This window comes from Tasmannia lanceolata, unplaced genomic scaffold (assembly GCF_043159265.1).
Source record: "Tasmannia lanceolata isolate RefF3 unplaced genomic scaffold, GAP_Taslan_0.1 ptg000015l, whole genome shotgun sequence".
In the NCBI taxonomy this organism is placed as follows: domain Eukaryota; kingdom Viridiplantae; phylum Streptophyta; class Magnoliopsida; order Canellales; family Winteraceae; genus Tasmannia; species Tasmannia lanceolata.
The window spans coordinates 13,532,099-13,593,046 of record NW_027518692.1 but is presented as its reverse complement, the minus strand read 5'-3'; the positions used below and the strand labels follow the sequence as shown (position 1 = coordinate 13,593,046).

General features: G+C 39.0%; 2 protein-coding genes and 1 pseudogene across 4 annotated transcripts in view; 2 read left to right on the top strand and 1 right to left on the bottom strand.

Moving 5' to 3' along the window:
* Positions 1 to 2,496: 2,496 nt before the first annotated feature.
* Positions 2,497 to 26,324, bottom strand: LOC143891740 (sugar transport protein MST4-like; annotated as a pseudogene).
* A 1,695-nt stretch (positions 26,325 to 28,019) lies between these two features.
* Positions 28,020 to 39,932, top strand: RRF (ribosome recycling factor, chloroplast precursor). The gene is made up of 11 exons (XM_077353840.1): positions 28,020 to 28,177; positions 30,024 to 30,171; positions 30,369 to 30,438; positions 30,630 to 30,725; positions 33,222 to 33,319; positions 33,388 to 33,499; positions 37,970 to 38,011; positions 38,325 to 38,381; positions 38,503 to 38,553; positions 38,761 to 38,817; positions 39,588 to 39,932. Exons 1-11 carry the CDS (start codon positions 28,093 to 28,095, stop codon positions 39,603 to 39,605), a joined length of 834 nt encoding a protein of 277 aa, XP_077209955.1. The 5' UTR covers positions 28,020 to 28,092; the 3' UTR covers positions 39,606 to 39,932.
* Positions 39,933 to 56,195: 16,263 nt separating this feature from the next.
* The window catches only part of LOC143847446 (protein TIME FOR COFFEE-like), a 6,832-nt gene continuing 2,079 nt past the window's right edge, over positions 56,196 to 60,948 (top strand). Inside the window, exons 1-13 of one of the 3 annotated variants that reach the window (XM_077356263.1) lie at positions 56,196 to 56,288; positions 56,429 to 56,634; positions 56,733 to 57,065; positions 57,191 to 57,354; positions 57,438 to 57,732; positions 57,820 to 58,186; positions 58,299 to 58,359; positions 58,453 to 58,533; positions 58,613 to 58,892; positions 58,994 to 59,060; positions 59,165 to 59,240; positions 59,343 to 59,723; positions 59,852 to 60,948. The exon at positions 59,852 to 60,948 is cut by the window's right edge and continues 1,184 nt beyond it. In XM_077356263.1, coding sequence (XP_077212378.1) covers positions 56,535 to 56,634; positions 56,733 to 57,065; positions 57,191 to 57,354; positions 57,438 to 57,732; positions 57,820 to 58,186; positions 58,299 to 58,359; positions 58,453 to 58,533; positions 58,613 to 58,892; positions 58,994 to 59,060; positions 59,165 to 59,240; positions 59,343 to 59,723; positions 59,852 to 60,948 — 3,302 coding nt within the window. In that variant the 5' untranslated portion in view covers positions 56,196 to 56,288; positions 56,429 to 56,534. Of the gene's footprint in view, positions 56,635 to 56,732; positions 57,066 to 57,190; positions 57,355 to 57,437; positions 57,733 to 57,819; positions 58,187 to 58,298; positions 58,360 to 58,452; positions 58,534 to 58,612; positions 58,893 to 58,993; positions 59,061 to 59,164; positions 59,241 to 59,342; positions 59,724 to 59,851 lie in introns of all 3 variants that reach the window. The other 2 variants (XM_077356264.1, XM_077356262.1) reach the window with 2 other exon arrangements.

Genomic DNA, 60,948 nt, shown 5'->3' with positions numbered 1-60,948 from the left:
TAATCATGATTAGATCTCGGTAAATACATCTCATTTTATTGAAAAATTTAACGGTGGAAAAGGTTACCACGTCAAAGTTTTACGGGAGAAATTGTCAAAGGACTGAAAGAACCTCTTTTCGATGCCGCTAAAATGGGTCCTTATTTTCATATATGATTATTGTAAATTGATTTTATTTGCGATGGGGGCATTAAGTCCTGTTTCGAAGCTACTAGGTATATCATTTCTACTGCAATTATAATCATAGATTTCAAATAATCGTATCTAACTTTTAAACCTTCTACACATAAAATAGGGGAGGCTAGGGACTTTCACAGAAAAGCATTTCACGGCTGGCTGTGGCGTGAGAGAACAGCTACACAGGCTCACTTTTTAGCAGATTTTGTCTTATTCATTTAATTCATTTGGGTGGCTGCTGTCTCATGCGACAGTCATATGCGAAATGCCTTTCTGCGAAAGTCCCTAGCAAAACCCATAAAAATATTTGTTAATAATTTTTAGAGGTGGCACCCAAAGAGGTCCTGAACCATAATAAGTGAGCTTAATTAGCACATGGAACTCCTCTGACTTTTTGCAGGTCATGCAATGTGATTCCACATCCACATCTCATCACTCTCCCGTAGTGAATGGACGGTGATGGAGCCCTGAGTTCTAGTGGGGTTGAAATTTTCCAAGAAAACAGGACATTAATTTTCAGGGAAATTTTTTCTTGGCGTCGAGAGAGCCCCTAAGTAATGTTTGGCAGCCATGAAAGTATTTTCCATGGAATATTAGTTTATCAATCGGTGGGAGAAGGGCAAACAGTGTGGGAGGGAGAGAATTGAAAGGCCACGAGTGAAGAGAGAGTGAGAAGTGGGTGAAAAACAGGGGAAAGTAAAGTTCTTTTTTTCCTTATTTTTCACTCACTTGGCACCATCTCCTTACTCATGCCCTCTCCATTCTCTTTCCCTCAGTCTCCCTACCACTCTTTTAACAATTGGTAGGGTAACATTCCATGCGAAAAATTCTTAGTTGCAAAACATGGCTTAATTGTTTCTAAACAGATCAAAAATAACTTAAATTGTTTTAAAACATCTTAATAAAGTTCTTAGATTGTATGTGTTAAATGTACAATATAAACGGTGGGCTAAAAAAATGGTTAGATTTTCTAAACTAAGAGAAGAACATCTAGACTCCTGATTCCAGCAAGAGCATTCGTTGGCCCACCTTGTCGACTGAATAGATAGAGACAGCGGTGGAGAGGACATTGACAGCGCCAGTGATAACAGCAGAATACAGAGAAGCTTCATTCTTGAATCCCAATGTATTGAACAAGACTGGAGCGTAGAACATTATGGCATTAATGCCGGTGAATTGCAGGAAGATCTATACAAGTCGAAGAATAGAATCCTCAGATAATTCATTAACAGATAAAATCTCTGGTTAAAGAGCACTTTTCTAGTTAGGAACATTCACGCCAAGTTACAATGCTAGACATGTTTACTACCATCTTCTGATAAGTCTTGTACAAGTACGCCACTAGATGGGATTATGATGTGGGACGGTTACTTGGGATTTTTTGTTAGTTAGGATCGCTTGTTAATTTATAAGTTAGAATCCTAATCCTAGCAAGAGTTTGAATGAAATTGGAAAATGAGTTTTAGTAGAAGAGGGAGAAGAATCTATATATGAGACGTTCATGTATGTAAGATCCTATTTTCATTGAATAACAAAGTTATTTTGAGTTTTCCTTCTTATTTCTTCTGGGATTCGAACGTTTTCATGAAAGAAGACTGTAACATCAGAGCAACTATAACACTTCCAAAGCCAAGAAACAAAATCCAACCAAAACATAATTTTCTTTTGTAATCAACAACAATAACAATAGCAGCATACAACAAAGTTCAATGGGTTACTTGCATATAGACTAAATTCAAATTTAGTCGCAACCTTCCATAATGAGCTTTTCCTTTGAAGAAACATTGGATAGGTTAGAACCTAGAAACTATGTTGCATTAGTACAGGTAGAGTCAAACACAAATATTAATGGGAGGAAAAATAATTCAAAAAATAATTTTTCGTCGCCCCGTGCATCACACAGGTCTGCAACTAGTTTATTTAATGGGAGGAGAAATTAGAGTAGGCTCAGTTTATTTACAAGATGAGACTTAAAATCATGCTAACACGAGCTCATCTATCGATTTTCTTAAAATTGATGAAATATTTTACACTTTCAATAAATTTAAAATTTTTGAAACTAATCACGCACATCATAATATTCTCTTATGTTCCCATATATTCAATAGTGAAGAATTTTACAATGGATATATATAGACTATTAGATCGCTGGTTTTATGCTTTTACTTAGAGTTCAAACAAAAGCATTTAAAAGCCTCCCATGCAAATAAATCCATGAAAACTATGTTTTTGTGACTAACACTCTTAGTTATACCACCATGGTTACTATCCTACAACTGAGAATTATCATAACCACTGATCTCACCTACTTTCTTGGGGTTAATGATCTTCTTCATCTTCATACACGAACCTCTTCCAGTACCAGTGTTGCTTCCACACCCGCTCAGTCATCTCTTCAATGGGGATGTTTTTAGTCTCAGGGAGAAGGAAGAGTGCAAAGAGGGACATTACCAAGACCCATGCGGAGAAAAAGAAGAAGATGCCAAACTTGAAGTGGCATAGCATGGATTGGAAGGCTTGGGCAATTACAAAGGTGAAGAGAAGGTTGACACACACTGTTAGGCCCAATATTGGTAACAGATGAGGCAGTGATGAAGGAGCTGATCTGTTGGGTCCAAACTGCTGAACTGATTGAGAATTATGGCCTGCACAGAAGTACACAAGGTCAGAAGTCCTACCCGGAGTCGTAGCTCCGGATGGGCCCTTCGACACTGAAGTCAGTAATGGGCACAAAATTGGGAAAACTAAAGCTAGAGATGATGGCTTTTTTAGGGATTCGGTCCCCTACCTTTGAGCCTTATGAGGCCTTTTATAGTGGAGTTTTGGGTATTGGATTACCCTTTTGCCTTTGGGGACAGGTGTCAGCCTATTGGTGGATCAAACTTTACCCTTTCCTTCATGCCCCTGGACAGGTGCAAGATTGTGGTTGGGCAAGGTTTACACTCTTTCTTTTTTTATGTTGTAATGACCCTATTAACCCTTGGTGGGTGATGAGCATGTGGGCTTGCCTTGGTGCCACATGTTGATCCGTGAGTGGGGGATCTTTTTACTCCCCATCAGATGCCCCCCACTTCCTTAGACCGGTGAGGGGTGAGGAAGTAGTTGTGCACCATAGCTTCTGCAGTTTGTCTTAATATGCTTATCTTCTAGGTCGGCCATGGTAGGTCGGTTGGCTCAGGTCGGCTGGCTAAGGTTGTCTGGATCAGGTCGATGGATTCAGGTCAGTTGGCTAAGGTCGGTCGGCTGGTTCACGGATTAACTGAAAAATATTTCAGGTCGGTCGATTCAGGTCCGCTAGCTCAGGTCGTCTGCCTCAGGTTGGCCAAAAAATCATTGAGCTACAACTTAGCCTCCTGCGGGTTAAGTTTTACCCACACGTTATATCCAGTTCGGCTGGAGATGTTCTGAAAGGCTTGAAGAACTGGATTTTGAGGCCAAATATCATGGTAGGCCGGAGATGTTCTGAACGGGTTGAAGAACTAGATTTTGAGGCCAAATATCTTGGTCGGCCGGAGATGTTCTGAACGGCTTGAAGAACTGGGTTTTGAGGCCAAATATCCTGGTCGGCCTTACTTGTTTTGCACGGCCGTATGAACTGGATTTGCAAGCCAAATATTCAGTTCGGCCTAAGACGTTCTAGTCGTCTTGATGAACTGGATTTGAAAGCCAAATATCCTGTTCGGCCATGTTCTTCACGGCCGGATGAACTGGATTTGCAAGACAAATATTCTGTTTGGCCTAAGACGTTATGGTCATCTTGATGGCCCGGATTTGGAGGTTATATATCTTGTTCTGCCTAAGACATTCGGGTTGTCCTGATAAACTGGATTTGGAGGCCAAATATGTTGTTCGGCCATACTTGTTCTGCACGGCCGGATGCACTGGATTTGCATGCGAAATATTCTGTTCAGCCTAAGACGTTCTGGTCGTCTTGATGAACTCGATTTGGAAGCCAAATATCCTATTCGGTCATAGTTGTTCTGCACGGCCGGATGAATTGGATTTGCAAGCCAAATATTATGTTCAGCCTAAGATGTTCTGGTCGTCTTGATAAACTGGATTTGGAGGCCAAATATCATGTTCGGCCTAAGACGTTCTAGTCGTCTTGATGAACTGGATTTGGAGGCCAAATATCCTGTTCGGCCTAAGATGTTCTGAACGGCCGGATGAACTAGATTTGCAAGCCAAATATTCTGGTCGGCCTGAGATGACCAGAAATTTGCCGCACTATATCCTGATCGGCTTGAGATGACCAGAATTTTATCTTGTACAGGATGACACTATATCCTGGTCGGCTCGAGATGACCAGAATTTTATCTTGTAGCGAATCATGCTATATCCTGGTCGGCTTGAGATGACCAGGATATAGCGTAATCTGCTAAAAGACAAAATTGAATTTTGTCTTGAAGCCAATCACGCCATGTCCTGGTCGGCTTCAGATGACCAAAATTTTGTCCTGTAGCGCATCGCGCTATTTCCTGGTCGGCTTCAAATGACTAGATTTTTGTCCCGTAGCGAATCGCGCTATATCCTGGTCGGCTTCAGATGACCAGAATTTTGTCTTGTAGCGAATCGCGCTATATCCTGGTCAGCTTCAGAAAACCCAAATTTTGTGTTGCAGCGGATGGCTCTATATCCTGGTTAGCTTGAGATGACCAGAATTTTGTCTTGCAGCGAATCATGCTATATCCTGGTCGCCGTGTGATGACCACAATTTTATCTTGTAGCGGATGACGCTATATCCTGGTCGGCTTGAAATGACCAGAATTTTATCTTTTAGCAAATCATGCTATATCCTGGTCGGCTTGAGATGACCTAGATATAGCGCAATCTACTAAAAGACAAAATTGAATCTTGTCTTGAAGCGAATCACGCCATATCCTGGTCGGCTTCAAATGACCTGAATTTTGTCTCGTAGCGAATCGTGCTATATCCTGGTCGGCTTCAGATGACCAAAATTTTATCTTGTAGCGAATCGCGCTATATCCTGGTCTACTTCAGATGACCATAATCTTGTTTTCTAGCTCATCACGCTATATCCTGGTCGGCCTGATATGACTAGAAATTTGTTGCGCAATATCCAGGTCGGCTTGAGAGAACCAGATTTTTGTCACGTGATATCCTGATTGGCTTGAGATGATCAGAAATTTGAAGTGAAATATCTAGCCCGGCCATGTGTGATCTGAAAAGCTGGACGAACTGGATTCTGGATGGGCTGCCACTTGCTTACTGTAGGGAAGTCTGAAAGGCCGCGTTGTATCCAGGTCGGCCAAATTATGGTTGAACTGGTCATCACGACGAGCTTCAGCTAATCCTTTTTGGATAGGTTTACTCGTTGCATTAGTAACGACTCGATCTTCGACCTAGCTCGAGGCAAGCTTATGGTCCGAAGCGAGCACCTTCAAATCGAGTTAGAAATTAGCATTTTACAGTTTCAACCGAACGGATCAGTTTCAGGCCCAACCCGAGGTGGACCTCAGGCTTTAGGCATGTCCAACCGGAGCTGGGACTCAGGTTTTTGGACTTATGTTTATTCTAACCGAGCAGGTCGGTCTTAGGCCCAACCCGAGGTGGACCTCAGGCTTTAGGCATGTCCAACCCGAGCTGTGACTCAGGTTTTTGGACTTATGTTTATTTTAACCGAGCAGGTCGGTCTTAGGCCCAACCCGAGGTGGACCTCAGGCTTTAGGCATGTCCAATCTGAGCTGGGACTCAGGTATTTGGACGTATCCCTCTTGTTTCCTTCGGAAAGCATTTTCGCCGACCACCTAACGAAATCTTCTTCTCTGATCACAGCCAAGATGCGGGTTTTAGACGTGTTGAGGGGCGTATAGCTCTATTCCCTTCTCTGATGGCTCCTTTCTCTTCTTGGAGGCGTATCCTCCCTACGTTGCTTCGTAGGGTTTCTCTTTCAAAGTTCTCCTCCGGTTCGAATCCAGTGCAGCTAGCGTCTCTTCTACGGATATATACTCTTCGGCTCCAGTCATGAGATCCGCCAAGGAGTGTGGGTTTTGACGGGCTACTGTTCCTCCGAATTCATTGGATTTGGCTCCCGCGAGGAGCGCATTTCTGGCGGGCGAGGGATCTAGGTTCGGGACTTGGAGGGCCTCCCTGTTGAATCGGTTCATGAACGCTTTCAGAGACTCGCCATCATCTTATCTTAACGCCATTAAGGATGCCGCTGTCTTTCGTGGCCTTCGACTACTCATGAAGTGTCGGACCAGATCATCTCCAAACTCCTCAAAATTGTCGATGGAGTTTGGTTTAAGGCGTGAGTACCAATCTCTTGCAGCTCCCGTTAGTGTGGTTGGGAAGGCCCTGTAAAGGAATCTATCGGAGGCACCATGCATGAGCATCATGGTTCAGAACATCTCCAAATGATCCACGGGATCAATTGTTTCATCATATTGCGGGACTGACAGCATCTTGAACCCTTTGGGTACTGGCGCACGTAATACTTTCTGTAAAGGGATGTCTGCTTAAGAATGGTCTTGAAATGGGCCGATTATGATCATTTGTCAGCTCCTCGATTCGATTATCCATTTCTTCAATTCTTCGTAGCATTGGGTCGGCTCTCCTCTCTACTCGGCTAGCTGGTCTGTTCCTTCTCTCCATAGTGGGACTTGCCGTTGAGTCCGAATGACTTTCTGAGCTCTTTCGACGGTGTCGAGATCTCGCCTGTTCTGCACCATCCTCTCTGGCTCGTTGTCTATGCACTGAGCGAGATCGGGATCGGTGACGGGGATGAGGTTCTGTTTGTGCATGTCTTGTTCTTGAGTGATGGGTCCGCCTCATAAAGGAGTGGTGGGTCTGATCACGGCAGAGAGGTACAGGCTCTTCTCTAGGGGGCTCAACCTTCCTTGTACAGGTCGGGAAACTTCTGGGAGATGTTGCTGAGGCGCTTGTTGGATCAGGTGCGTGTACTGATCAATAAGGGTTGTCATTTGTTGAAAAAGGGTTTGGATTTGCTTGAGCGTAGGACTTGAGATGGGGATCAGATGTTTGGAGCGAGTTGGGCTGTGCTCAGCTGTAATTGGGGGAACAACCACCTCCGAAGTCATCCGCCCATACTGCGCCGTGCGATGTGAGATAGGTCGGGTCGCCTGCGCAGCAGGGACTCGCGCACTCCTCCGTCCTGCCATTTATAATGGGATTTTACAATGGCTTTTAGTTCGTGGTCCCACGGATGGCGCCAATCTGTTAGGCCCAAAATTTGTAACAGATGACGAGTCCAAACTGCTGAACTGATTGAGAATTATGTCCTGCACAGAAGTACACGAGGTCAGAAGACCAACCTGGGGTCGTAGCTCCGGACGGGCCCTTCGACACTCAAGTCAGTAATGGGAACAAAATTGGGAAAACCAAAGCTAGAGACGATGGCTTTTTTAGGGATCTGGTCCCCTACCTTTGAGCCTTAGGAGGCCTTTTATAGTGGAGTTTTGGGTATTAGATTACCCTTTTGCCCTTGGGGACAGGTGTCAGCCTATTAGTGGATCAAACTTTACCCTTTTCTTCATGCCCTTGGACAGGTGCAAGATTGTGGTTGGGCAAGGTTTACACTTGATCTTTCCTTTTTTAGGCTGTAATGACCCTCTTACCCCTTGTTGGGTGATGAGCATGTGGGCTTGCTTTGGTGCCACGCGTTGATCCGTGAGTGAGGGATCTTTTTACTCCCCATCATACACTTTCACGCTTTGGCCAGCAGATCGTGTTTCGGGGGGGGAACGTCTCGCTTGGTATGATCCCCCTCCCCCAATGGACCCCAAGACCATGCAAATGAACACACCATGATCACCACTAGGATCGCGAGCCTGTGGCTTAGGCCATAGCTATGGTCTTTCAACTTGATACCTAAGATTATCGCGATCACCAGTTGCACCATCAATAACAGGAAGCCACTTGATATAATCAGTTAAATAAGTAATCATGATTAGATCTCGGTAAATACATCTCATTTTATTTAAAAACTTAACGGTGGAAAAGGTTACCACGTAAAATTTTTACGGGAGAAATTGTCAAAGGACCTAAAGGACGTCTTTTGGATGCCGCTAAAATGGGTCCTTATTTTCGTATATGATTATTGTAAATTGATTTTATTTGCGATGGGGGCATTAAGTCCTGTTTGGAAGCTACTAGGTATATCATTTCTATGCAATTATAATCATAGATTTCAAATAATCGTATCTAACTTTTAAACCTTCTACACATAAAATAGGGGTGGCTAGGGATTTTCACAGAAAAGCATTTCACGGCTGGCTGTGGCGTGAGAGAACAGCTACACAGGCTCACTTTTTGGCAGATTTTGTCTTATTCATTTAATTCATTTGGGTGGCTGCTGTCTCATGCGACAGTCATATGCGAAATGCCTTTCTGCGAAAGTCCTTAGCAAAACCCATAAAAATATTTGTTAATAATTTTTAGCGGTGGCACCCAAAGAGGTCCTGAACCATAATAAGTGAGCTTAATTAGCACATGGAACTCCTCTGACTTTTTGCAGGTCATGCAATGTGATTCCACATCCACATCTCATCACTCTCCCGTAGTGAATGGACGGTGATGGAGCCCTGAGTTCTAGTGGGGTTGAAATTTTCCAAGAAAACAGGACATTAATTTTCAGGGAAATTTTTTCTTGGCGTCGAGAGAGCCCCTAAGTAATGTTTGGCAGCCATGAAAGTATTTTTCATGGAATATTAGTTTATCAAGTGGTGGGAGAAGGGCAAACAGTAAAGAGAGAGTGAGAAGTGGGTGAAAAACAGGGGAAAGTAAAGTTCTTTTTTTTCCTTATTTTTCACTCACTTGGCACCATCTCCTTACTCATGCCCTCTCAATTCTCTTCCCGTCAGTCTCCCTACCACTCTTTCAACAATTGGTAGGGTAACATTCCATGCGAAAAATTCTTAGTTGCAAAACATGGGTTAATTGTTTCTAAACAGATCAAAAATAACTTAAATTGTTTTAAAACATCTTAATAAAGTTCTTAGATTGTATGTGTTAAATGTACAATATAAACGGTGGGCTAAAAAAATGGTTAGATTTTCTAAACTAAGAGAAGAACATCTGGACTCCTGATTCCAGCAAGAGCATTCGTTGGCCCACCTTGTCGACTGAATAGATAGAGACAACGGTGGAGAGGACATTGACAGCGCCAGTGATAACAACAGAATACAGAGAAGCTTCATTCTTGAATCCCAATGTATTGAACAAGACTGGAGCGTAGAACATTATGGCATTAATGCCGGTGAATTGCTGGAAGATCTGTACAAGTCGAAGAAAAGAATCTTCAGATAATTCATTAACAGATAAAATCTCTGGTTAAAAAGCACTTTTCTAGTTAGGAACATTCACGCCAAATTACAATGCTAGACATGTTTACTACCATTTTCTGATAAGTCTTGTACAAGTACGCCACTAGATGGGATTATGATGTGGGACGGTTACTTGGGATTTTTTGTTAGTTAGGATCGCTTGTTAATTTATAAGTTAGAATCCTAATCCTAGCAAGAGTTTGAATGAAATTAGAAGATGAGTTTTAGTAGAAAAGGGAGAAGAATCTATATATTAGACGTTCTTGTATGTAAGATCATATTTTCATTTAATAACAAAGTTATTTTGAGTTTTCCTTCTTATTTCTTCGGGGATTCGGGCGTTTTCCTGAAAGAAGACTGTTTTTCTTCCCCTTAATAATAAGGCACTGGCCAGGGAAGGCGAAGAGGGGTAGGAAATGTTTCAATGAATTATCGTCAATAAAATGGAATCGAGTAGGAGGAGAACTGGGCTCCGCAAGGTGTGGTGATGTTGAGGACAGTGATATTCACCTTCTTCCCACTCGTTTCTACCGCGTCAGATTAGTAGAATTGGATTACAATATTAGACTTTGTAAACTAATAGAGAATGACCAGGCAGAAAGCCGATGTTGGGATCAATGAGATTGTGAAATTGTTGGGTCCCATAAGGGGAGATGTAATGGAATGAAGATCGCTGATCTTGAAAACATCCTCAGAGAGACAAGTTACATGGTCTCGGTCCCAAGCACATTCCGTGCGATAACAAAGTAGTACAAAAATGAACAATTCATCTATTCTTGGCAGTTGAGTCCAAAACTGATTATTGGATTCAAAATTGCATTAAGCGCTGTTCATTTTGGATTTTGAGTCCGAAACTGATTATTTAATTTAAATTTTCAGTTCAATTATTAGTTTTGGACTCAAAAACTCAAAACAAATAGGGCCTTAATTTTGAGTCCAATAAACAGTTTCAAAATCAAAATCAATCCTCAAAATTCAAAATGACCGGAGCCAAAATGAATTATGATGGATCTAGACATGCGATCATCTGATCAAAACGTTCTCAATGACATTAGGCTGGACTTATTGTTGCCATTCAGACCAGTAAGTCCCTGGGTGTCTTCTAGGAAGGAGGTTAACAGCCTAGCATTCCTCAATATTGTAATACAATTATGATACTCTTACGTAACTAACTACAACCTATACAATTGTAAAATTGCCACATAACAAAATTTGATATGGGTGTTTCACAAAGAATCATTAGGGTTTAGGGTTGGGGTCTACCTGAAGGCACACGGCGATAACCAGTTGGGGTCGGTTGCGTCGCTTTAGCAGGTTTCTGAATGGATGTTTCACTTCCTGGGCTATGCGACTTGCCTCCACTAGCTCATTGAATTCAGGATCGACATTTTTAGTGCCACGTATCTTCATCAGCACTGCCTTTCCTTCTTCAAAGCGGCCACGCTCTATGAGACTATTGGGTGTGTCCACAACTAGGATTGACCCTAGTGTTAAGAGAAGCGCGGGGATCCCAGCAAGGCCTAGTGAGAGCCGCCAGCCCCAAGGGGGTGGATGCTGCAAGTAAAAGGGTACAGTAATGAAGGTCATTATCAAGGCCAAGAACAGAAGCCAACCAACCAAAAATACATCATAATCAGCAACAACAGAACTGGCACTATAGCATCAGAGCAACTATAACACTTCCAAAGCCAAGAAACAGAATCCAACCAAAACATAATTTTCTTTTGTAATCAACAACAATAACAATAGCAGCATACAACAAAGTTCAATGGGTTACTTGCATATAGACTAAATTCAAATTTAGTCACAACCTTCCATAATGAGCTTTTCCTTTGAAGAAACATTGGATAGGTTAGAACCTAGAAACTATGTTAGATTAGTACAGGTAGAGTCAAACACAGATATCAAATGTTGGATTCGACAAACCTCAAAAAGAAGGATTTAAGGATTTGTGGTAGAGTCAAACACAGATATCGCTACTGAGTGTGTCGCTAGAAATCAGCACATTCACTTTTTTATGGATGGATGGTTGAGATTTCTCAATCCCAACACTTCACAAAGAAGTGAAGGGGCTGATTTCTGGCGAGGCCCTTAAGTCGCGACAGATGTGAAACTATATCTAATTTTTTATTTTCTTTTAAGAAACTTACTATTAAGATGGGTAAAACTAAAAACATGTAGTAATAGGAAAGTTATAGACTTATAGTAGTAGTCATCAGAAAAAAAAACCGATAAAAGATATCTGGGAATGTTGCGAGTCATGCTGTTAATCTTTTTTAGGAAAAGACAAACAAAAATGTTGGAAAGGGGTGGATATATCATTTCCCTTCTCTACTTCGTAAAGAACAAAAATATCATTTCCCTGGCATTTTTACTAAAGGGGCAACGAAAAAAGCAAGAAACAACTTACTTTGCAGTTCCATAGTTCACCAGGTTAGCGAAGAGAATTCCAATAGTGACATTGAGCTGGAACAATATGTTTATTACTTTGCAGTTCCATAGTTCACCAGGTTAGCGAAGTGAATTCCAATAGTGACATTGAGCTGGAACAATATGTTTAGGCCTCCTCGGATTCACGAGAGAGCAATGACTATACATATGGATAAAGATAGACATCTTTTCTTGAAATTTTCGGAAGTTTATGAAAATTATGAGAAGACTGTGAAGCATGAGCAAGTCTAGCTAGTCGAACCATTATGCATGTGCCAAGTGAGGTTGGGCTACTATGGCTCACTATAGGCTTGCGTGATAACTAGCATGCATTATATTTGACTGATTCATGAAAAAACATGTGTACTATGCTAATGATCAACCTTGAGTCACGTGGAACATTGGTGTGTGACCAAGACCATTAATCTGATGGGTCCCATGAGATGACCCACAGGGTCCCAGTATATTACATGCTACATGGACACCTCATTAGTAAGATTTATGTCTGCAAAGATCAACATTTAGCGTCTCATGGCAAGTCCTTAATGTTGTCTTGTGGCTGAAGCTTATATCATCCAGGTTGAAAAGGTTTAACTCGCTTAACCTTAATTGAGTGACATAAAAGGGCAAAAGCCCTATTGCTGACTCGAAGATAATTTGGTTTTGTTTTTTTCCTTTATATTTTCTTAGAAATACTTTCTACATAAGCCAGTTAATATTTGTAAAGAAATTTACACATATAAGGTATTTAATTAAACATTTATGGGGTAACTTACATACTTATAGGGATGTTTACATTTATATGGTTTTAAACAACCAACGAGTGAGGGCATCCCGACACAAGTTTTCCCATTGTATTAGTATATGGTATAGAGAATGAACTTATATTAATAGTACTGTATAATGTGTTAGTGATTTTGGATTTTCAAAATCATGTATTTTGCATGTTTTAGTGTTTTGGAAAATGTTTTATCAGAAGCGTTTGGGAAAAAGAAAATGTTTTCTTGGAAATATTTGCTTTTACAAAAGGATGTAGAAGTGTAGTTGAAAAGATAGTCCCGTACCGGATGAGAGAAAGGAAAGATAAGGGCTTATAAAGCACTACACTTTTCTAATACTTGTTTGATTGCACATTGGGTTGAACCCATGGTTGGACCCGCGGGACGGTGCAACGCACCGTTCGCACACGCACACGCGCGGCGTGAGCAATGGGCTATAGGGCGCATAGTGGCACTTTTTTAGGCGCACTTTGCACGTACGCAATGTCGCAAGGAGCGATTGGAGCCTTTAATTTTTTCAGATTTGATCTGCACCGCTGGATCAAGATGAAGGTGGACCGGTCAGATGGGTGGGTCAAATGGTTCGTAGGCCCATCAAGCCGAATGGTTCGGTTGAGTTGGGCTTCGATTCGGGCCTAATGGTCGGCCCAACGGGCCCATAACTCCAACGGTCAAAGAGTGTGATCAAATGGGTTATGTCCCTTCCTCCAACGGTCAAGTGGCAAGGGGGTGCGATCCACACCATAGATGATTGATCTAACGATGACTGAGTTGGAGAGAGGTTTTACTCAAACCAACAATCACCTCTAGGATCGATCAAGACCGTTCAATATCAATGGATGTGATCTAACGGTCAGATTTCAAACATTCTGGAAAGATGCCCTGTAGAGGTGTTTTTCACACTGAAAAGACACCAGGTGGTCTACAAAATGTGCAGAATTCGGTCATTTCATATAGAAAAATGAATTGGCAATTCTGACAGACTTTACACTCTCTTCTACACTCCTACAAAATCCCCAAATATTTCTACATACTTTTTTCTTTTGTTTACTGTTCTAAATACTGTTTTTCTGCAAAAACAGTATCTAGAAATTTCTTTAAGGCTTGAAATTTCAGAAGGGCATTTCGGGTTTGATTCCGCTAGTGCTACGCGTCATCAAACATTAGTAGGGCTTCCCTACTAGGCTTCATTGCATCTTTGAGGCAATTCGCGGATCCCCTTTGCACACTACTAGTGGGGGCGAATCTTGTCTTAAGGAAAGTGATATCACGCCTTGAAACAACAAGTTTCTGTTTTCTATCAACAACAGTATCCTCAATTTATTTTCCAACATAATGTACGTTAACAATGTGTTTAATTACATATCTAAAGGACAATTACATGTATGAGGCATTAAAAATTGAAGAGATATATAAGTTTATAAGTTCTTCCATAACTTCATGGTGAGGGTCTACCAACCCTAGAGCACATTTATAACAGCACCGAAAAGTTAAAAAGTAAAGATATAGTAAATGCACTTTGGTGATGTGGATCCAGTGGGGGAGCCCTTCGGCTGATTTTTTTACAAAGGCACCCTTCAGTTTAAAATTCCTCTTATACATAGTATAACAAATATAGATAGCTAATTATATGTATATAATAAGAGGAAGTCTAAAATGAAGGGAGCCCTTGCAAAACAAAGGTGAAAGGGCTCTCCTGTTGGCTACACATCACCATCATGTTTGACTTTTCAATGGTGATGTGTAGCCAATAGGAGATCCCTTTCACCTCTTTTTTGCAAGGGCTCCCTTCAGTCTAGAATTTCTCATATAAATAATTTTTGGTGATGATTTAAATGACAATGGAGTGCACATGACAGATCAAGTTTTCCCATTATGTATAATATTGTTAAATACTTTATACATCTAAATTAAATTATTTTCATAGCTATTAACTATCTTACACGTTTTTTTTGGAATGAAACTATCTTACATTTTTAAAGCTTTCTATTTTTCACCGGAGAAAAATTTTAGGGCGCTGATATCCCCCCCCCCTCGGACGGCTGGCTAACGTTTTCCCACCATTTGACCGGTCTCTCTCTCTCTCTCTCTCTCTCTCTCTCTCTCTCTCTCTCTCTCTCTCTCTCTCTCTCTCTCTCTCTCTCTCTCCACACACACACACAAAAGGAACAGTTGGTGGGCCCAACAGAAACCGTTGGTGGAATGGTGGGCCCATCTTTGAACAATGTAGGCCCCGCCCATACCACACCATAGGATAATCCAAACCGTCCATTTGATGGGCCACAAACGTAAATAGGTTGCGTCCCAAAATATTATTTTCATAGGCTGATCCTAGCCCTCCGATCTAAATAGAAACTACATCTTATGCAACCTCTATAGATTGTATGGTTGTGATCATCCTACAGAAATGATTTTTGGGGCACAACCTATTTACATTGTGGCCCATCAAATAGACGGCTCGGATCATCTTATGGTCTGTACAGTACACTTCATTTTCAAAAATATGGGTGGGGCCTAAATTCATACGAACCACACCATAGGATGATCCAAACCATGGACGGCTTGGATCATCCTATGTTGTGGACGGTATGCTTCAATTTGAAAAATATCGGTGGGGCCTACGATTGGGCCTTAATGTTAGTGTACGACCAACTCCATAGGATTATCCAAACCATGGATTGCTTAGATCATCCTATGTTGTGGTCGGGCCTTAATGTTACTGTACGACCACAGGATGATCCAAACCATTGATTTCATGGGCCAACCCTTTTGGGGGCACAACCCATTTACGCTATGGCCCATCAAATGGACAGCTTGGATCATCCTATGGTCTGGACGGTACACTTCATTTTCGAAATTATGGGTGGGGCCTAAATTGGGCCTTAATGTTACTGTACGAACCACACCATAGGATGATCCAAACCATGGACGGCTTGGATCATCTTATGTTGTGGACGGTACGCTTCAATTTGAAAAAATATCGGTGGGGCCTACGATTGGGCCTTAATGTTACTGTACGACCAACTCCATAGGATTATCCAAACCATGGACGGCTTGGATCGTCCTATGTTGTGGACGGGCCTTAATGTTACTTTACAACCAACTCCATAGAATGATCCAAACCATTCATTTGATGGGCCACAATGTAAATAGGTTGTGCCTCAAAAATTATTTCCATAGGATGATCACAACCCTACAATCTATAGAGTTTGCATAAGATGTAGTTTCTATTTAGATCGGAGGGCTAGGATCAGCCTATGGAAATGATATTTTGGGATGCAACCTATTTACGTTTATGGCCCATCAAATGGACGGTTTGGATTATCCTATAGTGTGGTATGGGCGGGGCCTACATTGTTCAAAGATGGGCCCACCATTCCACCAACGGTTTTCTGTTGGGCCCACTAATTGTTCCTGTTGTGTGTGTGTGGAGAGAGAGAGAGAGAGAGAGAGAGAGAGAGAGAGAGAGAGAGAGAGAGAGAGAGAGAGAGACCTGTCAAATGGTGGGAAAGTGACATATACGTTAAATCCTGACGTTTAACGTTAGCGCCGTCAGAGGAGAGGGGGGGGGGGGGGGGTGGTTGGAATCCTTATACTATATATAAAGCGGGAATCATGGGTTAATTTCTTCCTCACTTTTGCATTAATCCCTTTTGTGTCCTGTATATCTTTTGTTCAAACTTCCAACTGCTACAAACTTTCATTGTCAACCTCGTCATTTCACTCCTACCAAGCTTCCAGCATCTCAAAAAGCGGACATCTTTACCTTTTTGTTCCCCTCTTTTGCTAAAATTAATCGTATGTCCACTTTTTAAATTCCATCGAGCTTCCCTCAATATCCCCTTTCTTTGTTGTTTTTCGTCATTTCAGCTTCTCCCAGGCCCTTCTAAATACTTCCAAAAAAAGGCCAGCTGTGAGCTTCAATGTTTTTTCGTCCGCATCCGCCCAACAGTTTGACTTTCTTTTTTCACCTCTCATCTCAATATTTGGTTGATCTTCAGCGTTCATTTGTTTGTCATGGCATACAACAATGCACCTTTACTAAAAGATAAATAAATTCGGGCCCACTATTTCGATTATCTTAATCGTTCATTTCTTTAACCCTTCAATTTGTGGATGTTTATTCACAATCAATTTTTTTAACCTTATCTGACAAAACTAATTGGAAAATTATAAAAAAGAATAATTTTTTAACTTTATTTTTCACCTATGATCTTAATCGTTCATTTGTTGCTCACAGCTTACAAACAGGGCACCTATAATAATTTTTTAAAAAAAGAAGATAATGGCCATTTTTAACTTACTCAAGCCTCTTTCATGTCAAGACTCAAGAGAAATATCAAATAAAGATGTGGGCCCACAATACCTAGATGTTTTTACGCCCACTCACATGTACTTTACGGCTTACCCCATAGGATGATCCAAACTGTCCATTTGATAGGCCACAATGTAAATAGGTTGTGTGCAAAACATCATTTCCACAGGATGATCCCAACCCTTCGATCTATAGAGGTTCCAAAATATTCCCTTCATCTATAGATTGTAGGGCTAGGATCATTATATGGAAATGATTTTTTGGGAACAATTAATTTATATTGTGTCACATTAGGGCGTACTATACTTTTAAAAAATAATTCACTATACGGACTTACACCATAGGTTGTGTGCCAAAAGCCATTTCTCTCTCCCCTTATGCTCTCTTTTCTCGTTTCTTCTCATCTCCTCTCTCTTTCGATCCATTTCTCTTGGATCTCTCTTGACCCCATCTCTGTCGACCGCAAATCTACTGTCTCTACTACTCATCTCTTTTTTGCTTCCATTCCTTATCATTCATAACAACTCTGCCCCCATAAAGAGACAAGATTAGACCCGGCCTTACTTTTCAACTATTGCTACTTGCAGAATATCAAGGCATTTCTCGGAAAAAAAATCCGTCTTCTTTCCATAAAACTCAACTTATAATTGTTTAATTCATCTTTTGTTTCAATTGCTTTTCCCTTTATTAATATAAAAAATGCTGAAAATCATGTTTCTGATCTAATTTTTTTCTTTATGTAGAGATTGCAAATCATGTTTATGATTTGAGTTTTTCTTTGTGCTGAGAAAATATCTTCAAAAGAGGGGAGAGTCCCTAATTTTCAAGAGATGAAAGATCCACAAATTGACTCTTTAATTGTATCAAAGTTATAACAGTATTGATTTAATGGAGGAGAAATAATCTAAATTATAGAGTGATCTGGTGCGTAGCCATTGATTTTAGTGATTGATGTATTAACTGCCCATCAATTTTACTGCTGGAGCTATAATTAAGTTCCAAGCTGATAATGAACAACAAAATATGACAAAGAAAACGACTCTTTAATGTGACAAACATTGAGAAAAGTATAATTGTATGCATGAAATTGTTAAAATATTTCACAACTCCAAATTGTTGAAAGACAAATATGAAAGATGGTAATTTGTTTCAATATGATTACAGACACCCAATGCGACCAATGAAATTTGTAGTTTTCAGCTGCTAATAATGGGGAATATTTAAAAATTAGTGGTTTCTTTCAAAATCTCCCTTGTATTAGATGGTAATTCCACCATCAGTCGTTGCCATAAGCAAACTTAGCAGTCTTTGACCATATTCATTTAGAAAGTGTTTTGTCCTAGCATCCTGCATCTAGGACTACATTCGCTTCGTGGACTTTTAGAACTGTGTGAAAGTAAAATAGATAATGGAGTGCAAAGAAACATTTTTTGCAATGCCAAAGTTGTTTCGGTCGAGAAACATATCTATCCAATTAGAGAACACATCTAACGGTTCGCTTGACTCAATCACAAAAGATATAATTTGAGATAAAGGTAATAGAGATAATTAGAGTAGGTTTACTCATTTTACTGATGCAAGCCATAATGTACTCCTAATCTGAATATCAGTTGAAGCTATTGCAAATCGGCTAATATTTTCGATTATGCAAAAAATCCTACAATTAGCTAAGAAATCTCCATCCAACTCAAAAATTTCCTTTTTGTTCAGGATTCAACCTCCATATCAGATGAGATGCAAAGTTATTAAGAGCTATCAAATCTTGATAGACGGGTGATTTAATTTGCTTCCTATTTCTGTCATTTTAAGCAATGAATACCCCTCTACAATCGTCCAAAAAAAAAAAAAAACGCCAGCTGTTTCTTTTCCTACGAACATTTCTTCCACCCTACCCTTCATAATACAGCCAAAATTGCATTATGACAATGCTTTTTTTAGTTTTTATATGATGAATACTTCAACTTTAATTCCACCCATGTCCCATTTGCATTATGACTATGCTTTTAATAAAACTTTATGAAATTATCTATTTTCATTAGGCTATTTCTGTCATTTTAAGCAATGAATCCCCCTCTACAATAGTTCAAAAAAGAAAAAACCAGTTGTTGCTTTTCCTACATACATTTCTTCCACTCTACCCCTCATGATACAGCCCCAAAAATCATTTCCATAGGTTGATCCTAACCATCCGATCTATGATCAACCCTCTAATGTGCGGTCCTCCTATAGATCGGATGGTTAGGATCAACCCACAGAAATGAATTTTGGGGCACAACCTATTTAGGTTGTGTCCTATCTTATAGATGGTTTGGATCATCCTATTGTGTGGGCCGTACAGTACTTTTTGAAAAATAAAGGACTCTTAAGGCCTTTCATCATATAAAAACTCTTTTTGACCGTTATCTATTTTCTTTAGGCTATTTCTCTCATTTTAAGCAGTAAATACACCATTAAAATCGTCAAAAAAAAATCACCATCTGTTGCTTTTTCCTACGAACATTTCCTTCAATATGCATCCAAAAGTGGCAACCTTTACCACCATTCTTGTAACGCCAATAAAACTTCTTTAGACCACCAAACCTGTCAACTAACCTAGAGATTGCCTCTTTAAAAGCCAATAGAACTTCCCTCTTTTCTTTCACTTCCAGTAAAACTTGCATGATCATATCATTTCCCTCGTAATTGTAGAAAGGAAATTTTTCCCTAAAAAAAATTTCATCAAAAATGTGATTTGTGTTAATTTTTTGGGACTCAAACATTAGTTCATATAGTGTAAAATTGAGTGAAAAACAAATTTTCTTGCAATCCAAACATATTCAACAGAAATTAAGTATGATTTCAAATTATTAAAGGAAATATTGGAAACAGAAAGAAAAAAATATGAATTGTTTGCAATTTTTTCAACTTTTGACTGAATATTTATAACGAATAATTAGAGGAATATCTAAAGACGAATTCAAATTAATGAGTTTCCCTCAAATATGACTTTGGGCAAATCAAATTGATAAAAGAAATACATACAAGACAAAATTGAGTTTTTATTCATATCATGTTGTCGTTAGCTTGAGAATGAATGAATTAATGTTAAAAGTAATGTTTTTGCTTGTGCAGATTAATGATACTATCATTACAGGCGATACACTTGTGTTATGTTATTCAAACACCTCTCAAGGTTCTTTGACATCGGACATGCTTTTTTTTTTGTGTTTTTATTTTCCATCTTATTCTACTAACTGATTTAATATATTGAGTCAAAACATGGGAAAAAAGGTCTACTTATTTCTGGCGAAATTGGAAAGGTATATTTTATAGTTTACATTTACTTTCTTCTTAATTTGTTAGCTTCATATTAGTACTATTTTTCATAGATGTAGATGTATTTAAGTTTAATGGCTCATTCTTTCTTTACAGTTTCTGACCTCTTCTATTTGATGTCACCTTTAGAATCAAGAGCAACCATTCATCAACAAAAGTAACACAAGGACAAGTTTGAATTTACAAGGGGAGGTTCATTCCACTCTGACTTGATTATCAAATGATATGGAAGCTAATATTGGAAGAAGTTTTGATCTTACAAAGATGAGGGGGACCTTCAAGTAAGGAGATGGGTAGCTTTGTATGTACACATCTGAATGTTATGCAGTGATGTTCCATAGTTTAGTTTTAGCATTAGAGCCATGTGGGAAGCAATGCCTATCCAACATGTGTGTAAGTACATAAATGTGTTTAATATTTGCAAGCTCAGAGAGCACTCTTTACATTGTAGAAGAGTCATATGCAAATATAGATAGGTTACAAATCCAAGATTCTAACCGGTGCTTCTGTATACGAAATGGATCGCAATGCATTGCACATGCATTTAAATATTCATGAACTGACTTAGTTCACACTCCGAATAACAGAACTATAGAAAAAATATATTCAATAAGAATATGAATATAAAGACATGGCTAATATGCCTCATTTCTTTGCTGTTCATTATAGTTTCTATAGTGGTTATGTGTATTATGGTTTTTTTTGTTCTCATCTTGATTTGCTTAGGATACAAATGGTTTTCAAGCTGAATATGATTAGTTCAAATATGATCTTAATGTTGTAGCTGAATATGATTGGTTCAAATAGTTCAAATTTCAGCTTTCATCATAACTTCAATATCACGTGCGAAGCACATGCATTTTTACTAGTAGCCTACAAGGGGAGAATATCAGCGCCCAAATTTTAACCATAAAAGCAGGTAATTTTAGCATGAATAATGTTTGTGCCCTTTTCTTCTTACATGTAAAGGAGACATCACAGTGACAGATTTCTGTCCCCACCTCATAAAGTTTGACGATGATGAGATGGACTGGCCCACCATATCCCATCACCATGATGGAATGCATGTGGTTTTTATTTATTTTTCTCCAAGTTTTTTATTGACCCATAGGCTTGACTTGTCTTTGTCTCATCACAAAGAATAAAGTGGAGGATTATTTGGTGACCTCCCACAGAGACTGAAGTGGGCGCGAGAATGTTAGTTGGAGTCGGACCCATTAATTATATCTCGGTTGAAAAAAAACAGCAGGAAAGAGAGAAGATGGGGCGCGGGTGGGGATTTGATTGTGATTGTAGTATAAAAAATTAAAAAACACTTAGACTAAAATGCCAAGAAAAGACATAAATGTATTTTTCAAAAGTAGACAATGCATACATGCTCTCGGGGGATGGATTTTTCCTTGCAAGTTGCAACCAAAAGGGTGAAGGATCTCTTGAAAAGCAGGTTGGGAAAAGAAATCAAAGATAGAAAGTCCTAATCATTCTAAAATGTGAAAGACATGAACCTAAAGAAAAAAGGGTTGGAATGGAGCTTGGATTTGGATTTCTAATAGTTAAGTTTAAAGGTCGAATAAGAATGCCGAATTTAGGGGTGTAAATAAATCATCCTTTACCAACTTATGATGTGATCTCACAACAAAAATTTGGCCCAACCATGATTGCCCATGGACCAAAAATAATTCAACAGAAGAACCCAACTGATAACTGTGGGCCATCCTACCAGAGAGCAAGCCCGAATTAATAAAAAATGGAGCCCATCTATGCAATATTTGGTATGGGATTTGCTAGGGTCCATTGCAGAATGGATTTCGCGGCTGGTCTGTTGCATGTCAGACCAGCCACCTCATAAATGAACACAATAGCTTTTGTCTCCATGCACGAGGTGGCTGGTCTGAGAAATGCCTAGCAATTATCTAGATTGGATTATTCTGCTATTTTTCAATAGAATTAACCTGATTGGCAAAGCCCACTCCACAACCAAGCATGATCCTTCCAACTATTAGCATCGTGAGATCTTGAGCTGCTGCATTTAGAATCACTCCGAAGATGAAGAAAATCCCTGCGATGAGCATTGTCAACCTCCGGCCAAGCTTTCTATGTATGAAGCAAAAAAGGTCGCCGTTAAACCGGCGAGGTACAAAGATGAAGTGAACAACTGAAGCCCTTGATTATCATATTTGCAGTAATTGCTGTCATGAGCATTCTTGTCCTCGACTCGATTATAAACGGCGGGAAAGAACTTTGACAAGAAATCACCCCCTGCAACAAATTAACATACACCAAAAGTTTTATGCACGTACGTAAGTTTTATGTATGTACCAAAAGTAAAGATGGATTACACACCAAAAGTTAAGATGTATCTATATAAGTGTTTGATCAGAACCGTTGGTGGTGCTGAGTAGGGCCCATCTCCTTCCACCTCCTTCTAGGGAGTTGTGGGCCAACCAAAGAAGTTTGTACCTTATATCAAACCGTCCATTTGTTGGGCCACAACGTAATTAAATAGCTTGTGCCACCAAAATCATTTCCTGAATGATCCTAACCCTCCATAGGTTTTGCCCCACTCCATAGGATGATTCAAACCGTCCATTTGTTGGGCCACAACGTAAAGAATTTTAGGGCATACGAGGCATTTCTCTCTTTTAGCTGAGGTATAAATTCCACAGATTTTTCAGAAAAGCAAGCTTATTATTATTATTATTATTATTATTATTATTATTATTATATATGAGGAATAAGATTGTGAGCTTGAAGCTCATATAGCTTATATGAGCTTGAGGGCCCAAACACATGTGGGCCACATTGTTAGGATGATCTAAAGCATTCATTTGAAAGGCCCTTACATAGATAAGGTGTGTACAAAAAATCAGCTTCATAGGATCATCCTAACCCATCCAAAAGTGGAGGGCAAAATGGACAAACACCGTTTGCCACAAATCTGCCCATTTTTGCCCTCCGCTTTTGGAGGGGTTAGGATAATCCAATGGAGCTGATTTTTGGTACACACCCTATCTATGATGGGGCCTTGCAAATGAATGGTTTGGATCATCACATAAAATGTGGGACCCATGTGTTTGGCCCTCAAGCTCATATAAGCTATATGAGCTTCAAGCTCACAATCATTCTCCTCTCTCTCTCTCTCTCTCTCTCTATATATATATATATATATATATATATATATATATATATATATATATATATATATATATAAGGTTATATAATAAAGGATTCCTTTAATAGGAACAAGTGTATAACTTGGAAACTAAGAAGCAAAGCATGGCTCACAGTCCGATGTTGAGATTGTGCACTGGCCCATGGCCTTGACTACGGCATCTCACATTGTGATAACATCAATGCCCTCAATATGAACATCAATCCGGGCGAACAATCATATTGAAAGGGAGGTGATGTATCTACCCCCAGTCCTTCCCCGGTCCACCCTCTCTAATGTATTTAGGACTACTCTTTTTACACTCAAGGAGGTGGCCTTGAGAAGAAAAGGAAGCAAATATATCATTTTCCTTTTGAAATTAACTATCATGGCATCAAGGAGAAAGTTGCTCAAGGTGCCCTTCTCACACTTTTTGTAAAGTCTGGTCACCAACTTGAAATTAACTATCCATCACTGTCCAAATTAACACAAATCTTCTCTAAATGTCCTCTTAAATATAGAAACAACAAATCTTCTGCGATGACCCCTAGCAAATCCCACTTTTTTTATATTTGGGAAACTACTAGAAACCCCCCTACATCAAAACAATCTACTACTAGAATCCCATCAAAATTTTCTTAATTACAAACGTAATGTGCCTCAAATAACTTTAAGTTTGTTCTTTACTGATTTTACTCTTAATTATAGATAATGTTTTCTTTTGATTAGAGGATACATTAAGGGGGGAAAACACTTCCAAAATATTTCGTTTCAAAAATAAAGAAATTGACCGACAATCTCGTCATTTCCACCATGTTTTTTTTCGACCTTTCGACTTATCAACCTCAGTTCATTTTCTTCTTGCACATGTTTTGATAATAGATCTCTGTCAAGGGATAGTAAAAGACAAATCCCTGAAATCACTCCGTCCATTAATAACGGTAACACAAATCGTTCTCCCCTCTTCTTTATTTCAATCGAATCATCTCCCTTCACCATTGGGAATCTCTTTTTTTTGTGGTATATTCAATGACATAGGTATCTCTCTCTCTCTCTCTCTCTCTCTCTCTCTCTCTCTCTCTCTCTCAATGGTCTTCTCTATCTCACTCACACATAAACATGTACTTCAACACAAATGAATGGTTGAGCCACTATTTGAATGAGATGAGCCACAAGTTGCATGGTTGAGCCACTTTCTCTCTTCCTCAATGTTTTTGCCTACCCGAACGCCATTTTCGCTCTTCCTCGGCCGACGAAAACACCGTTTTACAACCAAGACGATTAACATGCATTTTGAACGGGTAAATTGATTTTCTTTCAATAATAGTTTCATGGTGCCTCCATTTCAATCTTCATTTTCGGTAAATGATCTACGAATCTCCATTTAAAATGACTTGTAATGGGAAAAATCAGATAAAAAAGGTGAGAGTTGGGGTCTTCTCAAGTTTTGTTGGGGTCAGTTCGGTAAAGTAGGGGCTCAACTAACTAGAATGGGGCTCAGCTTGGTGACATAGTGACTCAACCTGTTGAGTCACTATTAGACCGGTAGAGCCACTATTTGTGAAGGTTGTAGAGTCAATACTAGACTGGTTGAGCCGCTATTAGACCATGTTGTGCCACTATTAGACTAAGTTAAGCCACTAATTGACCCGGGTGAGCCATTATTAGACCAAGTTGAGCCACTAATTGACCGGTTGAGCCATTATTAGACCAAGTTGAACCACTATTAGGCGAAGTTGAGCCACTATTTGACTAAGTTGAGCCACTATTAGACCAAGTTGAGCCACTACTAGACTAAGTTGAGTGCTATTTGACTGTTTGAGCCACTGTTAGACTAAGTTGAGCCACTATTTGAATGGATGAGCCACTATCGAACCGAGATGAGCCACTATTTGATCGGGTAGGAGTGGGGTCGTGTGTTTACCTTCATGTGTTTACATGACTATAGTTCTTCAACCAGTTTTTGATTCCTCTCAGTTCACCAATGAAGATAAAAGTTTAGAAACTTCCCTCTAGAGTGACAACGAACAATAGACTCCCGACGCAAGAAACACAGAGGAGGAGAAAACCCTCGTTAGTTCGGAGAAGAAGAAAAATAGGTTAGTTAGCATACATATACACATGATGATAAAAGGGTCTTTTGCTCTGTACAGTTCGAGCATGGCGCCTTCCAAATGTCATATTTGTAAAACGTACTGTTCAGATGTTTTAGCATATCCAGATCATGGTTTTAAATATCGGTTTTGGTCCCAATTTCAGCCTTGGCCGAAACTGAAATTCGTCAAAAATCCTGAAATTTTGGCACCTTATGTAGGATGATTTGCAACCCTTGTAACGTGATTTGGGGCAGACTTTGACGCTTCTTTATGTGTACAAAGTGGTGTGAATCATCCTACATGGGTGCAAAAGTCATTTCGCGGCTGGTCTGTGGCATGTCAAACCAGCCACCTCGTGAATGGAGACAAAAGCTAGCATTTCCCTTTATTATATCCGAAATTTCGGAATAATACTATATTTTTTAAAAGAAAAATCCAATTTCCTGAAATTTAGATAGAAATTTCTGTTTCAGCCGAAATTTAAAGCCATTCTCCAGATCTACTATCTGAGCTGTGCATCGATTCCATGATTCTCAAGCGTCTAACAAATATTGCCTTTTACCCTTGATGGTAAAAGTGGCTTTCATAATTCGTTCTCTAATCTTTGTACTTTCCATTCTAAGTAATCAAAAGTCCCTTAATAGATCGATGTTAGGATCATTAATTTTTTGGGCTATGACCCTCCAAAATTGAACCCACTCAACGAACGGTCCAGATTGAGTACATACCTGCTCCACTCCAACAAGTTAGTGGCATATATACCGGGTTTGGCTTGCTCACATCAGCCAATTTTCTGCTCTGTTTTTTGGTGTGTTATTAATCCCAGCCATTCACATTACATGAAGGCCTAATGAAACTTAGATCACCCTAAAAAAAAAAAAAAAAAAAAAGTGTTGATGTTGGCACTACCATGTTTTGATAATTGCACGAACTCAGGTTTTCTTTTATTTTTCAAGCAGCTGTCAAAGGTTATTACAATTCTGAAAAAATCTCAGAAAGCCAATTCAAAAGGATAAGACGAGCTGGGTTTGTGCAAATATTAAAACAGGGCAGTGTGAATATCAGTAGTCAAAAAGGTGTTCTAATGGGTAAGGGATTTGCTTAAGGTGTAATTCCATATTTCTAAAATTCTCAAAACAGGTGTAGAATTTACCTTTTGTAGCCCCTTTTGCTTAAGGAAAAGAGGAAGCACCCTGTTTGGTTCGCTGGAAGAGTAGTGGAAGTAGCATTCAAGAGGGAAGTGACAAAGATGGGAGATGTATTGAGTTGTCTAGAGAAGAATAGGGGAAGAGTGAATAGTGTGTTTGGTTGAGTGTCAAACCATGTGGAAAATGTACGTGTGTCATTACCAAAATAGATAGCAGGAGAGAGAGAAAAATGTAATGATTACACAACACAAGACATATTCTACTCTTCTCCTTTCTAAAATCCACCAAAATGGAGGTTTTCCATTGGAAGATTAGTAGGGGGGACAATTCTGCCACACAGGCGCCACCTAGGAAAAAAGCTAATAATGATGTGTCCCTTCCATGTATTCAAATGGAATTTGAGCTCAAATTTAGCAACCAAACAACATGTAGCGTTCCATATTCCTGGAAATGCCCAGCCGTTTTCCACATTTTTTACAACCAAACAGTGCCAAAGTCCCTAATGGGTAAAAGAGTAAATCCAATTAACCTATTATTTAGGGTTGCAACAGGGTCGGGTTGGGTTAGGTTTTTCAAAACCCTAGCCCAACCCTGAATCCCATTATCTCGGCCCTGACCCTGACCCTGAGTCAGGGCCGGAAAATCTCAACCCATTACCCACCCTACAGGGTATTGTGCTGCCCCTGGCCCACCCTGATTGGCCCTATTAGGCCGGGCCGGGCGGGGCCGAGCCTAATTGACCCTGGTGCAAATACCTGTTAAGAGTGCCAAAAATAAAGCAACCACTTATCATATGAAACAAAATGATCAATAAACAGAGAAAGGGAACAAAATAAGACAATATGAATTCAACAACATGCGGGCAACAGAGACAATTAATAATAATAATCTAAAGAAACATCAATCCAAGATAATAGAAAACATTAGCAAAAGAAACATACACATATGGTTCAATTCTATAATAGAAAACTCAGGGTCGGGCCGGGTCAGGGTACCCGAGGCATTAACCCAAAACACACCTGACCTGAGTCAGGGTAAAAAAAATGATCCCTGACTCGCCCTCGGGGTTAGAAAATCCAGCTTTGACCCTGTTCGGGCTCAGGGCTGACAGGGCCAAACTTGCACCCTAGTATTATTGATATGACTTGATTTGCAACGTAAAAAAAAATTGGGAGGTGATAAATTCGCACCCCTTGTAAATTGAATTGCGGCATGTTACAAGAGGTGCGAATCATCCTACATGGGTGCGAATTTATCGTTTCCCTAAAAATTTGGGTCCTATTAACCTAGCATTAGAGGAAAGAACTGAACTCGTTTCTTCTTCTTGCTTATCCACACATCTCTTTCTGAACTGAGACTCGAGAACTAACCCTAAAATGGCGATACCATATTTATCTGCCGCCCCTCCACGTTCTATCCCTCTCAGGTTAAACCCTCCCAAAGCCCTCCTTTCAATACCAGGTCAGTTCCCAGATTTATATCTTTTTACATAGTAATATTAGCCTTTTGCTTTTAATCCCCCATTGTTTTTTTATGTATTGTTTGGATTATTGCCTCTATTTTCTAATTCTATATATCTGATTACATCTGTATCAAGCTTGAGTTTATTTACAGTTTTTTTGTTTCTTCTTTTAGTCGTTTGTTTTAGTAAGCTTTCTGATTATTATTGTAAACTGGTTGATTCTCAAGATTGAAGTGATCGTCAATCTACATATGTAATTCACGTTCCCGAGCACAAGATTCAAAGAAAAATCAATGTTAGTATCGCTATGATTATGACATTGGAGAGTTCTGATGAATACCCAGATGCATAAGAAGAGATAGAAACCATAGTATCACATTACTTCGCCTGGGTGTTGATCTTAGCTAGCTAACGTATCATAGTTTCATCTTGGAAATAAGGAGCGGTTCGAAGCAGAGACAAGAATCAAGTGTAGAACAAGTGCCATCAATGGGAATTTGTTCAATTGTATTCTGGATCGATGATAAGCCCAAGCTAACGTATTAATGAGTATAATAAGGCATACTCAATAGCGGTCTTCATCTACTATATGACCCAATGAACCATCTCAAATAAAGTTGTTGAGGCCATAGTTTCAACTTTCAAAACTCCCCTTCGTCATTGTGAACTCCCCTCAGTTGAATCCCTTTTACCTTGGCCGAGGTTTGCCCTACAAAGTCAATCAAAACTTCTTTGACTCTCCCGAGTTATGACCGCATCAACCAAGTACTTGACCACGTCGTTCCGAGTCGACTAGGATTTGTTTTGGCTGCGTTTTGACCCACATCCACATTTTGAAACACTACTTGAGGGTCTACGATGAACTACTACAACACATGAATGGTTTTTAGGTAAAGAGAGAGATAAAGCCCACTTTTATCCCACGACTTATATTTTTAACATTGAGCTTGAATATAATATTAATTAGCTCAACTTTGTGAGATGAGCATGAGAATGATGTTTGCAGCATATTTATGCTACAAAAGCGCATGACTTAAAGGAGAATAGCCTACCCAAAACCCAAAATGATAGGAGACATCCAACACTATCATAAATTTCGTAGATTGGATGGCAATGCTAGAGGAGAACTTTGCTACTAGTCTCAAATAACTTCATTGGATGCCTCATAGGAGCAATAAGCAATAGAAGAAACTGATGGGACCTAATACCTGGCTGCTGGACTAATGTATATCTCTTCTATAGATCACAGGAAAGAAAATCATTCTTCACATGACGTGGTTGGAATGCTTACTTGGAAACTATAATACTGCAAAAACAATGATGATTCAAGAAACTACAGTGAACCTGTACCTCTCTTGTTTTTCACCTAGATCTGAGCTTGACTTTATATACTCACTTGGAGCCAATCTGATAGTGTCCTTGTCATCAAGGGGAAGAATTTCCACATTCCAATTTCAGCTCGGTGAATGCTTCTGTCATCCTCCATGTGATGCCTAAAACATGGCCTGGCCTTATCTTTCGTGTAGGAGCAAGGGATTGGAAAAATGATGACATTATTTTTTTTCCTTCATACTAGCTTTTGCTTGGTTCTGCCGATGCTTTGTCTATCCCACTCCATACACACATACACACACCAAAAAAAGTAAAATGGATAGTGTATTTTTATCTTAAAACTACTTGGACAAGAGTTGCAAGAGAAACTTCTCCTGTTACTCTTGTTGTATGTTTCTCCTCACACAGAAGTCGTATGGTTGTTACTACAAAATAGCCCAATTTCTCTACTATTTTGAATGGCACACTTTTTACTGAATATGAGCCATTATATAATAAATGGAACATTTTCAGATCAATGCTACGGAGGAAGTCATTATGCGAAGTCTCTCTCCAAAAACGTGCTCTCATGGTGCTCTGCTGCAAATTACGTACGACTGCAGGATGGCTCCAGTAAATTTTTCAGCAAGTCCCTTGGAACAAAACACTTGGTAAAAAGGAGGCAAGTGCAGTGGACGCCTTGATTTTTTTTTTCTCTGAAAATTTCACACTTTTACCCTATTTAACTCAATTTCTAAATTCAGAATAGTTATATCCATGCAATTTTAGTTGTAAATATGAGTTAATTGATACTAGATACACCTTATCAGTTTCTAAGTTACTGTCATATGCTTATCCATTTCATTGCTTCTTCTTCAGAACAGGGGTCTGGAGGTGTGCAACCATTGAAGAAATAGAAGCTGAAAAGTCTTTGATTGAAAAAGATGCTGTGAGTGTATTTCTGATGATTATGATAATAGTCCGACCAGGATGTTGGCGAGAACAGTTTTCTATACTTTTGATGTGAATTTTTCTTTTGAAATACTGGTTATAAACTTATCATAGATTGAAACTATTTCTTTCCAGTTTCAAAGCTTAACTAAAATCGTCTTCTTGTTTTTAAATCCTGTTATATTCAAGAGGGAAAGAATGGAAAAGACTGTTGAAACAATTCGCGCAAATTTCAATGCCGTAAGGACAGGAAGAGCAAATCCAGCTATGCTTGATCGAGTTGAGGTATGAAACTATATACCACCAATGAAACTTTATATATATATATATATATATATATATATATATAGAGAGAGAGAGAGAGAGAGAGAGAGAGAGAAGGGTTCCTACGCTCGAGTGCTGGAACAGGGGTGGGCCACATTTTTTTTTTTGGGGGGGCGGGGGGGAGATCCAAAGCATTCATTTGATGGGCCTTTTCATGGATAGGGTGCCCACCAAAAATCAGCTCATTTGGATCACCATAGGGTGTCCATTTATGGGGTGAAAAATGGCCAGATTTGTGGACAAACAGTATCTGTCTATTTTCTCCCCCACAAATGGACACCCTAAGATGGACCAATGGAGCTGATTTTTGGTAGACCCCTCATCCATGATGGGGCCTGCCAAATGAATGCTTAGGATCACAACCCACCCCCCCCCACCCCCCCCACCCCCCCCCCCCCCCCCCCCCCCCCCCCCCCCCGCCCCCCCACGCCCCCCGCCCTCACCACACACACACACACACACACACCCCACCCACACCACCACCACCCCAATGTGGCCCCACCCCTGTTTCCAGCACTTGAGCGCAGGAACCCTTTTCTCCATATATATAGGGATCTGATATTCACACCTCTCTCTTTATTTTGAACCTCTCCAAGTAACCAGTGACATCTTGTTGAGATTTGCAAATGTCAAGGTTGTGAATCTTCAATCATGGAAGTAGGGGGCAAGAAGAAGAACAAGAAAAAAAAGGAATGAGAAGAGAAGAAACGAGGAGAAAGGGGAAGGGGAGAACGAGAATTCGTGGTGTTGACTCCCACCCCATGAATAGGGCCACACTTATAATAATTGCATGTATGCCATTAGGGCCATCCTAGGATGGGCCCTATCAAATGAAAAAAAGAAACGAAGAATAAACATAAGAACGGCTAGAAAAATTAACATAAGAATGCCTACCTACTAATGGGTCCTATCTAAAGTTGCTACCCATTGTTGAAAGAGGTTCAATGGTCATCTTAAAACAGGATTGCCAAATTTGTCCTAACGTTTATCAAAAGAGTGATTCGTCATTCCATACTGAGTACACTTTCTATCACCCCATCTACATCCCGCTAGTACATCATCCCCCTGAGTCATGACCTCGACTGTGTCCATAGCCACTACGACCACGACAACTAGCCCCTACACAGCCACCTAAGGATTTTAGGGCAGACTACTCACTACTAGATGATTTGAAGGTTTTTGTGGGTTTGGGTGGATATTCAAAGGAAATGGGTGTTCGAAGGGAATGTGTTTTAGGGTATATGGGTGTGAGAATGAGTTTTGATGTTGGACAAATGTGCGAAAGGAGGGGATTGTATATTTGGGAATGGATTTGGGGATATAATGAGTGTTTTAAAGGGTGGTATGGTTTTGGATTCTCGAATGGATGGTTTGTGTGAATTTCAAATGGTTGAGGATAGGTTTTGGCTTCGAATAGGTGGATGTGTTGTAACAATTCAAATGGATGGAGATGGGTTGTAATGGGGATTAGATTTTAGAAAAGATTTGGTTTAGGGTATTCGAGTAGGAGAAGAAAAAGAAAAAAGAAGAAAGAAGATGGTGAGATCAGTTCTAGGACTATCTTGGTTACGTGATGTTAGAATGAAAGATCAGATCTGAGATGAATCTTGGTAGATCTGGAGTCAACATTGCTCTGATATTATGTGAAGAACTTGAGAAGAAGGATGAAGAGGAGAAGAAGAGAGATTGAAGAGGCCACATAATTTGTGTGTTTTTTCTGTATTCTAATTGTGAACTTAATCGCATTACTATACGCATATCAGTGATATGCATAATAACAAAAATACCCGAAAGGCTAATAATATTCTCTAATAAAACTGACATAATTTTAGATTACCTTTTGAAACTTGGAAATGTGAACATAATTTTGGGTCTTTATGTGAGCCACAACGTTGTCGTTTGAGTCGTTAGGTCAGCAACAGTGTAGGACTTAATTTATAAAATATAATACTTCCAAGCTAGGGAAACGATTTCCCAGTTCTTAGATAGAAACCGGTCAGGAATTTCTGCCGCTCTGAACACTTTGGAGGTTAGTGCTAAATTATCTCATATTTGAGTTCAGTTTTCTCATTGTCATTCCTATCCTTTAATAAGGTACTGATTTTGTTCCAGGGTGAGTGCTTGCTTCATGTTTTTAAGTGGGTGAAATGAGACCAGGATATGGGACTCGGTTTGGCTTAATTTACTCTCTATTTGGTTGCTTTGGAATCGAGATATGTTTTAAAAATCCATCAATTTTTTTCTTAATTTGGTTTTATTTTATATATTCAAAGATGTCATATTAACCATTCTTTTTAACAAGGTGCAACTTGTGAGTATTAACTATGCCCACAAAAAAAGTAAATCTTGGTGATAAATTTTATAGGGTGTATTTTTGTTTTATATTTTCATCATGTACAGGTAATTTCCATTCATAGACATCTTCTTTAGTTAGCTAATAACACATCAATGTTCCAGGTTGAGTACTACGGAACCCCAGTCAAATTGAAGAGCATTGCACAGATAAGTGCTCCTGATGGAAGCTCTCTCCTTGTCCAGCCATACGACAAGTCTAGGTATGCCATTTTCATGTTTAGGTTTTGCAAGGCCTCCTATGACTTTTGACACTTTCAAATGTTTTCAGCTTAAAAACAATTGAGAAGGCTATAGTCAACTCCGATCTTGATTTAACTCCAAACAATGATGGGGAAGTGATCCGGTTGAGCATCCCGCAATTGACATCTGAAAGGAGGAAGGTTTGTTTCCACACATCTTATATCTTGTGGAAACATTACCATTTAATACAATGTAGCAGGATCTGAAATTTCTTTAGTTACTTTCTCTGCATATTGGTAGTGATTAATAACCTCGTGTTATTATATACATTATATGAATATATACATGATTGTGCTTTAGTTAGTCACTAGTGTATTTTGTGTTTACAATTGTTAAGAGTTGACAATTGTTGAACAATATTGTTTTTCTCCTGTTATTGGAACTCAATATTGAATTGAGCAGTTGAGAGATGAGGGAAGTAGAAACCTCAAAGTGACTAGATGAATCACTTGATCTATTCAACCAGTATATATTTTAGTGTTGTAGGCACAAAAGATCAGAGACCCCTCATAAATAAAAGAAAATTAGCTACATTGTATAGAATAAAATACATGCAACTATTCCCTTTGAAACTTCACTTCAAGCCAAGTGTCACTTTCAGTGCACAACTTGTTCAAACCACCTTTCACTAAAAAAACAAAATAATGATAATAAATAAAAAATAAACTTGTTGAAACCATGACAGAATGTTTTGCAGTTACATTCCATTTTTTCTATATACTCAACTCAACTAAACTCAACTAAGCCTTTGTCCCAAACTAGTTGGGGTCAGCTAATGAATACTCAACTTAACAACTCAACAAAGCCTCTGTCCCAAACTAGTTGGGGTCGGCTAAATGAGTCCTTAAGAAAAATCTCATGAAGAAGGTGAAAGGATCTACCCAACTCAAATTGACCAAGTCTAATCCTGACATTAGTTGGGTTCGTTTACATGGATCATTTTCTTCCATTCTCTCCTATCCAAGGTCATGTTCTCTGTTATGTTCGTAGCTCTCGAGTCTTTCCTCACTAATTCTACCCAAGTTGTTTCTGGTCTGCCCCTACCTCATTTTACTCTATCAACTTGGCACGAGTCACTTCCTCTCACTGGGGCATCTAAAGGCCTATGTTGGATATGCCCAAACCATCTTAAGCGGTGCTCTCTCATCTTCTCCTCAATTGGTGCCACCTCTACCTTTTTACGAATGTCTTCATTTTTAATTCGATCTAACCTTGTGTGGCCGTACATCCATCTAACCATTCGCATCTCCGCTACACTCATCTTATGCACATGCTACTTCTTGGTGGCCCAACATTTTGAGCCATACAGCATGGCTGGCCTCTCAACTGTCTTATAAAACTTTCCCTTCAACTTTGTAGGTATTTTACGGTCGCACAGAACTTCCGAAGCATGCTTCCACTTCAACCAACCTGTTCTTATTATGTGGTTAACATCCTCTTCAATCTCTCCTTATGTAGGATTGAACAAAGATAGCGAAATAATTACATCCTTGCCCCACCTCCTTACATTACTAAAGTTGCACTCCATATACTTTGTCTTAGTCCTGCTCAGTCTCAAACCTTTGGATTCCAAAGTAGTTCTCCATAACTCTAACTTAGCACTGACTCCTGTTTTGGTTTCGTCAATTAATATTGTCATCTGCAAATAACATACACCACGGCACCTCGTCTTGGATACCCTCTGTAAGTTCATCCATAACTAGAGTAAAATGATAAGGGCTTAGAGCTGATCCTTGGTGCAGTCCTATTGTAATTGGAAACTCACTAGACGTGCCATCCATAGTTCTGACACTAGTTATTGCTCCATCGTACATATCCTTGATCATATCAACATATTTAGTAGGCACTTTTTCCCTTTCAAAGACCCACAACCTAACACTCCTGGGAACCCTATCATACGCTTTCTCCAAATCAGTGAAAACCATATGAAGGTCCTTTTTATTTTTCCTAAATCTTTCCAATCGTCCGGGCATGAAGCCAAACTAATTCTTTGTCACCTTAGTCTCTTTTCTTAGTCTATGCTCAATTACCCTCTCCCAAAGCTTCATGGTGTGAATTCCCCGGTAATTGGTGCAACTTTGGATATCCCCTTTATTCTTATAAATAGGTACTAATGTACTCTTCCTCCACTCATAGGCATCTTCTTAGTCTTCAAAATATTGTTAAATAATCTAGTTAACCAAACCAGACCCACATCACCCGAGCATCTCCAAGTCTCAATAGGAATACTGTCAGGCCCTATTGCCTTATCTAATTTCATCTTTTTCATAGCTACTTTTACCTCTGATGTTCGGATTCTACGAACAAACCTTCGGTTTGTTTCATCAAAAGCGGTATCAATTTCTCTCAAATTCGCTACGGGTTCTCCATTAAAAAAATATCTAAGTAACTTCTCCACCGCTCTTTAACCTCGTTTTCTTTTACTAACAATCTTTGATTCTCGTCTTTGATGAATTTATATGATTCAAGTCCCTGCTCTTTCTTTCTCTCATCTTAGCAAGCTTGTAAACATCTTTTTCACCCTCTTTCATTCCTAACCTGTGGTACAAATCCTCATAGACCTTGCCTCTAGCTTCCCTTACTGCCTTCTTAGCTTCTTTTATAGGCAATTTATACTTCTCAATGTTCTCCTCATTTCTACACTTATGCAAACATATATAACACTCACTTTTAGACCTAATTGCCTTTTTGACCTCCTCATTCACCACCACGTATCTTTCGACGGCAGCCCATTTCCGCTAGATTCTCCAAGCACCTCTCTAGCCACTTTCCTGATATAACTAGACTTCTCATTCCATTTTTTCTATATAAAAGATGCAATTCCTTGATATGTTCTTCTAATACCTTAAGGGTGATCTCTCTCCAGGCATGGGCAGTTAAAGTTCATTTTTTTTTTTCTATTGGACCCAATGATTGCTCCTTCTCTTTCATTTGTTCCACACTAGAAAAATCACAAATTTCACTTTTTATTAGGATTACACCGAAGTCCATTTTTAAGGGTCATTAGGCGCCTCCCAACCTGCTTAAGGATTTGCAATTTTAATCCCTCACTGGGCTCTTGGTTACCATAAAATATTGGGAAACTTGTTTGGCTGCATGGCTAACATCAGTCTGCTAAGCCCTCGTTATCACTATGGCAGTTTACAGATGAGAGCGAAATGTCTTGAGGGGTGTTTCTATTGCTTTGCAAAAGTAGGTTTTGGGTGGAGGATTGGCAAATTTAGTACCTCTGCTTCACCCATTCCACCTTGAATTAGCTGGAGCTCCATCCATCTTAATAAAATGTTTTATTTTAATGGTAATCTTTATACAATGTTATCTAGCATTCCTACCCATATGGCCAAATACATGGGTTGGCAATAAACCTTAGATTGAATTGCCCGGATCTCAAGGATGACGAGTTCATTAGTCTTCTTGGTCTGTTACGTCTTTTTGAGGAGTTTTATTTTCTTTCTTGTGGATGATCGAAACTCCCAAGGTGACTTATGCATGCTTCCTTTCTTCAAGATTAAGACCCTTGATATCTTGAAAGTGCCAATTGGAAAATCAATGCAGTTTATGCGGAAAAATGAGGAATCTGGTACCATCTCTTTGTTCATTTCTTGGTGGTAAAAAAATATTTGAAATCGCGGTCCTTGGATGGTTTTAGAGTGTGTTGGGTGTTCCCCAATTATTATAGTCTTCTCTTGTAGGAGTGGGAATGTTTTCATCCTGGAAGAGAGGTTTGGTTCTTTGGATAATGACTTCCTTTTTAGTGGCTTGGATCCTTTTGAAGAGAGAAATCAAAGAAAGTTTGAGGATATGGTATCGTACGTGGGGAAAATCATCTCCGACGTAAGAAAATCTTTCCATGGGCGCTTCTGAGGGATCAATTTCAGGAAGTGACTGCTCAAGAGCTATGTATAAACTGGGGGAGGAATCGCAAGGAAAAGAAAATTCCTAAGTGTACTCCACCACGGCCTGTTTTGATGGTTGCTCTTTGGTTAACCCAGACCGATCTGTATAAGATGAGGGAGGAAGCGTAAGGAAAATAAAACTCCTTGACTCGATAAGGAACTCGCTTGAGCCGACTCCTTTTTACCTTAGCTGCGTTCCGCGTTGCACCACATCCGCATTCCGCATTTTTGCCCTACAGCGTCAATGAACTTCTTTGACTCTCCTGAGTTATGACCGCGTCAACCGCGTTCTTGGCCGAATCCTCGCCGAGTTGAAAAGAATTTTTCTTGGCCGCGTTCCGAGTCACATACGTTTTTTTAAACACTGGTTGTGGGTGGAGGGTGGCTCAGCTATTGGGTGCTTTTCATGGCAGCATGGGTTCTCGGAGGCCAGTGCATCTTGTGGGCATGTTTTTTATTTGTGTAGGGATCTGGATACTAGATTTTTTTTCATATCTTGTGAAAGGCCAGCAATTCCATGGGTTCTCTGGCAAAAAAGGGCTGTTGGGCAATCTCTGTTCCTTTTTTTAATTTGGTATTTCATTGTACCAAATTTTGTTTTGAATGGTTTTGTACCAATATATTTATATGTTTTCTTTCCAGAAAAAAGGAAAAAAAGCGAAGTTGATCAATTTTCTGATATTTCGTGTTATTTCCTGTTCTTCTGAGTTGTAGGAGTTGTCAAAAGTTGTGGCCAAGCAAACCGAGGAAGGGAAGGTATGCTCAATGCTTTGTAGGCTTTTCGGAACTTTTCCTACTATCATATAGATTATCGTTTTTATTTCATTTGATTGACTTAAGACTTTGGAGTTTTCTTTATCCAATATGTTTAATTTTTTTTCGCTGCTTCTCTTCTTTCCCATTGAAAATAGTCTAACCCACCTTAAAAACCATAATTGGTTTTGACAAAACTTTTGCTAGTATTTGTGAAGAAAAAGCAAAGCATGCGATATTGTAAGATGATATTAGATTTTGTATGTGAGGCTAGAATTATAACTTTCTTCATATATTGCTGATCTACTATTTGCAGGTCGCTATACGAAACATAAGGAGAGATGCAATAAAAGCTTATGAGAAACTTGAGAAGGTTTGCATCTTGAATTTGCCTTTCAAAGCTTTGAATATACAATTTCTTTTTATTCACTTGTTCTCATTTATTTGCTTAACAACCATACCTCCTTTCTTGTTATCTTTCTTATATTGTGCAGGAAAAAAAGCTCTCCGAAGACAATGCGAAGGATTTGTCGAGTGATTTGCAGGTACCAAATTGTCTTGTGCTTCATGGATCGATAATGTCTTAGTTGCTGCAGATTTTCTGTTTTTTTTAAACTTCTACTCTTAGGCTTATCCTTTTCTTTCATTGATTAAAGCCCTATGTGCCAAAGTATTTTGTATCCTCAGCCTTATGCACAGGAGAGTACTTCCAACACTCAAACTTTAACAATTTGGTTGTCATCTTTTTGCAGAAAGTGACAGATGAGTTTATGAAGAAGATCGATTCCATGTACAAACAGAAAGAGAAGGTATAAAAAGCTTGATACATTACACAGATACTTTCCATGGAACTACATGTAGGGTCACATAAGGTGGCACATGTAATGTACACTTGCATAGCTTTCTCATTGAAGATCTTTTCTTACAGCATGTTTGGCCACAGTTAGAAAAAGAATTTCCAAAACATCCAACTTTCCGAGGTTTAGTAACCCATTCTTCTAGTTAAAAGTTATTTCATAGAAAAATGTGAGGAAAACAACCAGCTCTAAAGCTGGGTTTATTTTTTCTTTGGAAAATATTTCCATAAAAGTTTTCCAGTGTAGCCAAACATGCCTATCAGCATGCCCATATTAGTCACCGACTTGCAGGTGAAAACCATACGGGGAATGATATTTCCACCCCCTTCTCTAGCATTTCTGCCTCCTTTTGATTGTCTTTTCTTAAAAAACGACTTTTTAGGAAAAATCGAACACAAGGGGTGGAAAGTCAGTTATTTTCAAGAACATACAAACAAAAAAGGGGTGGGAATGCTGGAAAAACGGGTTGGAAATTTCATTTCCCAAAACATGTACACAAATCCATAGCACCTGTTAAGTGTTGTATCCTTGTAAACTGAATATGCGTTTCAACAAACCATATTGGCCTTACCCATCCGAATCATGTCATATATTATCTGTACACACTTCACATACATTAAGCCACATAGTTATAGAGCTCCATAGAATTGATAGTTTTCAGTTAATTTTTCTCTAATTGCTCTCTTTTCATAACATATTCCAATCCTGTGTTTGATTTTCAGGAATTGTTGAAAGTCTAACTCTAGAAACAGATTCAGACAGGTCAGTCTCCTGAGACTGTTTTTGAAGCTGTACAGTTTATTGTCATTGTCATCATCATCATCATCTCCTTACATCATTGATGATCATGACCATGTTCATATTGTGGTGGACCCTAAGCATGTTTTTTTGTGTCTTTACACTGCCTTTTTTGGTTGCTTCAAACTATGCAATATTGCAAATGCAACTCCGAATGGTTCCTTTTTTTTTTTTTTTAGTCTTTTCTGTTGCTGCAATGGGGTTGAGACTTGGGCTACATTGTCCTCAGGTTGGTATCAACATAGGACGCACAACAAGGTTCTGATGTCTTTTCTGTTTTTGTTTTTTGTTTTTTGTTTTTTTTTTACTGGTTCTTTTTTGTTTTGTATTGCAAAGTTTTTCTGTTCTTTAATAAGAGTTGAACTCAAGCCTTCACAAAGAAGTTTTTTTTTTAACCCGGAATTTTGCACCAAGGCCTTGGGTGCACCAGTAAATTTTATTGAAGAAAAGCAAAGAACAAGGGCCCAAGCAATCACATCTCATGGCAAGCATTGTGTGATCCATGGAGTCCAAGCTTTGTTTAGGACCATGTCTACTAGAACTTTGCTGCTTGATTCTACATCCAGGGGTTTTATATTCAGACTTGCGAAGTCTTAACCCATCTAGGAGGGCCCCATGTGTTAAATCCTTTGCCATATAAGAGAATGCCACATGGCACTGATGTGGCATTAGGAAAAGAAATCCAGGGAAACTATGTAGGAAAAGGTTTCCCGCGCCTGTTCACGTGCGCAGGAACTGTGCAGGAAAAGGTTTCCCGAGAAACTGCTTGCCCACCTTTTTTCACTAGTTTTCCCGGGAAAGCAAATTCGACCAAAATAGTGGGATTTGAATTACCACACTTGTGAGAAAAGAGACATTTCCATATCATTTTTGGCAATTTCCATGTCATTATTTGACATTTTCCACCTAGGTTTGTTACTTTCTCAGGAAAGCAAGTGAACACCAAAATTCTGTCTTGTCAAGGAAAAAAGAGGTTGTTTCCCAGGGATTTGCTTTCCCTCTACGCAAGTGAACAGAGCCTGAGTGAGCATGATATAATTCCTTGGTGGTATTAGGGAGGGATATGAAACCATCTTAAGATTTTCGCAACCAACTATTGTTACAATGAGAGGTATTTTCCTTACATAGGCATGTGATCTATTCTTTGACTTTCCATATGAAGTGGCTGGCATTATGGGGTTTTTCTTCTAAATCTCTTTGCATACCTTTCTTTCCATAGCTCCCACATGATGAAAATGAGGATGCTTTAGATGATATTTGTGCCATTCTCAAAACTAAACTCTCAGAAGCTGTTGACCGCTAGTTGGGAAATTCTAACAGCCAAAGGGAAGGTTTTTTTTTTTTTTTTCAAAAGAAGGGTGTGAATTTCAAAATGAGGAGGGTGCAAATATCGGTCGTGGTAATAAAATTTTGATTACACAAAAGATGAACTATACAATGCTGTGATCTCGACTGCATACTTGAAAAGAAAGTTTAGATTCTGAAACAAATCTGTGAGGCAAATATTTGGAAAATTCGTGAAGTGCTTAGAAAGAACTGGGGAAAAAACCCATTAGAGGTGGGGAAAATTTGGAAAAATGCATTTGTTTATCTATTTACATACTAACAGTATGTGCTTATTTTTTGTACAAGCCCCAACATAAAGCATAGAACAATGCTTGATTTTTACGGTACATGCCAATAATATATGGATTGGTGAATTACTCGTCAATTTGCATTTAAGGATACATGCAAATAATATATGAGAAATTGATGAATTACTCGTCAATTTACATTTAAAGCTCCGTTTCTTTCGATGTGAAAATGGACGTAAAATTTGTTTTACGTAGTAAAAATGAACATAAAACAAATTTTAGGTATATTTTACGTCGAAAGAAACGGAGCCGAAATAAATAAAAAATATCAGATTTTTTTTTTATCATTTGATATATTTTAAAGTTCAAGATGGGGCATAAAAAAATGGGAGATATTTCTACAAATTCGTAAGTATGCTGCAATCTCGATCCATTCGCAAGACGATCTCTTGTTCTTTTGTCACTAATTCTTCATCCGACGGACCATGGAAATAATTGAAATCAAATATTTTTGTTGGAACTGTGATGGAAAAACCTCACATTGGCATCATCTTCCTATTCATTAGTTAGTTTCGGCTCGGGATTTAAAATAAAAAATAAAAAATAAAATAAAAAGGCGAGAAAAGAGAACAGATTCAATGAGATTTGGAAATGTCAGAAAAGAAAAGATCAATGTAGAAAAATCAAAAAATTAGAATGCCTTTAGAATGATGGATTTAAAGTCGTTCAATTCTCCCTTTGTTTGGGGCCTCTTTGATTGCCTCAAAAATTGGTTTTTATTTGGTAATAAAAACTATTTTAATTTAATCTTATTTACAAATGCGACATTAAGACATATTTGGAAGCCATTAAGTATATAATTTTTAAAACCATTTTTACTAATATTTTGCAGCTAATCATATTTGACTTACAAAACCATTTGCATATATAGGATTATATGCAAATAAATTTTAGAGGTATTTCAATGAGCCACTTGGATTCTGATTTCTGCTAAAAAATGGAAGTTGGTAGTGTTATCATTTTGAGTGGAGGGGCATCTTGGGCAGTACCATTGGTGCTCTCCAGGGGTAATTTTGGACATATATTTGAATCATTTCCTAAAGCTCATGGTCATGACCCATGAAAATAACCATGGCTATGATAGATCTAATATTCTACAGCTAAGCATGTGAGTTCTGCCAGAGTTCAAGAATGTGAATATTTTAGGGAAAATTCTCAAAAAAAATTTATATGAAATTCTCAAAAAAGGGTTGAGTAGGCTAATTTCTCAAAAAAGGTTGAAACGCATCCCAAGGAGTTTTTTGGGACAAATATGCCCTTGTGTTGGTTTTCCCTCCAAGAAAGTAAGCAACGATCCCAATGCATTTCACCAACAATTTGACTTTTTTACCTTCTTCTTCCCCACTCCAAAATCAAACTCCATTGTCTCTTGTGAAAATCCCCTACGAAATTCCATTGAAGAGAGGTGAAAGTCCCCTCTTAAAATCTAGATTTTATTGGATTTCTTTATTTTTCTTTGGCTATGAAGACTAAGCTTCTTAGTTAGGTCCATTGTGATACATTTGCATAGGTTTAACATGTTCTTTACAATGCTATGGTGTATTGTCATCATCTTGTTTATTTGTTAGAGATTTATTATGGTTTTGTTAGGCATTTGTTACTGTCATCATCCTCTTTATGATGCTATGGTGTATTGTCATCATCTCTCTATCTCTCTATTACCCTCTATGTTTCTATTTAGAGTAAACCTGGATAAAACTCATGTCTAAACAATTACAACCACTATTTAAATGTGTAGAAGCAATATGTTGTTCTCGGAACCACTGTTGATATCTGGGAACCAGTATTTAAACACTCAGAAGCACCAATTATACCTAGGAACTACTATTTACTAGTATGTAGTGTTTCCGAGGTATAAATAGTGGTTCCATAGTAGAAATATTGCTGCACACAATCTAATAGTATTTCATTGGGTGTCAAAGTTGCAATGAATTTATGAGCAATAGTTTAAATAGTTCATAGTTTAGATGGCCTAATACTTGTTCCAAGAGTTTAAATTGTGAGACTGAAAAAGTTATGCAGTCAAAACCACTATAAAAGTGAGAATCACTGTATTTATAGGGTTTTAAACAATTAGAACCACTAATTATTCCTAAGAAGTTACTAATTATACCTAGGAACCACTATTTAGCAGTATGTAGTGGTTCCAAGGTATAGTGGTTCCAATGTATAAAAAGTGAGAATCACTGTATTTATTGGGTTACAAACTGCAAGAACCACTAATTATACCTAGGAACCACTATTTACCACCATGTAGTGGTTCCGAGGTATAAATAGTGGTTCCAAGGTATAATTAGTGGTTCCAGAGTAAAAATATTGTTTCACACAATCTAATAGTACTTCATTGGTTGTAAAAGTTGAAATGAATTTATGAACAATGGGTTAAATAGTTGTCTAAACACTCAGATCTTATGGTGGTTCATAGTTTAGATGGCCTAATACTTATGATGAGAGTTTAAATTATGATTACAAGAAGTTATGCAGTCAAAACCACTATAAAAAAGTGAGAACGGTTATATTTATAGGGTTTTAAACACTTTGAAGCACTCATTAAACGTAGGAACCACTATTTCCCACTATGTAGTGGTTCCGAGGTATAAATAGTGGTTCCAAGGTATAAATAATGGTTCAAGAGTAGAAATATTGTGTCACACAATCTAATAGTATTTCATTGGGTATCAAAGTTGCAATGAATTTATGAACAATGGGTTAAATATTTGTCTAAACACTCAGATCTTATGGTGGTTCATAGTTTAGATGGCCTAATACTTATTTCGAGAGTTTAAATTGTTATTACAAAAAAGTTATGCACTCAAAAACACTATAAAAAGTGGGAATGAGTTTATTTATAAGGTTTTAAACACTCAAAACCACTAATTATACCTAGGAACCACTAATTATACATAGGAACCACTATTTACCGGTATGTAGTGGTTCCAAGGTATAAATAGTGGTTCCAAGGTGGGTTTTATGGAGTGTGGGAAGTGTGGAGGGATTTAGGAGGGTTTTAGGGTTTTAAATGTAATTGATCTTAGGGTTATGGGGAGTTGTTTCCGCAAACGACGTTTGGTTTTTTTTTTTAAATTGCAAAAAACCAGTCGACCTGTAGGTGGACCTTTTCACATGGTTTTAACCTGGCTGATAGGATGGTGGATAGGTTGACCTACAGGTCGACTCATAAATGCTTTTCCTACCTGTTTGGTCATATGTTGAAAAGGTCGACCTAACCTGCAGGTCGACTCATAAATGCTTTTCCTACCTGTTTGGTCATCTGTTGAAAAGGTCAACCCATTAAGGCAAATTCGCACCTGTTTGTGAATAAGGTAAAAAGGTCGACCCATCAAGGCAAATTCGCACATGTTTGTGAGGAAGGTAAAAATATCGAATTAAGCCTTTGGTCAAACTCCATTGTACAGCCCCTTTCTAGGATGAATTCAACCCATTTTTTTCAAAATGGACTATACAGCCCATACCATAGGATGATCCAATTGATTGGCCATAGCGTAAATAGGTTGTGCCCCAAAAATCACTTTCATAGGATGATTCTAACCGGCCAATCTAAAGAGGGACTTAGATTATGGAAACTTCTATAGATTGGACGGTTGGGATCATCTATGGAAATAATTTTTGGGGCAGAACCTATTTAAGGTGTGGCCCATCAATTGGGCGGTTTGGATCATCCTATGGTGTGGGCTGTATAGTCCATTTTGAAAAATCATATTTTCAATGGAATAGAATTTTACCTCTGCAATGGAAATTTAAAACAGACAATGGAGTTTTGTTTGGGCGTGGGGAAGAAGAAGGTAAGAAGAAGATAAAATGTTAAAAATGTTAGGTGAAATGCATTGGGAATTGTTGCTTACTTTCTTGGAGGAAAACCAACACAAGGGCATTTTCGTCGAAAAACACTCCTAGGGATGCGTTTTCCCCTTTTTTGAGAAATTAGTCAACTTCACCTTTTTTTAGATTTTCAGATAAAAATCATATTTTTTTGAGAATTTTCCCAATATTTTATGGATGTCAATTTTATAATATTCTGATTTATTAAACTTATTATAAATAAATATATATTATTTTAATGCCAGTAATTCCATAAACTAGAAGAAAATCATGATGAGCGTATTACACCCACATTAAATATTTTAAAATCTCTAAATTTAATGTAACTATGATGCATATAATGCAAAATTAATTGGTATCACGACACCACAACTGCCCATACACTTTGGAAAATGTTTATAAAGAGAAGATAGTGTAGTACAATAATGTGGTGCACTTATTTAATAAGAAAATTAAGATGAAGAGGGTGCCAATCGCTTGAAACTTAAAAAAGAATTTTTTTTTTTTAATCCTATCTATACATATTTTTTTTTTGAAATGGTGTGGATTCATTGATAAGAACAATGACCAAGACAGTGATGGAACCAGATACAACAAAGCAAGAACGAGGGATAATATGAGAACAAAACCTTCAACGGGGGAATAAAAAATCTATAATGCCACTCTAGACACTCCTTCGCGAGCTAGACGATCCACTTCTCCTACTTTTGCATACAAAATTTTTATCTAGTGTCCGACATTATACTGTTAGCAAAACCATTCATTCGCTGGGCACTGACTTAAACAGGTTGTAGCCCAAAAATCATCTCCATACGATGATACTAACCCTCCGATCTACAGATGAACGGGCAGGGGCGGAGGCGCATATAGCTTGAGGGGGGCCATGGCCCCCCATGACTTGCAAAACTCCTTTATATGGTGCATGGCTACACATGCATGCCAAGCTAGTTTAGTGGCCATGCCCCCCCCCCCCCCCCCCAACTGTAAATTCCTGGCTCCGCCCCTGTGAACGGGGAAGTATAGATACTATAGAAACCTCTGCAGATCGGAGGATCGTCTTATGGATATTATTTTTGGGCACCATTTATTTAATTCGGAGCCTTAGAAATGATGATTTGGATTATCAAATTATATATATATATATATATATATATATATATATATATATATATATATATATATATATATATATAGTTAAGTGAAGCTACACATACGTGTAGCTAACTTAGCTACACCGATGGCTTAAAATACAGTGGGCTCCACATTATATGAGTGATCCAAACCATTCATTTGATAGGCCCTCACATTGATAGAGTACCCAAAAAACCAGCTCCATAAGATCATCACATTGTCATATATATATATATGAGGAAAAGGATTGTACGCTCGACCGTACCTAAAGTTAGGTACGGTAGAGTGCCAAATCACATGGGTCCCCCATTTTTGGTGGGCATCTAAACCATTCATTTGCAAGGCCCCATCATAGATAGGGTGCATACAAAAAATCAGCACCATTGAATCATCCTAACCCCTCCAAAACTGGAGGCCAAAATGGGCAGATTTGTGGACAAACACTGTCTGTCCATTTTGGCCTCCACAAATGGATGGGTTAGGATGATCCTATGGAGCTGATTTTTGGTATGCATCCTATCTATGATGGGGCCTTGCAAATGAATGGTTTAGATGCTCACCAAAAATGTGGGACCCATGTGATTTGGCACTCTACCGTACCTAACTTTAGGTACGGTCGAGCGTACAATCTTATTCCTATATATATATATATATATATATATATATATATATATATATATATATATATATATATAGTATGTTGGACCCATGCTATGCATGGGTGTAAAATAGGAGACCCCACCCTATCAAACAGAGGTGTAAAATGGTGGGTTCCACCCTAGTGTATAGGTTCAGGTACAGATGTTTGGCTCACCTATTCATAACATTAGAGGTAAAATTGTGGGTCCCTCCCGTGCTAGGAATGGTTATAAAATTAAAGTGATGAGACCCAAACTATAAAAAATGATGTGCAAAAGGTGGGCCCTATCCAATAAAGAAGCCCATGTAAAGTGGCCCACTCGTTTTTTTCTAATCATGGTGGCTAGCAATAATAATCATGCCGTAAGGGAAAAGGTCTACAAATAGAAAAAGTACCGAAAATGGTACATTTATATGACAACTACGGAAAAAACTACAAAGGAAATGCATCAAAATATGACAATTACGTGAACTCTGCATTGCTTTTCGCCCAATAAGCGGCGTGAATTATGGCAGAGTTCACGTCACTTCAAAAGGGGCACCAAAATTGGGGTGGAAAAACTTATATATATATATATATATAGAGGAAAAGGATTGTACGCTCGACCGTACCTAAAGTTAGGTACGGTAGAGTGCCAAATCACATGGGTCCCCCATTTTTGGTGGGCATCTAAACCATTCATTTGCAAGGTCCCATCATAGATAGGGTGCATACCAAAAATCAGCACCATTGAATCATCCTAACCCCTCCAAAACTGGAGGCCAAAATGGGCAGATTTGTGGACAAACACTGTCTGTCCATTTTGGCCTCCACAAATGGATGGGTTAGGATGATCCTATGGAGCTGATTTTTGGTATGCATCCTATCTATGATGGGGCCTTGCAAATGAATGGTTTAGATGCTCACCAAAAATGTGGGACCCATATGATTTGGCACTCTACCGTACCTAACTTTAGGTACGGTCGAGCGTACAATCTTATTCCTCTATATATATATATATATATATATATATATATATATATAGTATGTTGGACCCATGCTATGCATGGGTGTAAAATAGGAGACCCCACCCTATCAAACAGAGGTGTAAAATGGTGGGTTCCACCATAGTGTATAGGTTCGGGTACAGATGTTTGGCTCACCTATTCATAACATTAGAGGTAAAATTGTGGGTCCCTCCCGTGCTAGGAATGGTTATAAAATTAAAGTGATGAGACCCAAACTATAAAAAATGATATGCAAAAGGTGGGCCATATCCAATAAAGAAGCCCATGTAAAGTGGCCCACTCGTTTTTTTCTAATCATGGTGGCTAGCAATAATAATCATGCCGTAAGGGAAAAGGTCTACAAATAGAAAAAGTACCGAAAATGGTACATTTATATGACAACTACGGAAAAAACTACAAAGAAAATGCATCAAAATATGACAATTACGTGAACTCTGCATTGCTTTTCGCCCAATAAGCGCGTGAATTATGGCAGAGTTCACGTCACTTCAAAAGGGGCGCCAAAATTGGGGTGGAAAAACTTATATATATATATATATATATATATATATATATATATATATATATATATATATATATATATATATATATATATATATATATATATATATATATATAGAGGAAAAGGATTGTACGCTCGACCGTACCTAAAGTTAGGTACGGTAGAGTGCCAAATCACATGGGTCCCCCATTTTTGGTGGGCATCTAAACCATTCATTTGCAAGGCCTCATCATAGATAGGGTGCATACCAAAAATCAGCACCATTGAATCATCCTAACCCCTCCAAAACTGGAGGCCAAAATGGGCAGATTTGTGGACAAACACTGTCTGTCCATTTTGGCCTCCACAAATGGATGGGTTAGGATGATCCTATGGAGCTGATTTTTGGTATGCACCCTATCTATGATGGGGCCTTGCAAATGAATGGTTTAGATGCTCACCAAAAATGTGGGACCCATGTGATTTGGCACTCTACCGTACCTAACTTTAGGTACGGTCGAGCGTACAATCTTATTCCTCATATATATATATATATATATATATATATATATATATATAGTTTGACCAGCCGGACACTCCCATGTGTATATATATGCGTTACTTGGTTTTACATAATCTCTTAAATTATTTATTCTTAATATTATAAGATTAAGATTATTGCATATAAAATAATACTAAGTAATACTTAGTATTTTAGTAATCTAAGTTATCAGATAGTATAATACTAAGCATAATGATATTAAGTGTATTTTATAGTTGTTTAAAGTAATAAGCATAACACCAAGCATAATGATATTAAGAGTATAATAGTAAGCATAATGATAATACAGAAGAACGCACAGGACCAAGAGAGTTGAGGCAACAAAGAGTACAAGGAGAAGATAGAAACAGATAAAGAAAACACCAACACTAAGAACCTCTCGATTTCTATTGCTATTGTAGATTTTTCTCTCTTCTTGGTACTCTTTGATCCCATGACCGCCTTGGTTAAGGGGGAGAAAATCAAATATCTCTAAAGCCACAAGGGACACTCCCTCCCTAGCTAACCGAGATCTCATCAATGAACTCTAAAAATTCCTCGTGTGTCAATTGTAATCGGATAAACCAGTTATTTCAATAAACGAAAATAAAATTATATTTTCAAGTTGGTCTTCTCCGACCCCTCTCACCTCATGACACCGCAATCGGCAATCCCAAATGCAGTTTCGACCTAGATTTAGTTTCCATTTCTTTATATCTATGCAGTAATGTTTTGACAAATGAGATGAACTCACATAAATATTTTTGTAATGTTTTAGATAGCGTGTTGTGTAGCATACTTCTTGTATTTTCCCATTATATATTGATAGATAAAGCACGCCACGTGCTAACTAACTAGTCTCATAAAATACTATTTACCAACCTAATATGTACATCTCTATTATTAATCTATATTATTTGCACTACATAATCCAGAAAAATGGATCACACATGGGCTTCTATATATAACAATAAATTTACAAGTCAATACATGGATCAACAAAATTATTTATATTTATATATACTTACTGTAAATAAACAAAATATTCCTATTATATTCGGAAAACTTTAGTATCAACCATATATAAATAAAGAGCAATGATAGATACAAGGGAGGGAGCCCATGCATAAAAGAGCTGCAAAAGGGCCATTCATTGGATCCACGTCATTTTCAGTTACATTTTAAAATCAATTGAAAACATAAAATGAGTTACATTTGATGACGTGGATCCAATCAAGGGCCCTTTTGCGGCTCTTTATGCAAGGGCTCCCTTGTATCTATCATTCCTAATAAATAAATGTGATTGTTTGGCTCGTGACTTTACTTCTTTGTCTTTTATGTTAGAATAAGTAAAGTTGTTCTAAAGTTGATAATGTCATTACCATTTGATTCTCTTAAATTATTAGGAGTGAAAGAGGACTATGATGAAGGACACCCTAATTGTGGCCCCTCTCATATAGATGACACCACGATTCGAGGATCTAGGCCGTCCATCTTGTTGTGCCATGCCATGGATGGAAATTATGAGTGATCAGATCATCTTAATCGTCGGATTGTTGTGTTGAAATTTCGAGTATGAGAAGTTTCAGCATGGGTTATTGTATTTTAACAACCCATTTGCCAAGCTTTGATGAAATGTTTAGATCACCAACTAATGTTATTCTTTTATAATGAAATGATATTTTTAGTCTCTTGCATGTTTTAATAATACAACTCCTCGTTATTTACACTTTTTCAATTAGCTGTTCAACAGTGTTAGTTCGTTACAATTTCGCCAGAGCTGTCAAAAACCAGTAGAAATAGTGTTTAATAAAGTGAGGAGTGCTGAAATCATTTCTCTTCACATATATTCCCCAGCATGGCCTAGCTAGCCTTGTAATTTGTACTAAATCATTCAAAAGGGGGAAGGATAAATTCGCCCCCTTATCTTCCCCGGGACACCTCTTTGCAGTGTAAAAGAGATGCATGAATACATTAGAGGGGCCTGGCCTGGGAAAGAAAAGGTGGTGAATTTATAAGGAGAGGAGTGCCATTATCAAAACAAGGGATCCCATATTTCATTTTAGGTTAATCCAAGGAGGAGGCTTCGGTTTGTATATAAATATAGCTATCGATTACTAATAAATTCTATCAACTAAATCGATCCTTAATTTCTCCTATTTTGTTAGATTGCACGATAGATTATTTCTGTCTATGATGATCTTTCCCTATTCCGTGAACAAATTATTATATGATCTTTTATAAGGTGGATGGCCGTGCATGCACGTGCAGCCAAAAAAAAAATACAGTGGGGCCTACTTTAGAAACTTCCACAGATCCGACGGTCAGGATCATCCCTATGGAACCAAACAGACCGATACCCTGACATAACAACATTCTATTCTAGTAATCATTTTTTCCAATATTCTAGAGAAGGGATTTGCTAAGCTCCGTCGCAAAAGGCTTTTCGCAGGCTGGTCAGTCGCACTTCAGACCAGCCACCTCGTGAAAGGAGAAAATTAGACGAGTATAAAGTGAGGAGGAGTGCCATTATCAAAATAAAGAACAGTAGATATCGTATCATATATCATTTTAAATCACTTTCGTACGAATATTTGGGTCCAATTATGCTGATGATCATGATGGACCCACATTGCCCTTATCTTAGTCAGCAAAAACGGCATTTTTTTCCCAAAACAGGCCGTTTAAATCTCATTCTAATCTTCTAAAACTATTACAGTGAGAAAAACTTTTCTTTTTTTTCCTGAGGAAAACGTTTATGATGCATTTTAAATATATTAAAAATGTTTTTTTTTGCTAACTTTCCAACTTTACCCCTACTATTGTTTGTAAATTACAACATTTTAAGGGAAGTGATAAATGCGCCCCTTTTCATCACTTGGGACACCCAGCTGGGTTGTGCCTGGCAATCAGGTCACTTCATTCCTTCAAATGTACAACGGCGGCACCTTTGCAGTCATAGATACACTTCAGGTGAGTTTCCCGAGTAATGAAAAGGGGCGCACCTATCATTTCTCAATTTTAAATGCATTTTTGTGTCCTATCCATAAGATTAAGCCTCACAAATATCAACGGTTTCGCTTCTCTCGGAAGAACTCATAACTGGGACTAAGAGAACAATGAGCCTCATTGCCGTTTTATGACCATTGATCTTTTATTTTGTCTTTAGTCATATAAAGCAGGGAAAGGGGTGGTGTCCCAAGTAAACAAAGGGGCTGAAATTTATCATGAATGGGCAGAACAGAACAAAATAAATCAGTTCTGTGGGATCTATATTCCTATTTAAAAGAAAGGAAATGATATTTCCACCCCTTTTTTTGTTGTCTTTTTCCTACAAAGTATTGCATCAACCTTTTTTGACTTTTTAGGAAAAAAACAAACAGAAGGTGTAAAACTGTATAAAGCTAGAAAAGGAGGGTGGAAATATCGCTTCTCTTTTTGAAGAAATACAAAGTTAAAAACTAAAAGAAAAAGCGAAAGCGAAAGATTATTAAATCCTAATGCTTCATTGACAAGTTAAGTAGAAAAAAGTTCAAAGGAAATTAGCAATAATAATTAGATGAAAGTGATTTCAATGTCACATGTTATTTGCACGAATGTCACTGTCAAGGCTCTCTGATGTGATGCATCTACGTAACCTTCATTAACGATGTGGGCCCACAAATTCATACGTGGATGCCAATGTCCAAGTAGGAGGAGATAACGATGTGGGACCGTGTTTCACTTTCATTCAAAGTTAAGTTCCCTACTTCCCAGTAGTGTAACCAGTGGGACCCATTCCAATTCATTACGGGAAATGTTATATGTCCGTCGGCAACCCCTACTGTAAAAAGAGTAGTCATCAACGAGGTTTTAAATTTTGACCTAAATCCAAAATTTTGGATTTCGAATACTAACTCAATTTCAGGCCTAGTTCGTTTCAGATTATGAAACCCGATTTTCAGCATTAAACCTATTATTGGACTCAAATTTAAATGTAATTTTAACCCCAATAATAGGTTTGGGGCTCACAATCGGTTGTCATAAGCTCAAACGAACATGACCTTAATGGTGCATCCAAAGCTATTCCCGGGGACTGGCTCGAGCCGAGTCTCAAACGAACATGACCTTAATGGTGCATCCAAAGGTATTCCCGGACTGGCTCGAGCCGAGGCATGCAACAACCTAAGGTGGCCTTACTGGTTACCAATGGCTGAGATCTAAAGTTACTTGTGGTGTTGATCTAATATAACTAAAACAACATATAGTTATTGAGAGAAAATGAAACTCTCTTTGGGCTTGTCATGCACAGACGTGAATAAAAAGGAGGAGTTTGATGGTGAGCTGATTTCCTTTCCAAAAGTTGTCTATAAATACAAACCTCTATGGTCGCTACTTGCACACGGTTTCAAGATAGTTTTCATGGAAAAGATTCATAGACTTCAACAAATGTTCAAAATTTGATTTTCTCAAAGTTCCTGAATAGATTGCAAGAATTTTCGTAAAGAGATTGGAAAAGAAATAGCTTTTCAGAATTTCTTCTTTTTTGCATGGTTTAGAGTACACATGAAAATAAGTAACTTCAACAACCGTAGTTTACAAGGACCTTTAGGTGCTGTTAGGATACATGGATTTTAGAATTCAAGTTTTAGTTTAAAAGTGGTGTAAAATTTTGGATTTTACAATCCATTATCTTGGATTTGAAGTAAGAAATCTAGGTTTAAGAATCTCTTCCCAATCCTGAGATTTCTAAAATCTGGAAACATGGGACGATCTCTCACTCTCTCGCTCGACGAAAAGAAAGGCGAGAAATCAAAAAACCATGGACGGTCCTCCTTCTCTCATCTCTCATCCAGGATTTTAAGGAAATCCAAGATTCTAAAATCCACATATCCATCAAGCCCTTCAATTTATCATGACATCCCTCTAAATAAGTCATAACCATTATCATTTCCCACTAAATTGTAGAAACGAAAGTTTTTTTTTTTTTTTTTTTTTTGTAGGATAAGGTTTTCTACTTAGAAATGTTTTTCATGCCATCCAAACCGGGCCTTCAAGAAAAAAATTCCCCACATCCAAACTACGCCTTTAAATACTCACCTTCCTGCAACCACTAATTGTAACAACAGGACCCTGCACCTTCTCGAAATGCCTCCACGTGTCCTTTCCACATGGCATTGCCGAGTGCTAGCCACCTCAACAATTCCCATAAAAGAGGCAATTATGTTATCCTTACTCAGTTACATTTGTCTATTGCAAAAGCTTGGATCTAGTGATTTGAATAATAAGATAATAAAACTACATATATTTTTCTTAAACTATACATTGCTTTATTAATGAACTTGTCGTGGGCCGCTACCACCTTTCATTAAATTAATCAGGCTACAAAATTATGAAGATTGGGTCAAAAAAATATTCCATTAAAAAAAGTTAGTTTTTTTTTAAAATGGGTTTCTTTGTATTGGGAGAATGCAAGGGAAGAGATTCCTTTTCTAGGGCTCCATGCCTTGTACTAGATCAAATTCAAAGGTTGAGAAGCATGGTTTCAATAAAAACTATAAAGAAAGTGCAAATTCAATAAAGAATAATACATGTTTTCTTGCCTTGGATTAATTAAACAATTTATTTATTTCATAGGTAGGACAGTAGGAGTAGGATAAGAAGCAATATATTCTCTAGCATTAATATTATTTTAATATAATGATTATAAAAGTATGAAAAAAATGTTTTTTTAATCAGTTTTTTATTTGGTAAAATGGGTACCGTTGACGACTTGGTCTCTTGCGTATACGGTGGATGGAGCAGCCACGTAGGCATGATGACTTGGAGGGAGGGAGAAGGGTATCCAAATGGGTGGGGCCCGCTACTGACATTTTTAGTTATTTATTAATTTTAAATTATTTTTTTAAGATATTTGCTGCCGAAGAAAGCATGGGAAAGTGGAGCGGGTGGCCAATAACCAGATCTGAGATAACCAATTAGAAGGTGCCATCTGTATGAGGCTTAAAATTCTAACACGTGGCAAGTCTTGTGGCACATCTGGATTTACGGCTCGCGTCTCTCTTTAAATGGTGCGCGTGGGAAAAAGTAGGAAAGAGAGAAAGTTTTTACTATTTCGCGTTAGACTCTTGATATTTTCACGGGGGCAGTGAAATTTGACCGGGGTGTGGGCCCTAGTGACGTCATGAGAAGTGCCACGTCGAGCCGCGACAAAGGTCTACGTGGGCCCTACGATTCTCGGAAGTTTCGTGACAGTGACGGGCTGTTTTTGCTGGCAGAGAAGGGAGGGTCGTTGGATGGAGCGAGATGGACGGTGGAACGTGCTTGCGTTGTTTGACACGCACGAAGCGAGTTGTTTAGCGGGCCAGCGTTCGTCGGGCGTCGGATTTGGCTGACTTTATTGCCACGTCAGATGTTTGATCCAACGGTGGAAATAATTTTCCGCCTAAATTTCACAAATCAACGGCGTTGGTGGGCTTCAACGTTGCTTTCCAGGTGGCCACAGCATTCAACAAGGAAGAATGGAGGTTAATTAATTAAAAAAGATACTGATATTGACACTACCATGCTTTAATAACTGCACAAACTCAGTTTGTCTTTTCGTCTTTAATTTTCTTCCCTAGCACTTTGGTAAAAGCAATGAGGATAGTGTTCCTAAGCTACAGCTTATCTAATTTTATCTAAGCTATAGCTGAAAAACAGATGTGGCTCTACAAGATCCAAAGCATTCATTTGGAAGGCCGTTTCATGGATAAGGTGTATAAAAAAAATCAGCCCTATAAGATTATCGTGACCAATTAAGGTGTTCATGTTTCTGCCCATTTTTTCCCGATGGAAGAGTTAGAAAGGGCCTTCCAAATAAATGCTTTGATCCTAAAAATGTGGGGCCACATGTGTTTTGAGCTTATCTAAGCTATAGCTCAGGAAACAGGAAACACTTTCCTCAAATGTAATAACCTTCTGTGACCGCTTTTTAAATAATAACAGACAAGATAAGGTGGTGCAATTATCAAAACATGGTAGTAGAAAATAAGGGAGCAGTAGGTAATCGCCGAACCTTACTGGAGAAGGAAAGCGATATAGAATCCGACACGTGGCGGTTGTATTCAGAGGCTAGACTGTGTATAGTCAGTCCAACAGACTTCGACCTTTTCTGCCATATTCGCACCATCGAATAACAGCCGTAGATGTTGAATTAATCGAACGGATGATATGAAAACACGGGAGTAATGGAAGGAAAATCTGGCCCCCGTGGGTTGGGCTTCGGAGTGAGAGTGTAAAACCAACAACAACAAAAAAGGAGATGGAGATGAGATTAGAGAGGAGAAAAAAAAGAAAAGGCCTCATCAGGAGAGAAAGAGAGGACACAGAGGTAAGAGGAGATAGGGAAAAAGCTTGTGATCTCCGATTTTCCGCTCGTTTACACAGTTTTCTGATAAGAAAAGCCAGTGATCTCCGATTTTCCGGCCGTTTACGCAGTATTCTGATACCGAGAATCGCTTTTTCATACAGAGAAGGCTTGGAATCTGTGGGGTAAATAAGGTCGAATTATGGCGGAAATCTGGTCAGGAAATCTATTCTGATCGGGATTTGATTACATGAGTGAGAATCAGAGGAGATGGACAGAAATCGTGAAGCAAGACGAGGAACGATGGCTGCGACTTCGAATGGATTGTCGAGACGGAGGCAGAGAAACAGCAGTTTGAGAGATTCTCCTGGTTTGATTTCTCAGATCTGTTATTTTCTTTCTTTTTCATTCGAAAAATCCATTTTTTTTTATACCAGATTATGACTATTTTTTTTTTTGATTTTGCAGAGGATGAGGGTGCGGTAGAGGTGCAAGAGACTGCAAGGCTTAGAGATCGAGCGAATAAGAAAGAACGAGAACGAGAACGAGATCGAGATCGATCGAGTAGGAGCAAGCGAAGGAGAGGAGATAGAATCAATAGAGAGGAAGGAGAGGAGAGCTCTGAAGAGAGCGTAGATGAAGAAGAGGAGGAGGAGGAAGATGAGGCCGCTTTCAGGTTGCCTTCTACGAATCCTTTGTCCTCTTCTTCGCAGGTGAATCACCAACGGAAGAGTTTTCCGGCTAAGATCGTTAGAGCTCCCGCCGCATGGAAGGTCTCGGTGCCGAGAAAAGCTCGGTCAGGTAAAAAACAGAGGAAAAAGATAGTGAAAGGGGGCTTGAGATTTGAAAGAAATGGTTTTTTCTTGATTTTGGAGGTTTTATAATGAGATTTTCTTAAACTGTTTTGGTTTTTTTTAATTTTGCAGGGTCTGTCAAAAGGTCACATGAATGTTGGATTTCAGGTGGTGTTGGGGGAGGTGCAGGAGGAGAGCAGATTCTCCGGCAAGCTTCGACCTCTCCGGCCAGGCCGAGTCCTGCGCCGGCTCCGATCTCGCCATCTTCCTCCAACACATCCGTTCGGAAGAAGATGGTCTCTTCCTCTTTTTCTTTCTCTTCTTCTCTTCTTTCTGATATTAAGGAAATCAGTTCTGACTTTTTTTTTGTTTTCTATAGAAACTGATCGGAAACAAGCACCGGCCGCCAAAGATCTCCAAGACTTCATCATCTTCAATTCAGGAGATTGAGATCGAGGTTGCTGAGGTGTTGTACGGATTGACAAGGCAATTTCAGTCCCCTTCGAAGCAAGAAATTATCACAAACTCGCCACAGAAGCTCGATTCAAAAGATATGAACGCATCGAGAGTTTCATCACCGATCTCAATCTCAGTTTCTCCTTCAGCGGTACCTCAGATGCCGTCCTTGTTGCCTCAGAATTCAAGCTCAACGATTAGTCCTTCCCCTGCCACCGGTGAGTATTGGTCTAACATGTGAGAAATTTGGGTTTTTTTTTTTTTTTTTTGACCACTGAAAGTTGGGATTTTTTTTTAATGTGCAGCACCAAAGAGAAAAAGGCCGAGACCTGTGAAATCCGAGAGGGAGAGTTCTGCAAATTTTTCTGTTGCAGATGCTTCCGGTCCTTCTGCAAGGAAGATTGAGGTTGAACAGCTGGCAAAAGCGGAAATTTCATCGCCAAATCGGGAAAAGACCACAGCACCTGCCGTAGAAAATGGAGGTTCTATCAATTTGGAACTTCAACAAGAATCGGCTAAATCGGAAAGCAATCCCGTTCCAGATTCTAAGCCCTTGGAAGAATTGGATCGTCATGATGGGATTGAAGCCAAAGAGGAAACCGGAACCCCTATGAAAGAAGCTCCTTGTGACAAACTAGATGTTGATCTGGGTGATACAACAACGACGAAAGCGTGAGCATCAAGATCATATTTTATTTTTATTTTTAATGTTCCTCCTTTTTATTTGTTTGGGTGGTTGGGATCAAGATCTGAGCGACTTTTCATTTCTGGGTGGATTTTACAGGGAGTCAACAGCTTCTGTGGGGGAGAACCGACGAGAAGAGAAGTTCAAGATTGACCTGATGGTGAGATTGAGATTTATGCTTGTAATTTGGATTTGGAAACCATGTTATTTTTACTAGGGAATTGAGTTCTCAGGAAGAATGTATTTTCCACAGGCTCCTCCTTCGGGGAAATCCTCCCCTGAAAGGGACGGTGTGCCCGAAATTGTTACAGATCAGAGGCCAGAAATCAAAATGGTGTGTGACAATCCTTAGATTGATTCTCACTACTGCTGGTACAATGGTTGTTTGAACCTTTTTTTTTGTGTATGTTCAGGTTCCAAAGATTGAAATTGTGAAAGGGGGGGAGGACGAAAAGGAGGAATTTGGGAAGCAGGAGGTTGGGGAGGTGAGATTAGAACAGAAGATAGAGAAGGCAGCAGATGAAATTACATTGCAGAAGCAAGTTATTAAGGATCGAATCCTGGTAAAGGAGAGCACCCTGGACCTGCAACTGGCTGTGGAGATGCAGGATAAAGAATGTGGTGGTGGTAAACAACAAGTTCCAAAGCAGCTATCAAAAACTACCAAAAATGAAACAGAGGCAGAGAAAGCTGGTAAGCCGAGCTCGCCTGTATTCTGATAATGTAAAATATCTGTTATCTTGTTCTGTGTCCATCTGGGAGCTTATGTATTCCACTACTTTATTCTTTGCCAGTGCAATCTGCCTCTTTGCCGTTGCCATTGACAGTTCCTTGCTGGCCGGGCGGCCTTTCTCCTCTTGGGTATGAAATCCAATTACATTTCCATTGTAGTCTGTTTTTCAGTATCAATGGTTATATATCTTGTGCAGTAGCTTAGAGATTGTGCCCATCTCTTCAATCACCAGGTATATGGGTCAAGTTCCATCTCTTCAATCTGTGGTATCTATGGATGGGAGCACCAGATCTTCTACCACAATACAGGTATTCCTCTATTCTCTACTCTTATAAGCATTGGAGGAGGGCTTATTTCTGGGTGATTTGTAGCTCTAATGGTGTTTCGTATTTGGGGTTCAACTATTGCAGCCACCTCATTTCGTTCTTCCACAGTCCCGTCCAAAGCGGTGTGCGACCCATTTCTATATTGCGCAGAACATCTACTGTCTACAGCAGTTTGCTCGGATGAATCCTTTCTGGCACCCAGCAGCTGGTTCAGCACCACTCTATGCAACCAAACCGCACAATCTTAATGCCGTGCCTCCAACAGAATCCACAATGGTCAGCAACCCATTGCAAGGAAGCTTTGCAGGGAGGAATTTGAACTCCCTGCAAGACAAGTCTCCAGTCCATACTTTTGCTGGTCCATTACTGGGCCAGCAAAATTCAGCAGCTACATTCTTGGATGCCACTCAGAAGCAGCTTATTCTGCAACAAGCACCACAGCCCCCCTCTGCAAATAACATGCTGGTATGGTTTTCATCTAGCCTCTCAAGTGAAAAAAAAAGGTTCTTTCTTTCTTTCCTCCAATTCCTGAAGCATTAGCTTGTTTGGTTTTAAAATCTATGGTTGATTTTCTGTTTTCCTCTTCGTTTCAGCCTGCTCCTGCTTTCATTCTTCCACTGAATCATCAGCAGGCAGCAGCGGCAGTAGCAACCGGACCTGGGGCTGCAAAATCAGTGAAGGCAAATGGCAATTCAACTCCTTCAACCGCCACTGCTAATTCAGTTGCTGGAGCCGTGGCAAGTTTGGGATCAGCTACTGCAACAAACATGAGTTTCAACTATGCTAATATGCCTGCCAATGAAGCTCAGTACTTGGCAATAATGCAGAACAATGGCTACCCATTTCCAATTCCAGCTGCCCATGTAGGAGGGCCTCCTCCATACAGAGGAGGAAGCCATACCCAAGCAATGCCGTTCTTCAATGGACCATTCTACTCTTCTCAGATGCTACATCCGTCTCAACTTCAGCAGCAACAGCCTCAGACTCAGCTCCCATCAGTACAGAACCCAAGCACATCAAGTGGCTCGTCTTCCTCGCAGAAGCATCAACAACAGAGACTACAAGGATCTGGTAGCAATGGTGGTGGTGGCTCACATAACTTCTCTGTCTCGAAGAATCGGCAGCCACAGCCGAACCAGCAAAACCAGCATTTGCCGGGCACGGAAGACGGCCCATCCTCTGCGGATAGCAGAGTAACCCATGCTCAGAAGGGTGCCATCTACAACCATAATTTTGCAATGCCAATCCATCCTCAGAATTTTGCCTTGATGTCCCCTGCAGCATTGGGTGGGGGGAATCACATTGAAAAGCAGATGCAGCCTCAGGGCTTGAAAGGCGGAATGGAGTTCACCCCTTCGCAAGCATTTGCCATGTCCTTTGCTTCCTTCAATGGTACTAATGTTCCACCACCAGGACTGGAATTCTCATCCATGGGTCCAAGTCATGCGGTTTTCCAGAGCTTCCCAGAAGCAGCTAGGCATGGCTACCAGATGACTGCCACTTCTCAGGCAGCACAGCAAAAGAAGCCCCACCAGATAATGGAAGAAGGAAAGAATGCTAATGATTCAATCAATCCAAATAACTCCGGGGAGGATGAGAGGAAGATGATGGCAGGAAAGGGTCCAGCCATTGGTCCACACTCGCTTACATACTCAGTCTCTACAATTCTGGGCAACAGTCTCATCGACAG

Coding starts and splice junctions, on each gene's coding strand:
- RRF (XM_077353840.1), top strand. CDS start 28,093: ATGGCGATACCATATTTATCTGCCGCCCCTCCACGTTCTATCCCTCTC. Junction 33,320..33,387: donor CAGCCATACGACAAGTCTAG/GTATGCCATTTT, acceptor AAATGTTTTCAG/CTTAAAAACAATTGAGAAGG. Junction 33,500..37,969: donor TGACATCTGAAAGGAGGAAG/GTTTGTTTCCAC, acceptor TCTGAGTTGTAG/GAGTTGTCAAAAGTTGTGGC.